Source organism: Hylobates moloch, unplaced genomic scaffold (genome assembly GCF_009828535.3).
Source record: "Hylobates moloch isolate HMO894 unplaced genomic scaffold, HMol_V3 SCAFFOLD_22, whole genome shotgun sequence".
Taxonomy (NCBI): Eukaryota; Metazoa; Chordata; class Mammalia; order Primates; family Hylobatidae; genus Hylobates; species Hylobates moloch.
In genome coordinates, this window is record NW_026652297.1 from 24,940,297 (window position 1) to 24,998,832 (window position 58,536).

At 42.9% G+C, this 58,536-nt stretch overlaps 1 protein-coding gene across 3 annotated transcripts; it reads right to left on the bottom strand.

The window, feature by feature from the left end:
- Positions 1–6,556: 6,556 nt before the first annotated feature.
- Positions 6,557–44,848, bottom strand: SLC18A1 (solute carrier family 18 member A1). Of its 3 annotated transcripts, XM_032143605.2 has the most exons (16): positions 44,775–44,848; positions 42,586–42,832; positions 40,842–41,205; positions 40,144–40,202; positions 36,019–36,102; positions 34,691–34,783; positions 33,083–33,172; positions 32,781–32,824; positions 26,713–26,773; positions 26,535–26,630; positions 12,355–12,433; positions 11,364–11,415; positions 9,733–9,796; positions 9,329–9,448; positions 8,984–9,117; positions 6,557–7,568 (listed from the first exon to the last, which is right to left on the bottom strand). In XM_032143605.2, the coding sequence occupies exons 2-16, from the start codon at positions 42,707–42,709 to the stop codon at positions 7,455–7,457; spliced, it is 1,578 nt and encodes a 525-aa protein (XP_031999496.1). In that variant the 5' UTR covers positions 42,710–42,832; positions 44,775–44,848; the 3' UTR covers positions 6,557–7,454. The 3 variants fall into 3 exon arrangements, with proteins under 3 accessions (XP_031999496.1, XP_031999497.1, XP_031999498.1); XM_032143606.1 differs by lacking the exons at positions 26,535–26,630; positions 44,775–44,848 and having other exon boundaries at positions 7,455–7,568; positions 42,586–42,709; XM_032143607.1 differs by lacking the exons at positions 8,984–9,117; positions 44,775–44,848 and having other exon boundaries at positions 7,480–7,568; positions 42,586–42,709.
- Positions 44,849–58,536: the final 13,688 nt, after the last annotated feature.

Below are 58,536 nucleotides of genomic sequence, written 5' to 3' on the forward strand. Positions count from 1 at the left end.
AATTGACTTTCAGAAAGGATGCAAGTAAACGCAATGGGGAAAGAATCGTCTTTTCAATAAGTGGTTCTGGGGCAACTGGATATCTATGCGTAAAAGAATGAAATTGGGTCTCTACCTCCCACCATATAAAAAAACTAATACAAATGGATCAAATATGAAAATGTAAGAGCTAAATCTAAAAACTCTTAGAGGAAAGCATAAGTGTACATATTCATGACCATGGGGTAGGCAATGGGTTGTTAGACATCATGCCAGAATCATAAGCAATAAGAAAAAATACACACATGGACTTCATCAAAATTAAAACCATGTGTGCTGCAAAGGACACCATCAAGAAAGTAAAAAGACAACACACAAAATGGGAGAAAATATTTGTAAACCACACATCTGATAACGAATTTGTATGTAGAATATGTATTTTAAAATTCTTACAATTCAATAATAAAAAGACAACCTTTTTTTTTTTTGAGATGGAATCTCACTCTGTCACCCAGGCTGGAGTGCAGTGGCACAATCTCGGCTCACTGCAATCTCCACCTTCCAGGTTCAAGCGATTCTCCTTTCTCAGCCTCTCGAGTAGCTGGGACTACAGGCGCGCGTCACCACATGTGGCTAATATTTGTATTATTAGTAGAGAGGGGGTTTCACCTTGTTGGCCAGGCTGGTCTTGAACTCCTGACCTTGTGATCCACCCACCACAGCCTCCCAAAGTGCTGGGATTACAGGCGTGAGCCACCGAGCCTGGCCAAGACAACCATTTTTTTTAAAAATGGTCAAAGGCTCTGAATAGACATTTCCACAAAGAAAATGTATACATGGTCAATAAGTACATGAAAAGATGCTCAACATTATTGGTCATCAGAAAAATTCAAATCAAAACCACAAGCGACCGTTTCGCACCCTGTAGGATGGGTATAATTAAAAAGACAGACAATAACAAATGTTGGAAAGGATGTGGAGAAATTGGAACCTTCATCCACTGACTGTGGAAATATAAAATCCACCAACTGTGGAAATATAAAAGCTACTTTGGAAAACAGTCTGGCAGTTCCTCAGAGTTTTAACATCAAGTTATCACAGGACCCAATAATTTTACTCCTAGGTGTATACCTAGGAGAAATGAGAACACGTGCCCACACAAAAACTTGTACATAAATGTTTAGAGCAGCATTATTCATAATAGCTGAAAGGTGAACATGACCCAAATGCCCATGAGCTGATGAATGAAATAAGATGAATAAATAAGATGTAATATATTCATATATTGGGAGATTATTTAGTAACAAAAAGAAATGAGGTACTGATACATACCACAACACAGATGAACCTTTAAATTTTTTTAAATTTTTACTTAATCCCAGATGTAATAGTGTACTGATAAACCTTGAAAACATGTTTAGTGAAACAAGCCAGTCTCAAAAGACCACATATTGTATGATTCCATTTATGTCAAGTGTCCGGAATAGGCAGATCTGTAGAGAAAGAAAGATTAGTGGTTGCCTGGGACTGGAGGGTGTTGTTGAAAGAAGATTCAGGGATGATTAATGGGCACAGACTGATAAAAATATAAAATTTATGGTGGTGATGGTTGCACAGTCCTGTGAATATACTTAAAGCCAATGAATAGTACACTTTAAATGGATGAATTGTATGGCATGTGAATTGTATCTCAATAAAGCTGTTACCAAAAAAATGGATTTTGGCTGGTGGCAGTGGCTCATTCCTGTAATCCCATTACTTTGGGAGGCCAAGATAGGAGGATCTCTCGAGCCCAGGAGATCAACACCAGCCTGGGCAACATAGTGAGACCCATCTCATCAGTTTCCTCTTCTGTAGGATAAGAGAATTGAACTCACTGATAATAGAAAGTAGCACTTAAATAAGTTTTTTTGTGTGTTTTTGTTTGTTTGTTTTTCTTTTTCTTTCTTTTTTTTTTTTTTGAGACAGTCTCACTCTTTCGCCAAGGCTGGAGTTCAGTGGTGTGATCTTGGCTCCCTGTAACCTCCACCTCCCAGGTTCAAGCGATTCTCCTGCCTCAGCCTCCTGAGTAGCTGGGATTACTGATGTGTGCCACCACACTCAGGTAATTTTTTTGTACTTTTAGTAGAGATGGGGTTTCTTCCATGTTGGCCAGGCTGGTCTCAAACTCCTGACCTCAGGTGATCCGCCCTCCTCAGCCTCCCAAAGTGCTGGGATTACAGATGTGAGCCACTGCACCTGGCCTTATAGGGGTTTATGGTTGATAAAGTATGTTCTTTCTCTACTTCATATTACCTCATTCATCTTAATTACACTCCTGTTACAACTATGTCATTGTTATTCTCATGTTACAAATAAGAAAGTTTTCACTGTCACATTGTTTCTATGTGGTGGAGATTCCCCAGAGGGCTTTGGTTTGCAACATTGTAACAATGGTCCCCCACCAGCTCCCTGTCATTCCATGAATATCATGGCAGATCTACTTTTTGAGCACCAGGCCACCTGCACACTGAGTCACACCTAAACACACAAAACTTCCTGCTTTCCTGTGATGATTTGCTCAGCAACCTGTTGTGATCTGCACCCTGGTCAGCTGCCCCTTAGCACACCCTAATTCTACCTAATAGGTGTAATTGCTGGCTGGGTGCAGTGGCTTATGCCTGTAATCCCAGCACTTTGGGAGGCCAAGGTGGGTGGATTGACTGAGCTCAGCTGTTTGAGACCAGCCTGGCCAATATGGTGAAACCTGTCTCTATTAAAAATACAAAAAATCAGCCAGCCATGGTGGCACATGCCTGTAATCCCAGCTACCCCTTGGGACACTGATGCAGGAGAATTGCTTGAACCTGAGAGGCAGAGGTTGCAGTGAGCCGAGATCATGCCATTGCACCCCAGCCTGGGCAACAGGCAAGACCCTGTCTCAAAAAAAAAAAGAAAGAAAAGACAAGGAAGGGGGGGAGAGAGGAGAGGGGGGGGAGAGGGAGGGAGGGAGGGGAGGGGGGAGAGGAGAGGGGAGGAGAGGAGAGAGAGAGAGAGGAGAAGAGAGGGGAGAGGAGAGGAGAGGAGAGGAGAGGAAAGGAAGGGAAGAAAAATTATCAATTACTGACCTGGGGTTAGTAGCCAAAACAAGCAAAGTATGATCCCCAGAATGTACTCTTCTCCCCTATGATTTCCAGAGACCACATAATGACTCAATTTGGATGATAAATCCTAAAAGACCTTGACCACGCTCATGCCTCTGCTAACACTGTACTCGTCATTCTCCAGAATAAGAAAGAAAAAAGGGGAAGAAGAAGCAGGGAGGAAGAGACAAGGACAAGTTGGGGGGAGAGGAGGAGGAAGAAGAGGGGGAGGAGGGGGAGGCAGAAGGGGAGGAGGGGCAGCAGGGGAGGAAAGGAGCGAGGAGAGGAGGAGGAAGAAGATAAGGAGAAGGACAACAAGCAGGGCAAGGAGGAGGGGAGGGGAACGCAACACACTTTACTTCTAATAATTTCTTGAAAGCAACAAATGAAACCTGAAATGAAGTTTGTGTTTCTGGGGTGATGCTGGTTCTCAGCTTTGTCTGCCTCTCAGCTTTGTCTGCCTCTCAGCTTTGTCTTTGGCTTCTCACTTAGTTCCTGCCCCTGAGCTCACGGAAAGCCACCCCAAAATGAGCCAGTGGCAGATGGAGCCACAGAAAGCCAGAGCTACAGAAGTTGTTGCCAAAGCCCAGAGATGTGAAATGACTTATCCCAGGTCACACAGCTAGTTAATGTCAGAGCTAGGCTAGGACCTCAGGATTAGGTCTGTTTATTACTGATTTGGTCCTCCCTCAACCACCTTGTGACTTGACCATTTCTCTCTTTAGCACCCCCCAACAACAGCAGAGAGCACTTTGTACCAAAGCCACCATGCTCCAATCCTGCCTTGCTGCAGAGAAAGTTCTCCTGTCCCATACACGAAATTGTAGGGGTGAGCTCAGCAGAACTGAATTATGTAATGCAGCGGCCCTGGGGTGTCAAAGCCTGCTGAGAATCGACCACACATCCAGGAAGCTGTGTGGAAGGTCTGCACCACCCTTTTTTCAAGTAAGCCTCAGAGGACTGACTCGTACAAGCATTACAGAGCTGCCTCCAGGAATAGGGAGCAATGTTACTAGGAAATTTGTTTGAAGCCTGGGCAACAAAGCAAGACCCTGTCTCTACAAAATAATAATAATAATAATAACAATAATAATTTAAAAAAATAAATAAACTGAGTGTGATGGCATGCACCTGTAGTCCCAGGTACTCAGAAGGCTGAGGTGGGAGGATTGTTTGAGCCCAGGAGGTGGAGGCTGTGCTGAGCCATGATTGCACCATTGCACCCCAGTCTGGGTGACAGAGCAAGACCTTGTCTCTAAAATTTTTTTAAAAATTATTTTATGTAGCTAAGGCTTTATCTTGGAAAAATCAATTCCATACGTAAGACAACACAGTGGGTGGGGGGTGGGGGAAGTATTTCCTAATATTCACCCTAGAGTTAGCCCTCTAGTGATTTTAGAGTTCCTCCAGTGGTGTTCTGAGACTGTGGCCATCACAAATGGGCCTCCTTAAAGGTGTAGGCAACTTTAATCGTATCCCCTTGAATTTGGGTCCCTCCCCATAAGAACTTTCCTGTCACTTGCCACACTGCTGTTCCTGCCACCCGTTCATCATCCTGTGTGATCTCTGCATTCCTTCAGCCTCCGTAGTTACCTCCTTAATTTAAGGTGCTGTAGCTCCCACCCCACTGTGGAACTGCCACACTTTTCCTGCTTTCGCACTTTGGAAAGGATGTGTCTTCTGGTTTGTTTCTAATGCTCTGTTAAACTCCAACATTTTCCTGGCTTATCGAGCGCCACAGCTCATTAGTTGCACAGTCTTCTTTGCTACATGGTAATTGGTGGTTGAAAGCCCACCTTTCTATAAAGATTTTTATAGTCTCTGCACCTCCTCCCTTTCATGAGGGAAAAATGCATCTCTTCAACTGTCCCACGGTGGAGTGAAGTGCCATTTTATGATACTTTCGTAGAAAACTTCTTGTGGCTCATCCTTGCTGGGTGGCATTTTCATCGTTAGAAGAAATTCATCTGACCTGTGAATATGGGAAATTTACCGTGCATTCTCTTCTTTATGTTAGTGGCTTTCTTTATAAGGCCACTAATAAAGACTAATTCCATTTCCTATCTTTGTGGAATTCTTCTTTTTATACTCTTCCATATATAGGCTACATTTATGATCTTTAACCTACCTCTGGTCTATAATTTTAAAAAGTGTCCTGACCTACTTTACAGTGTTAGGTGTTGACTCTTTATCTTTTGAGGCAGGGTCTTGCTCTATTGCCCAGGCTGAAGTGCAGTCGCATGATCATGGCCCAGTGCAGCCTCCACCTCCCAGGCTCAAGTGATTCTCCTGCCTCAGCCCTTTAAGAAGCTGAGACCACAGGAACATACCACCGTGCCTGGCTAATTTTTAAATTTTTTGTAGAGAAGGAGTTTCGCCATGCTGCCCGGGCTGGTCTCGAACTCCTGGGCTCGAATGACCCTCTTGTCTTGGCCTCCCAAAGTGCTGGGATTATGGGCATGAGCCACTGTGCCCAGCCTGGTGTTGACCCTTGACAAGAATTGTTTTAAAAGTCTCAAATTGTGTCCACTGGCTTCCCTTTATCCACATTTTTGCATATTGTTCAAACAATGTGAGCTGGCAAGCCAGGAATCAGTTTCTCTAAAAAAAATTGTTTCCATTTTTTAAATGTGTCCATTTCTGTAGCAATCCCAGTCTTTATTATCAGCCCTGCACCAGGTGGATGTCAGAGTCAGCAGGCTGTCATTGCCAGAGCTCCGCATCCCACCCCACCCCACTCCCACCTGTGTAAGGTATCCCAGTGATCATTCGTTCACTCTGCATGCGTACTTACAGTTTGTATATTTTGACAAACAATTTTCTAATTTCACCTTTGGGCTCCTTCAAACTCAGAGAAAGATGTCATCCTGACCAAAGATGATTATAACACACCTGGTTTTGGAAATCAGGTAGTCTAGTTAATGCCAGCCCCCTAAAAACATATCCGTAAATCAGGTATCTGTCATTTGCAATATAAAGATTCATTGAAAGGTTCAGCTTGAATATGCTCTTTGATTCATGGTTTGTGTTGGAGCCCCAGACTCCTACAGAGCAGTGCAAAAATCAGAGCCGGGTGTCATTCCAGATAAAGTCTGAAAACCCCAATCTGATATTCAGGCATCCCAAAAGCCTGTCTCTGTGGGTCTCTCCATCCTGCTTCTACGTCTATCTCTGCCATTATTTCCCACCCAGCCTATGAGCATCCCACCTGTTCATACTTGAACACAGAATGTATACTAACTTGCAGCGTTAATCATTTTTTATACTGTGCACACCCTGCTTGCCCAAATAGATGGGGAGCTACTTAGGGTGTTGCCATGTCTCCCAACTCTTTGAAATTCCATCACCCAATAAGTATTTCAAAAAGGTAGAAAAGTGTGCTAATATTTATAGTATTTGCTCTATTTGCCCACACACTCTCTTGTGCTATAAAACAACATCTAGTTTACCAGGTCTGAGTTAGGCAATAATGTATTTATTAGCAAGTACGAACAATGTCTCATTACACACCTCCTATTAGGAAATCTACAATCGGGAGGGATTTCAAGGCAGTTTCTTTTCACTTCTTCCCATGAAATCTTGGGTCTAATCAATTATTTTTTCTGTCTTTCTTCTACTTTTATTTCTAAGAGTCTAAGAGGTTCAGAAAAGGTAGGAACACACAGGGGAGGTCAGGAGAATGTCAATAACTCCAGCAGAAGAGAAATGGCTCCTCTTTCCGAATGATAATGAAAATAGAAGAAACTTTTCACTGAGGGTAAAGCCCTTTTAGCAGCTGTAGATTTAGCCACAGAAAAATCACTCACTTTATTTAAAAAAATGCAAAAAAAAAAAAAAAAAAAAAAAGCTGGCACTTGGCAGCAAGAAAGTGCTGAGAACATTTTCTCAACTCAGCTGGGAAAACCCAGGAAGGAACATGTTGAGGAACAGAGGGTAACACTCTTCCAACCTGTTGGGACTATGCCAGAGAAAATCAGGCAACAGATAAACGAGGCTTGTCAGTCGCCCCACCGGTTTCAGGGGCACATTGCTCACTACCGCCTCCATGCAATGAGTCACCCCTTGCAGAACCCGTCACAGCTCAAGTTTAATCAACCTCACAGCAGCAGGAAGGTGCATCACTCTGTCTTCTCATAAAAGATGGGCCACTGCGGCACCAAGGCATAGAGGAAGAGCTACAGGTTACACGGGTGGGAAGAGTATTGGGGACGGTGCCCATGGGAGGGGAGGAAAGAAGATTCCCAGGCAGAGGTATGGGAAGCCCACTGAGCCGTGGGCTCAGCCATGGTGATCTGGTCCCAGGGAAAGAGGTGGTCACTGAGGCATCATGAATTCAGGGAGCACCTTCTGCAGCTACTCCTCGTGGTCAAGCTCCTCATCACTGTCCTCCCCCAGGGGAAATTCCTTCGTGGGCTTCTGGGTTGCATACATTCGGGTCTCCATGGGGCAGTCCTGACTCAGAATAGCCTGCAGAGACAGGCAAGAAGAGAAATCACTGCACATTTTTTTTTTTTTTTTTTGAGAGCAAGTCTCGCTCTGTTGCCCAGGCTGGAGTGCAGTGGCACTATCTCGGCTCACTGCAAGCTCTGCCTCCCGGGTTCACGCCATTCTCCTGCCTCAGCCTCCCGAGCGGCTGGGACTACAGGCGCCCACCACCACGCCCGGCTAATTTTTTGTATTTTTAGTAGAGACGGGGTTTCACAGTGTTAGCCAGAATGGTCTAGATCTCCTGACCTCGTGATCCACCCACCTTGGCCTCCCAAAGTGCTGGGATTACAGGCGTGAGCCACCGTGCCTGGCCAACCACTGCACATCTTTTTTTACCAATCTCCCCATTCCTTTCTCCCACTAGTTCATCCAAGGCTGGCATTGCTAAGTACTCAAGAAGCATGCATAGGACCCTCTGCATGTAGATGCACCGGCCTCCCGAGGTACCTAGTATATCAACCCTTGTCAGGACAAATAGCTCATATGCTTTTAACTGAATCTAACAGTGGTAGTGACAGTTACAGCAGGAAACCAAATGGAATCACCACCACTCCCTCTCACACCTTTCTGTCTTCTTTTGTTCCCTTCAGCAGCCTCTGTCAGCATCCCAAACCCATCAGGCCCTCAGGATGTTTGTGCTGCAGTAAGAGGAAAGTGCTTTATTAAAGAAAATCCTATGGTATGGATCTCTTCCCTGGGGTTTTTGTACTTTTTAAAAGGTGACCTGCTGACCAACATGGAGAAACCCCATCTCTACTAAAAATACAAAAAATTAGCTGGACATGGTGGTGCATGCCTATAATCCCAGCTACTTGGGAAGCTAAGGCAAGAGAATCTCTTGAACCCGGGAGGCGGAGGTTGCGGTGAGCCGAGATCGCGCCATTACATTCCAGCCTGGGCAACAAGAGTGAAACTCTGTCAAAAACAAAAACAAACAAACAAACAAACAAACAAAAAAGTGACCTGGTAAGGATAATCGTGCACTAGAGTGAATGAGTGGATGAACGGATGTGCCAATGGAATTCTGCCCACTTATGAGGGAGTTAACTTGGTAATTCACATCTTGCTAGTAACTAGCAAGCTAAGAACAGTAACTACATGATGTCTTTGATGGTCCTCTGCCCCCATTTGCCTTCTCTACTGAAGACCCTTCCTGATAGCCCCAGAAGGAGGGAAGTGGTTACTTAGAGAAGGGAAATTAAGGAAGTGCACAAAAGAAATATGTAGATGAAAGGGGACTGGGAAACATGGCAAAGCAGAGAGAGTATCAATAGAGCAATAGAGGGAGGAAATAACAGCCCAGGAGGAAATAACAGCCCAGGATGAAAGGGAATGAGAGAGATGATGGAAAGAAACAGAAGTGAATTTTTTTTTTAGCAGTCGGTGCTCCTTACAAGCTTCTCCTCCTTGGCCGGGGGGCTCCGCAGGTAGTAGCAGAGTGGAGCATAGACGATGTTGATGACCCCAATGATGACCATGAGCCAGGGAAAACCGATGGCCTGTACAATGGCACCCCCAGTGGATGGACCTGGGAGGGATACATCAAAGTCACAAGTGTCTACGGAGCCTCCATATGGAGTATCCTCCATGTAAGACACTATGCTAGGGGCAGTGGGTGACCCAGAGGATGTCTCAGGGTCAAAGATCTCCAGAACCCTCGGAGGATAGCCTCCTGGCTGCACTTCCAGCTGGTAAAGAGTAGATAGGGGAAAGTGGGGCACCAGGTCCTGCCAACATACCTATAGCAAAGCCCAGGCAAAAAGCCACATCAGCGATGGCGTAGACACTCCCATACACCGAGGTGTGGCGTAGATCCACTAGGTGCCCCATGATGGGCATCATAGAGGAATCCACCATGCCTGTGGCCAGAGAAAACAGGACACAGTCAGCCCCACCCATAGCCAGTACCATCCCGCCTCTGCTCCTCCATTTAGTCCATTCGCTTTGTCTGCTGTCTTCTCCCTGGGACCAACACCTGTTCCAGGTGGGAATTACGAGCTCATCTCTCCACAACCATGCCAGCTGCCCTCCTGATCCTTCTGCCTCTCCACCTACCTCCTCTGATGAGAAAAGGGGGAGGAAAGGCATCAGACCCAAAGCCAACATGCAAGGGCTTCTTGTTTTCTTTGAGGGCACTTCTTACCTATGGCAAGGCCAAGCCCTGCATTGGGGCCAATGAGACCAAAAATATTGTGAGCCAGAGGAACCTGCAAGGGGAAGGAGGAAGAGTCATCAGGACTCCAGATGGGTCAGGTGGGAGCAAGGTTCAAAGACTTTTCACATGAAATGCCTTTATTCAGAGTGCACTATTGGCCACATACATCATCTTCCTGCACTCTCACACTTTCTCACGGAAAAGAATCTACACCTCCATTTTAAGGATATGAAAACTTGACCAGCGCTATTGTGTTTATTGCTCTATCCAAAGTTACAGATCTAATGAGCGGCAAGATCAAGTTTGGACCTCAGACTTGGCTCCATTATGCTCTAACGAGGGCCTTCCTCTGTTCCATGGATACTTTCTCCCCTTCCTCTACCCCTCTCCACCTAAACATACACTCCTGGTCTCATTCTTCATGGAATAAAGTTGCCTCTGTTTTCCATTATGGACTTCACTGAAAGGTTTCATTTAGACTTCTAACTTGGTAGCTGTTGGAGAAAGAAGACAGAGAAGAGCCCCAACAACCAGTTAGCTGTAAGCTAGAGGGGGCAGGTGGTGTGGCTTGGGTCCCCTGTCAGGAAGCTTGTGAGACTCATTCCCATTGCCCTCCCAATCCCCCAACAAAAACCCTTTCTTCCCTCTTTTTCAGATTCCTTACCTCCCTCTCTGGGCACCTGCCATTCAAACCTGCTACCCCAGGACACTCCCCCTCAAGGGTTTAGCATACCATTTAGAGGCTACTGGCTGATAACAATTTTTAGGGTTCATGCCTCGAGAAATGTTTATAATTTATCAATAGTATTGGCTGAGATTCACTATGGGCTAACCACGTGCCAGACACTGTGGTTTATTTGGATTACCTTGACAACCCTGTGGACACCATCAGAACCCTCTCTACACAGATGAGGATGCTGAGCACACGGAGATGAGGTAACCTGCTCAAAGTCACATGCATAGAAAGTGGCAAAACCTGCCATGGAGCCTGGATCCCATGCTCCTGCTCAGGACCTCCAGCTGGTCTTGAGCACAGTGTACAGTGCCTTGTAGCCCTGTTCTTCTCTCCCTCAAGCCTAGGAGGTTTGTGTGTTTCTCGTCCCCACTGGGGAGAGGAGGAAATGAAGGCTTTGAGAGCTTGAGGGGGATTCTTGGAAATAGAAAAGTCCTTCTTTCTTTCTTCTTCTATCAAGCCTCTGGTGCCAGAGACTGGGGCATAGATGATGGCTCCCTGGGGATTTATGAGGCTCTGTCAGGGTGGGATGAGTAAATGAAGTCATAAAATGCACCATTTTGCCATCCCCAGAAATGGATACCAACATGTATCACTTCATATGCCCACACGTACAGCCTCAGACCTCCGGCTCCAGCTGCCCTACAGCCCTCTTCCTCTCCTTTCCCACTTCCCCTCAATGGAAAGCCACTGCAGCTGGTGGCCTCTTCCCCCGTGCTAAATTCCTGCCTATTTAGAAGCAGTCTTTCTGACAGTCCTTGCCAAGCCAACTCTGCTCATTTTAAAGGAAAGTAGTCTTTAAATGTCTGGGTCTCTCTCTCTCTTTCTCTCTCTCTCTCTCTCTCTCTCTCTCTCCTTCCCCTCCCCCAGGTCTTCTTATACGTACACAGAGCAAGCTGGTACCTACTACCAGCATCCCGATTAAGGAACACAGCCACCTGGAAGAAAAAAGCCATCATCAAACACCACTAGGGGAGAGCTCGCCCCCACCTGTACCCCATCACCACCATGCTGACCTGTCCCACCAGCCCTAATCCCAGCAACCCCTTAGGACCTGAGGAAGGCATCCCTACATGACCAGTTTGTACCCAAATGAGCTCTCTCCCTGCCCTTTCCTTGTCCCACCTGGCTCCACACCTCTTTCTATAGAAAGGCAGAGGAGGTGCCGTGGGACACACTCTTTCTTCCCTGACAGGAGGAATCAGCTGACTCAGAAGGCACTTGCTCCTTAGAAGTAGCCCTCAAACTTAACTCATGCTGTTGCCCAGCTCAGACTGCCTGCTACCTGTCCATATTTTATTTGGTCCTTGAGGTCTGTCTCAAAAAATACAGAAAGTACCAAACTACTTTCCTTCTCTGATGTCCTATGGCAGTGCTTCTAAAATCTTGGTGCTGAACTCCAAAGATAAAATTAAAGCTGTCCTTATTGTAGTGGAGGGACAGAATCGAGACTCATAGCTCTTGGCCCCCAACCCTTCCTCCTCAGTGGCTTCTGGGGTGCCTCTGTAGAACTCCCTAGGGTTCCACAGAACATAATTTGAAAACTACTTTCCCAAAGTACTGCATTTTTCATAGCTGTTCTCTGTTGTGGTTATTTTATCTCTTCAACTGGACAGCAAATGGATGGAAAGTAAGGGGTGCCCCTCGTGTATCCACTGCCTCTTCTATACCAATCAGCTCAGAGCTCAGGACTACCCATTCTCCATACCACCCTCACCACCCACTCATTACCCATCCTCCCAGTGGGAAGTTTTTATCGGTGTGTACTCGTTCTAAACTTTCAACCATATGGAAGCTGCTCATCATTCCAAGATCAGGAACAGGCGCTATTCCATCTTACATTTCTATTGTTTGTCCCAGGTCCCCATGCTACATACCGACCCATCTTGTTGGCCAACACACCAAAGAGGTTGGTGCCAATGAGGTAGGACACACTGGCAGGCAAGAAAGCTAGACCTGTGGAAGGACACAGATCCTTACCTTAGGACATGCCCAATTTACTCTAAAATGCCTTGTCTCCTACGAGACAGTGAAGTCCACCCCTGTAACTTTCCAATATCCCCAAACTACTTTGTTTTAGAACCTGGGGACCTTTGTGCAAACCCACAGTAGTTGCCATAGGACCCCCACCCCTCTCCTTTCTTCAGGAGCAGGGCTTTGTTTAGCCTCAGTGCTTTTCTTTTTTTTTTGGGGGGGGGGGACAGGGCCTCACTCTGCCACCCAGGCTGGAGTGCAGTGGTACAATCTCAGCCCACTGCAGCCTCGACCTCCTGGGTTCAAGTGATCCTCCCAGCTCAGCCTCCCAAGTGGCTGGGACTACAGGTGAACACCACCACACCTAGTTGTTTTTTGTTTGTTTGTTTGTTTGTTTGTAGAGATGGAGTCTCGTCATGTTGCCCAGGCTGGTCATGAACTCCTGCCTGCCTCGGCCTCCCGAAGTGCTGGGATTACAGACGTGGGCCACCACACCTGGCCTAGCCTCTGTACATTAAATGTGCTTCCAGCTTCCCACTTAGATTCCTAATGAATGGCCCTGATGAGCCATTCTCATGTATAAAATACCCTTGATTATCAGCGTGAGAATGTGAGCTTCAGAGATGGCGTGGTTGGGTGCCACATACCCATACATAATTCCTGGGAAGTGAATTCCTGCCTTGCTACTTACCTGCCCTTCTATTTCTCTGAGAGGGATCTTGGATTAATTACTAAACCTTTCTGAGCCTTGGTTCCCACATCTGGAAAAAGCAAAGCTATGATTATATCATACCAGGTTACAATGTGGAGCAAATTAGGTAATGCATGCAAAAATATTTTGTAAATTGAAGTCCTAAACACATGGCTTTTTGTGATAGTAGAGGGAAGTGTTCAGGAAACATGGGCTTTGGAGCCACACGAAGCTCCAAATTTTGCATTCAAATCATGACTTGACGACTTGTTAGCTCTGTGACCTTGGACAATTTACTTAACCTGTCTGAGTCTCATCCATTCATTCATTCATTCATTCATTCATTTTAACAAACTTTTACCGTGTGTCAGGTATTCTGGGGGCTGTGAATACAGCGGCGAATAAGACAAACAAAATTCTAGCCCTCGGCTAGCTTATACTCCAGGGGAGGGAGACATACAATAAACAAGTAAACAAATACACAAAAAAGATAATTTTGAAAAGTTTGAGTTATGTGCAGGAAATTTAATGTGGTGATATGGCACAGCAACTCAGAAGGGCTACGCGGGATTTCAGGGTTGGGGAAGGCTTCTCTGGGGAAGTGACATTCAAACTGAGACCTTAATAACCAAAAGACAGCACTTGAAGCAGAAAATTAAAAGCACCTAATGCAAATTAAGATGTCTTAAAGAAATCATTTAGTTTGCTCTAAGAATAGAAAGGATATCTGTGTGGCTGAAATATAAGAGGAAAGTGGAGGGTGAGAAAATGAAGGTCCTAGAAATGAATCTGGTTATTCCGAGGGCAATGGAAGCTTTGGAAGGAAATGACATAATTGGATTTATATTTTCTAAAATCCCTTAGAAGAATGGGTTCATGGGACAAGAGTGGAAGCCAGACTATTTGCAGAATCCAAGAGAGAAGTGATGGTGCCTCAGATTAGAAGTCATGGTGGAGAGAAGTGAACAAAATGAGAGGTTTTGGAGGTAGAGTTGGTGACATATTCTGTTGGATTGGGTAAAGACATAGCGGGAGTGAGTATGGGAAGTGAGAAATCAGGGATAACCTAGGTTTTTGTCTTAATCAATTCGGTAGCTGGAGATAGGGAAGACTGGTTGAAGTGCAAGAGCGTGGGGGGAACGTGAGAGGTTTGAAGTGACTGATAGATATCCAAGCAGAGCTTTCAGGCAGTTAGATACACAAATCTAGAGTTCCAAGGAGAGAGAAATTTGAGACATTGGTTTACACGTGGTTCTTAAAGCCATGCAAATGGATGGGATTGCCTATGAAAAAACAAATAAAGAATAGAGATCTGAAGACTGAGTCTTGGGGGACTCCTATCTTTAAATGTTAGCAAAGAAGGCAGAGATAGCACAGGTGATGAGTAATAGCCAATGAAGTAGGTAAGGGAGATGGAATTGATGAGTCTGGCCTTTGATCAGGGCTGGGATGCTCAAACCATAATTAGACAGAAGGCTGTGAATGTGGGTTCAGGTGCAGGATATTGGGTACACTTAGTGATGGAAACATGAGAGTTCCCTTCTCATTGCTTCCATTTTCTCATTGCTTCTGTTTTCTCAATGACTAGGAGGCAAATTCAACAACTGAGAATGATGATCGTGAAGGGACAGGAGCGCATATGAGGTTAAAATGAAGAAATATAAAATAGTCATTTTGGATAAGAAGAAGGAAGACATAACTAGGGACTTATAGAAAGATTGTTAGACAGTGTGAAACCCACTTTAGATTTGTGGCCATAAGTACAAGGTGAGATCAACAGCTTGGTTGTGCGTTTTTTTGCAGCCCCATGCCATGGCTCAGTTACAGACAAAGAGTAGTCAACAAGATAGCTTAGCTAGAAGTGAAGTTTTTTGGCAAGTGACAAGCCCAGAGGGAGTGAGGAGTTTCAGAAGAGTGACATCCATGATGGGCCATTGAATCCAAGTTGAAGAAAGAAAGAAGTGAGGACAGGCGGGGTGATGTGGCTCATGCCTGTAATCCCAACACAAGGTCAGGAGATCAAGACCATCCTAGCTAACACGGTGAAACTCCAACTCTACTAAAAATACAAAAAATTAGCCAGGCATGGTGGCGGGCACCTGTAGTACCAGCTACTCAGGAGGCTGAGGCAGGAGAATGGCATGAATCCGGGAGGCAGAGCTTGCAGCGAGCCACTGCACTCCAGCCTAGGAAACAGAGCAAGACTCTGTCGCAAAAAAAAAAAAAAAAAAAAAAAAGAAGTGAGGACAGGAGTAGTGATGGAAGAAAAATTACTGAGGACAGTGAATTGGTGATCCCAGTTTGGTCCAAAATTGTTGATATGGGACTATTAGAACACCTGAGAAGGGAATATGTAAGATGAGAACTGGATTGTTTGGAATTGAGATTTCAGAGGAAATACAATTAATACTGATGTCAAGGTGATATTGCTTGGATATTTGTCCCCTTGAAATCTCATGTTATAACTTCATCTCCAGTGTTAAAGGTGGGGCTGAGTGGGAGATGTTTGAATCATGGGAATGAATCCCTCATGAATGGTGTGGTGCTGTCCCCATCCTCATGGTAATGAGTGACTTCTTGCTCTGTAAATTCACACAAGAGCTGGTTGTTAAAAGAGCTGGGCCTCCTGAGGCCCTCACCAGAGGCAGATGCTGGTGCCAGGTTTCTTGTACAGCATGTAGAACCATAAACCAAATAAATCTCTTTTCTTTATAAATTACCCAGCCTCATATATTCCTTTATAGCCATGCAAAATGAACTAATACACAAAGTGAGGGCATAAATAGGATTAAATTGGTTAAGGTGAAAAGGAGGAAAGGATCATTGCAAAAGAGTAGATTAAAAAATTAGGAGGCCAAGATCCACAGTTATCCACCTGGATATTGAAGTCACCAAAAATGGTGACAGGAGTAGAGGTGAAAAGAACATGGACCAGATGTTGACAGCTTTAATGAATGAGGAGGGACAACTAAGAGGTCACTAGATGTTTGCAACAAAGAAGGGTTGGGTGGTGTAATCTAACAACATGATATTCAAAGGAGCTGAGGTCTTTGAAGGAGGACAAAGAAGAAATGACTCAGAAGCAGCAAAAGAAAGCAAGGTGTGGAACATGAACTTCCATCTAGATGCTGTAGGAAAACAATGTTCACAGAAAACATCTGGGTCTCAGTAGGGCAAGAAGATGAAAGACATGTTCAGAGAAAAGGATGAGGGCATAGGATGCTTGCTGATGACAAGTCCAGGATTTGAAAGAGCACTGGGAAACTGGGTCAGATCAAGAAATCTCTGAGGGCAACCCCCTTTGGGAGCTCTGTTTTCACTCTATTAAATCTTGCAACTGCACACTCTTCTGGTCTGTGTTTGTTCTGGCTCAAGCTGAGCTTTCACTCACCATCCACCGCTGCTGAAAGCTGCCATCACAGACCCGCCATTGACTTCCACCCCTCCGGATCTGGCAGGGTGTCCGCTGTGCTTCTGATCCGGTGAGGCACCCATTGCCACTCCTGATTGGGCTAGAGGCTCGCCATTGTTCCTGTGCACCTAAGTGCCCAGATTCATCCTAATCCAGCTGAATGCTAGTCACTGCATTCCACGGTTCTCTTCCAAGACCCATGGCTTCTAATAGAGCTGTAGCACTCACCACATGGCCCAAGGTTCCATTTCTTGGAATCCGTGAGGCCAAGAGCCCCAGGTCAGAGAACAAAAGGCTTGCCGCCATCTTGGGAGCGGCCCACCCCATCTTGGGAGCTCTAAGAACAAAGGCCCGCCGGTAACATCTGGTGGCCAATACAGGGCTTCTCCAAAGTGGTGAGTAATATCAGATCACTTTTGTTTGCTATTCTGTCCTATCCTTCCTTAGAATCAGAGGAAAATACTGAGCACCCGTCGGCCAGTTAAAAACGATTAGTGTGGCTGCTGGACTTAAGACTCAGCTGTGAGGCTTTCTGGGAAAAGGCTTTCTAACCACACCCAATCCTTCTAGGTTGGGAGCATTGGTCTGCCTGGAACCAGCTTCTGCTTTCACAATTTTCCTGGGGGAAGCTGAGGGCCAACTAGAGGCAGAAAGCTGGCATCCCAAACTCCAGGCATTGATTGATTGAGATCATGACGCAGCCAGAAGTCTCTACCCTATAGTTAGTTGCCCATGTGTGCGCCCCTACCTCTTCTTCTGACCCATACCTCCTGGGTCCCAACCATGACTTTCTTGAAAGTATAGCCCCAGAATTCTCTTTACCTCTGAATTTACTTGCTCCAATCCCTGCCTCCTAGGTACTAATGCTTCAGACTTTCACTTCCTCTGCCAAGTATTAGAGCAAGTTGTGTCTCCAAAGGGGATCTAAGGAAGCTCTACACTGTGTCCTTAGGCACCAAGGCTATGAACCCAGGGAGTCTTACCCCTGGTGTCCCTCCAAATTTAGGTATACAGCTCTCAACATGGGCAGTTACGCGAGACCCGTTCCCCACCACCCTTGCCAGGGCCCCAAGTTTGTAAATGGCTAGGAGGATTGCTCTGCCATTGTGTAAGTACACTCCTCCCCCAATTTCTACCCAGCTTACCCACACTGTGCAATACAATCTCCAAGCCTTAGTTCCTTGGTGAGGGCCTTAGAACTGAAGACCCAGTACTTTAACAACTGGAACTGGGCCTGCGACAACATAATAGATCAGTAAGAAAGCAAATTGAGTAAATTAAAGGGATGGCCCAAATGCATTCAATCTGTAGTGGCAACTGCTTTGCTAACAGAAGAAAGTAGAAAAATAACTTTTAGAGGAAATCTCATTGTGAGCACACCTCACCAGTTCAGAACTATCCTAAGTCAAAAAAAAAAGGTAGCTTACTCACTAAAAAATCTTAAAGTATGGGGCTATTCTGTTAAGGAAAAAAAAAAAAGTTGATTTAACATTAACCACTGAAAATTCCCTTAACCCAGCCAATTTCCTAACAGGGGATTTTAATCTTAATTACCATACAAAGGTCCGACCAGACTTAGAAGGTATCCCCTTCAGGACAGGAGGATAGATGGTTCCTCCCGGGTGATCGAGGGAAAAAACCGTAATGGGTATTCAGTAATTGATAAGCAAACTCTTGTAGAAGCAGAGTTAGGAAAATTGCCTAATAATTGGTCTGCTCAAACGTGCGAGCTGTTTGCATTCAGCCAAGCCTTAAAGTACTTACAAAACCAGCAAGCCCATCTTTTTCTCCTGGCTCTCCTTGTTGTAGGAAAAAGGCACATAGGATAAACGGGATCCACCTCTCATATTTCGTACCCAAAAGGACTTAATCTGGGGCAACAAAAAGCTTAAGATCAATAATTAGGGCATATTCCTACAAAGGAAAAGAAGGACAAAGGCCCTAGTGGGCAAAAACTCTATCTCAATCCTGACTCAAAGGGTTACCTACACCCTCTCTGAAATGAATTTGCATAATAATTATTGTTTATGGGGATGTTTCTTGATGGAGCAACTGGGTTGCCCAGCCAAGCTCTAAAACTCACCCCTGATCGCAAAGGCAATGTTGGGCATGCTGGTAACAGACCACCAGAATCCAGCAGCCCAGACTCCTTTCTTTGTGGTCAAAAAAGGCGGGAAAACAGGTGCAGGACTGCTACATCGGTGAGCATAACTAATCCGGTAAGCAGAGGTCCATGGGTGGTTACACACCCTGGAAAGGAATAAGCATTAGGACCATAGAGGACACTCTAGGACTAATGCTCATCGGAAAATGACTAGGGGTGCTGGCATCCTCATATTCTTTTTTCAGATGGGAAACGTTTTCCCCAAGGCAAAAACGCCCCTAAGAAGTATTCTGGAGAGATATAATGTTACTGCTAGATCAGACACTAACCCCAAATGAAAGAAGTGCAGCCATAATTGCAGCCTGAGAGTTTGGTGATCTCTGGTATCTCAGTCAGGTCAATGATAGGATGACAACAGAGGAAAAAGAACAATTCCCCACAGGCCAGCAGGCAGTTCCCAGTGTAGACCCTCGTTGGGACACAGAATCAGAACATGGAGATTGGTGCTGCAGACATTTGCTAACTTGCGTGCTAGAAGGACTAAGGAAAACTAGGAAGAAGTCTATGAATTACTCAATGATGTCCACTATAACACAGGGAAAGGAAGAAAATCCTACTGCCTTTCTGGAGAGACTAAGGGAGGAATTGAGGAAGCATACCTCTCTGTCACCTGACTATTGAAGGCCAACTAATCTTAAAGGATAAGTTTATCACTCAGTCAGCTGCAGACATTAGAAACAAACTTCAAAAGTCCACCTTAGGCCCAGAGCAAAACTTAGAAACCCTATTGAACTTGGCAACCTCAGTTTTTTATAATAGAGATCAGAAGGAGCAGGTGGAATGGGACAAACAGGATAAAAAGAAGGCCACCTTTTTAGCCATAGCCCTTAGGCAAATGGACTTTGGAGGCTCTGGAATACGGAAAGCCTGGGCAAATCAAATGCCTAATAGGGCTTGCTTCTAGTGTGGTCTACAAGGACGCTTTAGAAAAGATTGTCCAAATAGAAATAAGCCACCCCCTCGTCCATGCCCCTTATGTCAAGAGAATCACTGGAAGGCCCACTGCCCCAGGGGATGAAGGTCCTCTGAGTCAGAAGCCACTAACCAGATAATCCAGCAGCAGGACTGAGGGTGCCCGGGGCAAGCGCCAGCCCATGCCATCACCCTCACAGAGCCCTGGGTATGCTTGACCTTTGAGGGCCAGGAGGTTAACTGTCTCCTGGACACTGGTGCAGCCTTCTCAGTCTTATTCTCCTGTCCCTGACAACTGTCCTCCAGATTTGTCACTATCTGAGAGGTCCTAGGACAGGCAGTCACTAGATACTTCTCCCAGCCACTAAGTTGTGACTGGGGAACTTTGCTCTTTTCACATGCCTTTCTAATTATGCCTGAAAGCCCCACTCCTTTGTTAAGGAGAGACATTCTCGCAAAAGCAGGGGCCATTATACACCTGCGCATAAGAGAAGGAACACCTGTTTGTTGTGCCCTGCTTGAGGAAGGAATTAATCCTGAAGTCTGAGCAACAGAAGGACAATATGGACGAGCGAAGAATGCTCATCCCATTCAAGTTAAACTGAAGGATTCCACCTCCTTTCCCTACCAAACGCAGTACCCCTTAGACCCGAGGCCCAACAAGGACTCCAAAAGATTGTTAAGGACCTAAAAGCCCAAGGCCTAGTAAAACTATGCAACAGCCCCTGCAGTACTCCAATTTTAGGAGTACAGAAACCCAACAGACAGTGGAGGTTACTGCAAGATCTCAGGATTATCAATGAGGCTATTGTCCCTCTATACCAAGCTATACCAAACCCTTATACTCTGCTTTCCCAAATACCAGAGGAAGCAGAGTGGCTGACAGTCCTGGACCTTAAGGATGCCTTTTTCTACATCCCTGTACATCCTGACTGTCAATTCTTGTATGCCTTTGAAGACCCTCTGTAACCGTACTAGCCTGGTAAGCCTATTTAATACCACCCTCACTAGGCTGGATGAAACCTTGGCCAAAATCCTACTAACTGTTGGATGTGCCTCCCCCTCCACTTTAGGCTATACATTTCAATCTCTGTATCTTTAACCTCCTTGTTAAGTTTGTCTCTTCCAGAATTGAAGCCGTAAAACTATAAATGGTTCTTCAAATGGAGCCCCAGATGCAGTCTGTGACTAAGATCTACCACAGACCTCTGGACTGGCCTGCTAGCCCATGCTCCAATGTTGATGACATCGAAAGCACCCCTCCCAAGGAACTCTCAACTGCATGACCCCTACTATGCCCCAGTTCAGCAGGAAGCAGTTAGAGCGGTCATTGGCTAACCTCCCCAACAGCACTTGGGTTTTCCTGTTGAGAGGGGGTACTGAGAGACAGGACTAGCTGGATTTCCTAGGCCAACTAGGAATTCCTAAGCCTAGCTGGGGAAGGTGACCACACCCACCTTTAAACAAGGGGCTAGTAACTCAGCTCACACCTGACCAATCACATAGCAAAGAGAGCTCACTAAAATACCAATTAGGCTAAAAGCAGGAGGCAAAGAAATAATCAAATCATCTATCACCTGAGAGCACAGAGGGAGGGACAATGATCGGAATATAATGATAGGCATTCCAGCCAGCAGTAGCAATCCCCTTTGGGCCCCCTCCCATTATATGGTAGCTCTGTTTTCACTCTATTAAATCTTGCAACTGCAAAAAAAAAAAAAAAAAAAGAAAAGAAATCTCTGAAATATGGGGATAATCATAATTTCTACCAGACAGGCCAGTTGTGAGGTTTAAACGAAATAGTGCATATCAAGCATTTTGCATAGTGCCTGTCACAGAGTAAGGGCCCTACAAGCACTGGTCTTGATTATTATCATCATAACTCATGAGTGACATGTCAGGACTTGAGTCCAGGCCATCGCACTCTAACTCCAGGTGTTTCCACTATGCCACATCCCCAGTGTGGTAGCACAGATGGCTCTGGCATAAGGGACTGCTTGAGATCAGCAGAGTGAGTTTGTGTGGATCTCACCAGCCCTTTTAATCCCTCTCTGTACCTAGAAAAAAACAGTGCAGGCTAACAAAAAATACCATGGCAATTACAATTAAATTAAAAGTCAACAATCGACCAGTTATTGGCTGACAACTTGTTTGCTTTTAATATTCTCTCCTATGGAGTAGAAGTAAGCACACCTTAGTGTATTTGTGTAGGCTATCTGGACAGGTGGCAATCTGTTGCAAACTGTACCCATTCGTTTATATTTAATTGCTTAAAAATATTAAAACTACTCAATTGTTTATCTAGCATGTGGAAGTAAGCACCTCTAGGGAGCCTACAGCCTCCTAGATACACCTCCTTGACATCATTTTAAGTGGTGTAAAATCTCCGTAATTAGATTTTTCTCAATCCATGTTGCTTGTTCTTTAGGATCTGATTATAGCTTACATTTTAGCAGCATTTTGTGCAAAATAGGTGCTCCAGAATATGTATTTATAGATACATGACCCCTGCATGAAAAAACATCTGTTTTTCACAGTGAATCTCTAAGGGGTGAGGGATTACACATTTTGTGACTATCAAAATGGTTTAAACTAAAATTGTACAAATAATTTTTTATTTACTGATAGTATCCTGTATTCCACACACTGGGCTAATCCATTTAGGATTCCAGATGAAAATGACTCTGAAAAATATCTACATTTTTACAAACTAAAAAACTGGAGTTGGTCTTAGTCTGTTTTATTTTTGCTGCTGTAACATATTACCACAGATTGGGTAATTCATTTAAAAAAAGATGTATTTGGATCACAGTGCTGGAAGCTGGGAGGTGCAAGTGCATGGCACCAGCATCTGCTTGGCCATCTGGTGAGGGACTTCTTGTTGGGTCATAATACGGCCGAAGGGTATCACATGGAGAAAGTGCATCTGAGAGAGAAAGGAAAAAGGGGCCAAACTCCCCCCTTTTGTAACTAACCCACTCCTATGATAATTGCTTTAATCTATTCATAAAGGTGGTGCCCCTAGGACTTCATCACCTAGTAAAGGTTCCACTTCTCAACACTGTTGTATTGCGGATTAAGTTTCCAACACATAAATTTTGGAGGACATAGCATTCTACCCCTGGCCTCCAAAATTCGTGTCCTTCTCACAATGCAAAATGCATTCAATCCATCCCAATAGTTTCAGAAGTCTTAAGTGGTTCCAATATAAACTCAAAAGTCCAAAATCCAGAGTCTTGTCTAAATTAGATATGGGTGAGATTAGAAGTACGATTAATCCTGAGGCAAATTCCCTCCAGCTGCGAGACTGTGAAATCAAATTATACTTGGCTCTTTGTATTTGCAGGTTTCACATCCTTGGATTCAGCCAACCACAGATCAAAATTATTTGAGGAAAAAAAAAAAATAACAATACAAAGATAAAAATAATACAAACAAGAAAACAATACAGTATAACAACTATTTACGTGGCATTTCCATTGCATTAGGTGTTACGAGTCATCGAGAGAGGATTATAGTACATGGAAGGATGTGTCTAGATTATACGCAAATACAATGCCATTTTATGTAAGGGACTTGAACTTCCTTGGAGTTTGGTATCCGTGAGGAGTCCTAGAACCAGTCTCCTATGGATACCAAGGGATAATTTATCTGCTTTCAAAAATAATGGTGGAACAAAGATAGAATAGACATTCTCATTTCAAAAGCAAGCAACAGGGAAGAAGAAAGGGGTAACAGGTCCCATGAAAGTCCAAAACCCAAAATGGAAAACAATATTAAGTCTTAAACCTGGAGAATAATTGCCTTTGACTCCATGTCCAAAATCCTGGGCACACTGGAGAGGAGTTTGGACCCCTAAGGCATCAGGCAGCCCCACCCCTATGGTCTTTCTGGGCTCAGTCCACCCAGCAGCAATCATGGGTTGGAATCTTGTGCTTACAGGCCACCATGCTGGTGCCTCTACAGTTCTGTGATCTTGGAAGTGGCTGTGCATGACATCTTTTGAAATTTAGGTGGAAGAAGTAATGCACCCATAGCTCTTGCGTTCTGTGCATGTGCAAAATTTGCACCACATAGACACCAGCAAGGCTTACCACTTGCACCCTCCAGAGTGGGAGGCCAGGCCACATCTGGGCCCACTTGAGCCATGGCTGGCACAGTTGAGGGGCATTGCGCTGAAACGCGGAGAGCAGAGTCCCAAGGTGGTCCTGCGCAGTGAGCCCACGGAGGGTGCCCCAGGCTTATTCCCAAACCATTCTGCCCTCCTATATCTCTGGGCCAGTAATGGGAGACACAGCTCCAAAGGTCTCTAAAATGCCTTTGGGGTCTTTCTCCCACAGTCTTAATAAATGGTACCTGGCCCCCTTTTATCCATACTAATCACTTTAGGTTGCTTGGCCACACTCTTGGTGTGCTCTCCTAAAGACGCCTTTTCCTTCTTTCCAAGGCCAGGCAGGAAATTTTCCAAGTCTTTCTGTTTTGCTTCTCTTTTAATCATAAATTTCACCTTTAAGTCATTTCTTTGCTCTCACATGTCACTATATATGCAGTTAAAACAGCCACACAGCAGCCTGAAGCTTTGCTGCTTAGGTGTTTCTTCTGCCAGATATCTTAGTTTATTGCCTCTAAGTTCTTCATTCCATAAAGTCCTAGGTTATGGATACAAGTCTGCCAAGTTTTTTGTAACTGTATAACAAAGATAGACTTTACTCTTGTGTCCAATACCTTTTTCCTCATTTCTATCTGAGACCTCGTCAGAATGACCTTTGCTGTCCATATTTCTATCAACACTCTGGTCACAAACTCTTAACCAATGTCTAAAAAGATTCAGACTTTCTCTGCAGCTCTCCTCTTCTTCTGAGCCCTCACCAGAATCACCCTTAATGCCTTAACCACAGCAATACAGGCTCTTTCTAGCCTGCTCCTCCAAATTATTCCAGCCTTTACCAATTTTCCAGTTCCAACGCTTCCATATTTTCAAGTATTTGTTATAGCAGCAGCCCTGTTTCTCAGTACACATTTTCTGTCTTAGTCCATTTTCTGCTGCTATAATATTGCAGAATACCAGAGTGCATGATTTATCAAGAAAAGAGATTTATTTGGCTCAGGGTTCTGGAGGCTAAGAAGTTCAAGGGCAAGTCTTTAGCATCTTTTTGGCCATCTGGGGAGTGCCTGGTTGCTGGATCATAACATGGCCAAAGGGGGTTCACATGGAGAGAGAGCACACACGAGAGGGAGATAAAGGGAGCTGAACTCCCCTTTTATTATAACAAACTCACTCCCATGATAATGGCCTTAATCCATTCATGAGGGTGCTCCCATGATCTCATCATCTCTCAAAGATCCCACTTCTCAAGACTGTTGCATTGGGGATTCAATTTGCAACACATAAATTTTGGGGGACACATTCACACCATATCAGAGGTCAAAGAGGTTAAATAACTTATCCAAGGCCACAATCAGTAAGTGATGTGGTCAGGATTCAAACCCAGGTGGACCTGGGCTATTTCTTCCCCTTGGTGATGCTACCTAGCATATGGCGGGCCACAGAGCAAGCACTCAGAGGCAGACTACACATTACTTCCAAAAGCATGGACTCCTTTGTTGCTCCCAACACCCTTGAGGGATGCTCTTCATGTACAGCAGCGATTTTCCAGGTGTGATCACTGACCAGCTATATTAGCATCACCTGCAAACTTACTAGGGATGAAAACTTGTTTTGACTGAATTGCTGTCTCCCAGCAATCAGAGTTTTAACAAGCTCTCTAGGTGATTCTGATGTAGTTGTTGGACAACCTTTGATGTCAGACTTTACAGACCAGATAGCATTGAGGAAGCTGTAAAAGATAGTGGTAACTGAGTGACTGGTAACGGAGTAATTGGTAACTGGCAACTGAGAATGGTCCCTAGGCTGCTGGGAGGAGCTACTCTGTGTTGTAGCTGCTCACCAGTATGGAGACTCTGAGTGGCCAGAGCCTTAGGGCAGGCGATGAATTATCTGCACTGAACACCGACTAACTCAATTAATCATCATGGTCAAAAGCACTCACAACCCATAAAAATTCAATTTGGCACTAGGAGTGCAGCTGGGAGTCTTGCTTAGAATTGTCCCCCTCAAAATTAGATTTAGTGCTTTTTATTGCATGCTGAACTATATCAGGTTCTTATCAGCTTCCCCTCTGGCCCCGTAAGCCTCTTCTCCCTGCAGTGATGGAGCAATTTGCATGTAGCCTTCCCTGTCCTCTTTCCTCAGGGTTCCTGGGAAGGGCTAGATCCTCCTCCCCAAGCTCCTCTCTAAGTCTCTGCATGAACAAAGGAAGCTGGACCCCTCTCTCCTGGGCCCATAGCTTTTCCTAAGTGAGTGCTACATAAGCCCCTTTTTAGAGGTAAAAAAGATAACCAAAGGGTGGTCTTGAGGATGAGGAGCTGAAGGGAGAAGAATGTGGATGGTAATGGTGCACATTAATATTGTACAGGGTACAAAGCATTTTCACCTCATATGTCATCTATTCATCCAATTTCTCTTGAACTAGATAGTATTTTGATGCTCATTTTAGCAATGAGAAAAGTGATGCCCAGAGAGTTTAAGGCATTTGCACAAGTTTTCATAGAAAATCAAAGGAGCTGAAACAAAACCTGAATCTTTGGACTGGAAATGATTAATCATCCTACTACACAGCTAGGTATGTGACCTCTCCATAGCCCCTTTCATCCTTTCCCACCCAGCCCTTTCTCAGACTGCTTCTCTGAGGGACCGCACACCCGCTTGGGCTTGATTCATTGGTGTGGACATGGGAGGTCATTCTACAAAGAAGCATGTTGTCCCCGTGTGACACTGAACTAAAGGACTCATGGCACCCACATCCTCCTGCCAGGCCCTGAGCGGGAGGCTGAGGTCACTTACCCAGCTGCCACTTGGGGGAGCACATGGTCTGCATCATCCAGATGGGCAGTGTGGGCTCCAGGATGGCCACTCCCATGTTGGCAAAGCAGATGGACCCTGGGGAGACCATTCTGTGAGCAGCCATGGCTGCTTGAAGCCCAGACTCTCCCCGCCCAATGGGAGGTCATCACCAGCTTACCTGCAGCCACCAGGATGTAAGGGTCTTTGAGAAGCATAAAGAGTGGAGTCCCCTTGGCACTCTGAGAACATGGATAACAAAAAATGTCCATTTGTACAGTGCATACATCTCTCCTATTTTCACAGAATCTGAGAAGGTACAATTATGGGCTTAGAGACCATCTATAGCAGCTCCTTTACTGTGGAGACCAGGAACCCCAGTCCAGGGAGAGAAAGTGACTTGTCTGATGCCACAGAGGGAACTGGAGGCAGGACCCCTCCTGTGTGCAAGGTAGGCACGGTAACAGTCACAGATAGAGAAGCAACATATTCCAGCCATGATTCCTGCCTTCACGTGACCATCAACAAGGTCAGAGTGGATTGGTAGCAAGGTCAGGGTTGGACAATAGATGTCTGGACTCCTGGTTTCCACTACATCTCCCTGGTACTAATGTTTGTCCTGGGAGAACCACAGGCAGAGCACTGAATCCCAATAGCAAGCACAGAAGCCGTAACTCAGAAAGCCGCTCAAGCTTTCTGAATTCTTCATTCTGATCATTTTGAGCCACACTGAACTAAGGTAGAAGAAGCAGGGTTAAAATACAGCCTAAACATCCAGGACCCGCTCTCATCAGGACACACTCTCATCTAAACTTGGTCGCCCCACCCTCTTTCCATCCATCCCAGCAGTCCCTCAGCCATCATTACTGCCTTTGCCTAAACTACACGTCCTTAGCTTCTCCATAGTTCCATGTTCTACCCGCTCTTTAAAGTCAAGCTTAAATGGCTCCTTCTTTTCCAGAGTGCTCCCTGACTCAGTAGCTGGGGCTTCTCTGTCTTTCAAACATCCTGAACACTATGTCCTAATCCTTCATGGTGTTTACTATATTCTGTCTTGTAATAGATTTTATCATTTTGGTATGATAACCCTCTCTGCATACACACAATAGTGGATTGATTAATTTAGAGATCCTAAAACTAAAAAGATCATTCTCTTACCCAATTATTATTCAAAGTAAAGAAACTGATGTAAATCATTAAAATATACATTTAAAAGTCCAATAAACCCTTTGACCCAACAGTACTTCTAGGAGTTGACTCTAAAGATTAATGCGAACATTATAAAAATGCACTCATGCAAATTACAGCACTATTTATAATTACAAAATACTGAAAACTACCTAAACATAGGAGATAGAATAAAATATGGCGCACACACAATTGCGTACCATTGTGTACACATACACAATTTGTGTGTGTATGTGTATATATATATACACACCACACAGGTGGAAAATAATGAGGAAAGATTCCATGAACGAATAGAGTAATTTTCAGGACATATTATTGAGAAAAAAAGGAGAATGCAAAAAAAAGAATACACAGTGTGCTGCCTTTCATGTAATAGAAAAGGGAAAAATAAGAAAACACATAAGCGATTTATTTTGAGGAAAAAACACTAAGACACAGGAAAGACAAACCAGAAAGCATTAAAATCGGTTACCTACGAGTGGTAGGGATGTGGGATGGGGAGGGTTAGAAAGACTGGAGAGATTGACACTTTCTCAGTACACCTTTTTGAATAATTTTGACTTTTAGGTGGTAATGTCCTATATATTAAAAAAATAAAATTATTTTCCTGTTATGGGCTGAATGGAGTCCCCCCAGCTTAGTCAAATTAGTATGTTGAAGTCCTAACCTAATATGACTGTGTTTGGAGACAGTATCTTTAGGGAGGTAATTAAGGTTAAATGAGGTCATAAGAGTGGGGGCTCTAATCTGAAAAACTGTTTTCCTTATAAAAAGAGGAAGGGACATCAGGGCTCTCTTCCTCTGTGCATGCACACTGAGTAAAGGCCATGTGAGGACATCCTGAGAAGGTGGCTGTCTGCAAGCCAGGAAGAGAGGCCTCACCAGAAACCAACTCTCAACAGTACCTTGACCATGGACAGTCAGCCTCCAGAGTCATGAGAAAATAAATATGTGTTGTTTAAGCTACCCAATCTGTAGTATTTTGTTCTGGCAGTTTGAACAGACTAATATAATTAGCCAGAGAGGAGAAAAAAAACTAAAACTAAATGCCAAAAAAAAAACCCCCCACAAATGGATGCAAATGAATTTCAAATGTATCACGCGTTATATAATCACACTAAAGGTGGAAAAAAGAACTAATGCAAGTATGGTAATTTCTAGATACAGTATTTGGCTATATTCATTAAGTCTAAGAGAAAAAGAACCGAAAAAGTCTTGAATATTTCTTGGTAGCTTTGTTTTTTGTAATGGCATGGGTAAGTATTACAGAATTATACAAGTAGGTAAATTTTTTTATCTATTTGTATAATAGGTATTTTACCTATTTGTATAATGGGGGAGACAAATTTCTTACTTTGAAAGAAGGAGAATACATGTATGGAATGGGGAAAGCAGGGAAAAATCTCGTGGAGTTGGGCTGGAAGTGGAGGTCTCAGTACAAACTCTTGTGTGTATATTAGCTCTGTCATCAAGACGGCAGGGAAACAAGGTGACCCCAATGGCAAAGAGCAGCACGTTGAGTGCCCATAGTTTTTGTTTTTGTTTTTGTTTTTGTTTTTTTGAGACAGAGTCTTGCTCTATAGCCCAGGCTGGAGTGCAGTGGTGTGATCTTGGCTCACTGCAAGCTCCTCCTCCCGGGTTCATGCCATTATCCTGCCTCAGCCTCCTGAGTAGCTGGGACTACAGGCACCCGCCACCATGCCCGGCTCATTTTTTTTGTATTTTTAGTAGAGACGGGATTTCACTGTGTTAGCCAGGATGGTCTTGATCTCCTGACCTCATGATCCACCTGCCTCAGCCTCCCAAAGTGCTGGGATTACAGGCATGAACCACCGCGCCCGGCCCCATAGTTTGGTTTCTAAACACCACTCCTTACTAACAAGAACCTGGGCTCCTTGGGGAAATGATTTCAGGGCTGAGGCAGGGGAAAGTACAAGATGAACGTAGGACATATTTTTGTATCAAAAAGGAAAACATTACTCAAAAAGCAATGAAGTTATGTTAAAATGACACAGCAACCAGTTAATGGGCTTTGACTTGTCAAATCTAGGACAATTTGAGCATCAAAATAATTAAGGACTGGAGGCCAGGAGTTCAAGGCCAGCCTGGGCAACACACAGACCCCATCTCTATAAAAAGTTAAGCTGGGTATGGTGGCATGCCTTTGTAGTCTCAGCTACTCAAGAGGCTGAGGCAAGAGGGTCACTCGAACCCAAGAGTTGGAGGTTACAGTGAGCCATGATCACACCTCTACACTCCAGCCTGAGTCACAGAAAGAGGCCCTGTCTCCAAAAATAAAATTAAATAAGTAAATAAAGAGAGTGATGAACTACAAAAATAGGACTCCATGATTCTACACTGATAATATCAGATAAATAAATTTTTTTAAGTTTTTTGTGAACGTAATCACATGTACATAAAATTATTACATACTTATTAGGTATAAATATTTATAAATATATACATATAAAGAGAGTAAGAAAGGAATGGCTATTGCTTTTTTGTTTTTTAGAGTATTTTTTTTGAGACAGAGTCTTACTTTGTCACCCAGGCTGGAGTGCAGTGGCTTACTGCAACCTCCGCCTCCCAGGTTCAAGGGATTCTCCTGCCTCAGCCTCCCGAGTAGGTGTGATTACGGTGTGTACCACAATGCCTAGCTAATTTTTTTATACTTTTAGTAGAGACAGGGTTTTGCCATGTTGGCCAGGCTGGTCTCAAACTCCTGGTCTCAAGTGATCCACCTACCTTGGAGGAATGGCTATTCCTTACAGCAAAGTGCCAACTGATGATTTGGATGAATTGGTGAACTAGAAAAACCAGTATTTTGTAAACATTATAGTAAAGAGTGGGTCAGTCAAGAATCATCAATGGATAACAAATCTAGGCAGAAAGGAAATTTAAGGAGGAGTAGGAGATTTATATGACTTTACAATGTCTCCCACAGGTTATTTATTAGTTACAAGGTGAAGAAGTAATAACTCCACAAGAGACCCAGACAACACCTTGACCCAGTGATCAAAATGGACATCACCACTGAGAGGCGACGGGCATTAAATACCTCCAGACATGACACTCAGAAGGCTACGGTATCATGAAGAAACATCAGACAAACCCAATTTAGGAATACCCTATAGATAATTGTAGTCTTCACAAATGTCAATGTCATGAAAGATAAAGGCTGAGAACTTTTCCATATTAAAAGAGGCTAGAGAGGTGTGATGCATAAATGTCTTACACAATCATGGACTGGGCTCTGCACTAGAGAAAAAAAGACTTCCATGGAAGACATTGTCGGAATAATTGACACAATCAGAGTAGGCACGGCAAATTAGACTAAAGTATTACATCAATGTTAAATTTCCTGAATTTGATAGCTCTATTGACATTACATAAGGAAATAATCCTGTTCTTAGGGAAAATGCTCTGAAGTATCAAGGGGTAAGGGAATGATACAGTCAATCTACTGTCAACTGGCTCAAAACATTAGTAATCATAATAATAATGTATGTTTGTTAGAAAGAGAGAGAATGGGCTGGGTGCGGTGGCTCATGCCTATAATCCCAGCAATTTGAGAGGCTGAGGTGGGTGGATAACTTGAGCTCAGGAGTTCGAGACCAGCCTGGCCAACATGGTGAAATCCCGTCTCTACTAAAAATATAAAAATTAGCTGTGCATGGTGGCATGTGCTTGTAATCTCAGCTACTTGGAGGCTGAGGCAGGAGAATCACTTGAACCCAGGAGGCAGAGGTTGCAGTGAGCTGAGATCACGCCACTGTGCTCCAGCCTAGGTGACAGAGCAAGACTCAGTCTCCAAAAAGTAGATATTTGTGGGAGCCTCACTTTCCTGGAATCTCAAGCTGGATTTACCTGCTGAGTAATTCACTACTGCTGTACAGTTAATAAAAAACAGTAGCTGAACCACCTGGATGAGTGTCCCTATGCCTAGGCCAGGGCTGGAGGGGTGCTGGGCCCAAGCATATTCCAGGCCTGGGAGCCTATGCAGAGGGTGTTTGGTACTCCTTACCCTGAGGAGTCCTGGATGGGTGGTGGTTATGACTTCCCTCCCCAGGACCCAGACATGCTACTCCTAAAGCCAGTTTGTAAAAAGCAGAGTATCTCAGCAGTCTGCGGGAGGCTCCTAGTTGCCCTGGGGGAATTGGCACTCTAAAAGTATTGATTATGTCATAGTTTCAAATTCTTTCAGATGCTTCTCTGTTCACCCTCGATTTCATTATCTGTAGAGTGAGGCTAAAAATTGTACTTATTTCATGGAATGTGTAAGATGCAGCATAGATGGCGCACTAAGCTGAGCTCCTGGTGTGTGGAAAGCCCTGAAGAATGATGAGGTGTTAGTGTCATGACTTCCAGAATACCTTGACGAACTGTGGAATGCAAAGTCAAGGCCTTTAGATCAAACTTTTTTACACTTGATGCACTTTCTTACTTTTTTCCTTCGTAGTGGGATATGGATTTTCCAGAGCCATTTTTGGCTTACAGTCAAACAAGTACCAACTCTGGTATTTATTAACTGTGACAGAATGACAGTTAGGGATATTCACAGAGGATGTCTTTTATTGGAGAAGAGTTTGTCTAGGTGGCCCCCACAGCCTTCATCTCTGAGATGATGTTACAGCTCCGAATACTCAGTCCCCAATGTCATTATCTCCTAGGTATAATTATATGTGTGTGTGCATATATATATATGGAGATCTCCAGATATACATGAATATATATACATATATGCACTCCATATATGTGTGGAATATATATATATATATTATTTATATATATATATATTTTTTTTTTTTTTTTTTTCTGCATGGCTTCTTTGATTCTTCACAAGGCTCTTCCACCATCTTTGTCCAACATCAAGCCAAATACCTCACTATCCCCCACACTACCTGAAATGTAACCCTATCCTGGAATCCAAACACAGTTCTCACTTTCCCTGACTCTATTCCTCTTCACTTTTGTCCTTGTCACTTGGCAGGCATGCCTGGGTTCTGGCATTCAGCCATCCTGTATAACTGTTAGAAATGGAGCTTTGTGTCTGCTTACCTCGGGAGAGACTTTGGAAGGCTGTAGGATGCAAAGCTGGAGTGCTGAGAAAGAAAGAAGGCAAGACAGTTCAGCGTGTCTAGTGGTTAGCTGGGGGCTCCAATAACAGCTGTAGTGCTACCACCTTATTATGTATAAATTTAACTCCCTGAGTTTCTTCTCTCTTTTCTACAATGGGGCAGTCCTTGATCCATCAAAATATGTCCACATCACTCATTCTTAGTGAAGACTGACACCACAACATAATGCATTCCCAACCTCATCTGGTCTATCACCCGCTGGAGGCTCTGATGATGACTTACCTCCATCCAGTAGTGCCAGGAAGGCCAGGATGAGGAAGGGTGCAGACTGCCCAACAAACTCATACATTACACTTCCAAAGGGAGCTCCCACTGGAGAGGCAAAGGAGACACAGATTCCAGAGGTGAGGATGAGTCCTATCCAGTGAGAATTGTCCACATTTACCCCGTGAGCATTTGCAGAAGGCCTGCTAGGGGCTAAGCTCCACCTGAGGCTCTGGGAATTCAGATGGAGACATGATCCCTGTCCCCATCAAGCCCACTTTCTAGTGGAGGAAATGTGTGTGTGTGTGTGTGTGTGTGTGTGTCTGTGTGTGTGTTTGTGTGTAGGGAGGGACACAAATAATTAAAGCATGGTGAAAGTTTGACAGTAAAATGTTGCATACAATGAAAGCACAGTCAATGTCTCAGGAAGTTCAGGTAGCCACGAGGGCTTTGCCAAGTGTAGAGTATCTGGAGGGGAAGAAGCTTGGTGAAGAACACAGAGGTGTCAGAAAAGAGTGTGTAGTTGGAGAAGAAAAAGAAGAAAGTGGGTGTTAGCAGAGTATGAATATTTGAAAGGAGAAAAGTAGAGCCTTGCATATGCAGGAACCTTGTATATGCAGATGAGTCATGTACTTGGCCTTGCGACCCATGGAGAAACATCAGGGGAGAAACACCACCTGCTCTGGGCTCAGGAAGATTGTTCAGGCAGCATCGTGGTGGAAGGAGGGAGCACACAAGAGGGAGGATGCTGCCAGATTCTAACCCAGAAGTGACAAGGAGCCAGGAGTGGCTGTTGAGAATCTAACAAGCTTGTTCATTTGGGAGCTTATTGATTTGGGACATGATAGAGGATTTCAAGATGCACAGGTTTTAGCTTGGGCATTTGGGTTGATGGATACTAACAAATAACGGGGATTCTGTTTCCTCTGCTTCCCGTGGGGCTAGAGGGTGGGGCATAGGCCGGGGAAGAAATTTCAGGTGTTTTGTTTTCGATGAGCTTGTAAGCTCCTAGAGGGCAGGAACTATGCCTGGGGCTTCCCACCCTACAGTACTGGCACTGACTGTGCTTAGCATGTAATAAGTGAAAGTATGTAGCTTGTCAATTAAGTTGTATGAGTGAGGAGCCTCAAAGAAACGGTAACTTTATCGTTTGGAGCTTGGGTTTCCAAGCCCAGAAAATCGGAGTCTGTATATTGGCTGTGTGATCTTGGATGGCGATTTCGCCATTCTTATTTTCATCTCTATAATGGGGAAAATCATTCCTTTTTTCATTCCTGGCAGTGAGGAATAAAAGAGATTATGCCTGTAACAGATATAGCAGAGCATCTGGCAGCGGCCATGCTCTGGTGGTGTGTGCATGGGAACCGAGGCGAGGCAGTGGTCTCTAATGCGGGGAGACTCACTTCCTCCAACAGGCTGGGCTTCCGGACCTTTCCCCGACCTTTATGTGTTTCCCAGCTTCTTAAGAAGAACGAAATTTCACTTTTTCTCAGTGATATTTCTGAAGGAGTTGAAATAGGATGAGGCCAACGAAGGAAGGAAAATACTCGTCTTCCACACCTTGGGAACACCTGCTTCCTGGAGTCCCACCGTCCTGAACCCAGAGCTCCAGCTGGTGCCACTTACCCAGCAACCCCAAGGCCAGGCCCCCCAGAGCAGTTCCCATGGCTCGTCCTCTCTCATAGTCGTCAGTGTAGACACTGGCCAGCATTCCAAGACCTGCGCAGAGAGTGACAGATGGAGCTGGCTCCCCGGGGGCCTTCTATCCGCCTCTCAGAGCCCTTAGTCCCACCCTGTTATCTCTTCAGTGACAACTTAGCTAGAGTTTCAGTTTGAGGGGTTTTACAAAACTTAACCCATAGTATTTTTCAAGTACTGCCCTCCCTATTCCCCCAAGCCCGCACATTGTCCACTCCTGTTCAGAATATTGTTGAAAGTGCAAGGCCTCCGGGAAGGATAACATAGAAAATCCATTGTCTGATTATACCATGTTTCATAGCATTTTTCTCATTTCCTAGCATGTTTCCCTAAATGAGGGGTTACAGAGCAGGTCAGGGAAAGGAAAACCTAGTCACACAGAGACCATTCTATTTAACAGGGGTGCCCAGGGAAGAGCAGGAAAGCATTGGGGACCCGAAAGAGAGTGTGGGCTCATGCTGTACGGCAGCTGGACTCTCAGGCCTTCATAGTCATGGGTAAAATGGCATAAAATACCAACTTCATAGGATTGCATTAGATATTGTATTCACCAGTACTTTGAAAACTGTGCTGGTATTACTGGTAGTATTAACATGATTATTCCTATAAAGTACTAAGAGGGCGACAGATAAAGGACCATTGAGTGGCACTAAATAAAAGCCTGCCCTTCTTCTTGGTTTTACTGGAGGCTTGTTCTGACCTGAGCTAGCTGCATCTGAATATTAGCAGAGGAAGTTATGTCAGGCTCAGAGATCTATGGACCCTGTTAGAAACTCTATAATTCCTTTTTTTTTTTTTTTTTTTTTGAGTTAGGGTCTAGCTCTGTCACCCAGGCTGAAGTGCAGAGGCACAATGATGGCTCACTGCAGCCTTCACCACCCAGGCTCAAACCGTCCTCCCACTTTAGCCTCCCAAGTAGCTGGGACCACAGGTGCACACCAACATGCCTGGCTAACTTATTCCCCCCCCCTTTTTTTTAATAGAGATAGGGCCCTCACTACGTTGCCCAGGTTGCCCGGGTTGGTCTCAAACTCCTAGAATCAAGCTATCCTCCTGCCTTGGCCTCCCAAAGTGCAGGGGTTACAGGTGCGAGCCACTGTGCCCAGCCCAATTCCCTTATTTCTGAATCACAATTTCTACCTATCCAGATAACATTTTCCTTAATTTCTCCATATATATATAAGATCTGAGGTAGTAAGAGATGTGTGTGTGTGCATGCCTGCATGTGTGTGTGCATGATGAGTTGCCAGTATTACCTGCAACAGATGAAAATGAAGATCCAATGCCTTGAAGGGTTCGGGCCACAAAGAGTAGAGTATAGGTCCCAGAAAAAGCAAACACTAGGCAGAGAGAATAGCAAGATAACTGCAGTTAGCAAATTGCTTTTGCTTCCCCAGCCACCAGAGAACATGCCTGTGATACTGCAGATATGAGTCATGATGCATATGTTTTTAATAAAGCATGATGACTGTTCCCTGTTTTTTGAGTTGTCTTTTCAATCTCCCACTCCTCAGTTTTGCTTTTTAAATGGCAAGAAAACTGAGAAACCACACAAGTATAAACCAAGTCACCACACAGCAGACGGAAGGCTGAGTCTCTACATCTCTTGCCAAGAACCCAACATTCTGTCCACTGAAATGAGGGATGTCCATGAAGCTCAGTGTCCTAGGCTGGAAACTGGTTCTTAGACCATACTCCTGGATCCTCCATGTGCAACACCCAGATCTGGTCTTTACCTTTGCTTGGTCCCACAGGATCATGTGGAGTACAGTGACAGTAAGTAGGTGCTTCGAGAATTATAGGAATCGGGTAGAAAATAATATCTTGTGATACAATCAGATCTTTTTTATATCTTATATTGAACGATCTTTTAACCAGACAAAATCAGCATGTATTAAATTATACTGAATGCGCAGCTCTGCTAGACTCTGTAGAAAAGGCAAAATAAAAATAACATCTAGTTATTGCCGTTGAAGAGAGTCAGTCTGTTGAAGATGGACACCCAAGAAACTGAGAACCAACAGGAATATGTCATCCAAAACAGTAAAAGAAATATGGCTCTGTGCTGCCAGACTCCCAGGCAGTCAGACCTAATGGTTATCTCCCTTGTTCCCTGAACATCTCCGTTATACTGTTCTTTTTTCAAGGTGCCGAGATCTCATATTGTTCAAACACACATGCTTTATGAAAAATTTGCGCAGTTAACACAATCCTCACGGGGTCCTGAGTCGACATACATCCTCAGTTTACGAAGATGATGGGATTAAGAGATTAAAGTAAAGACAGGCATAAGAAATTATAAGAGTATTGATAATTGGAGAAGTGATAAATGTCCATGAAATCTTCACAATTTTATGTTCAGAGATTGCAGTAAAGACAGGTGTAAGAAATTATAAAAATATTAATTTGGGTAACTAATAAATGTCCATGAAATCTTCATGATTTATGTTCTTCTGTCACGGCTTCAGCAGGTCCTTCCATTCAGGGTCCCTGACTTCCCGCAACACAAAACTAAATCAGAGGGTGCTGGTGGTCAGGGTAGTTAAGTCCAGACATGTCTCACCTCCAATTCCAGAATAATGTCTCCTAGGGTAAGAATAATCTCCTCGAAGTGTCTGAATCAGAAGAATTGTAATCCCTTTGCCCATTCATTACAGATGTCTTTGGTTGTGTTTTTAATCTTCTCCCATTACTTCCCGGCAGACATGTTCACACTGAACTTCTCCTTGTCTCCCAAAGATGCACATTCTTGGTCTCTCCTTTCCTGGCCATCAGCATCTTTTCTCAGACTTTGTTATTTCCAATCTTTTCTGTCTACTCTTCCAATGTCCTTTGAGAATAGAGTGACCCATTCATCTTGGTCTGCCCAGAACCTCCTTGTTTTTAAAACTGAAACTCAGAATACCCCCACAAAAACAGAAAGTCTTACATCTGGGAAGCCCCTCACTACAGCGTGGATATGGGTTGTTTGTCCCCACCAAATCTCATGTTGAAATTCGATCCCCAGTGTTGGAGATGGGGCCCAGTGGAAGGTGTTTGTGTTATGGGGACGGATCCCTCATGAATAGTTTAATGTCCTTCCTTAGGTGGTGAGTGAGTTCTCACTCTACAGTTCTCTCAAGAGCTGGTGGTTAAAAAAAAAGGCTGGCACCTCCCTCTCCTCTCTCTTGCTTCCTCTCTCTTGCTTCCTCTGTCATCTCTGCACAGCCAGCTTCCCTTCACCTTCCACCATGAGTGGAAGCTTCCTGAGGCGTGCACCAGAAGGCCACCAGAAGCATGGTGTCATGCTTCTTGTAGAGCCTGCAGAACCATGAGCCAACAAATCTCTTTCTAATATAAATGACCCAGCCTCAGGTATTCCTTTATAGCAATGCTAAATGGACTAAGACACCCATCAATTCTAGGCAAACCAGGAGAGTTGGTCATTCTATTTAGGAAGACCAAAGCAATTATTTTTTTCACTTTGGACCCTTTACATGGGCCACCATTTCACTCTTGATTACATTAAGCATGGCTCCTAGTTAGGGGGTAGAGGGGTTAAGGGTAGTAATGGTCATCAACAATCTCTTTTAAGTATTTTTTAGAACATTGGACAAGGATACCCTAAACATCAAATGTACTTTCTTTTGATTAGAATTAGGCCAACTCCATATAGCAACACAGCTATCCTATGGAAATAACAATTATTTAACATATATAGTTTGGTATTAGTTAAACAATAATTATTTAACACATACAGTTTACTTTAAAAGTAAAGCTTTTAACACATGAGTTCTTGGCAGAGAATCAGGCAAGGATATCATGCTAAAACGTCTCAGATACACTAGCACATTGCATTCTCTTACTTCTCAGTGTGTGTGTCATGTCTCCCCAGGCAACCATCATATACACTTCTGATACCTGGAATCATGTCTTTTCACTCTTTATGTGACTATGGCCATCTGGACATTATACATGCACTGCATAAAGTTGTGTGGAATAAATCTTAAGCTTCATTTGATGAAATAGGGCATCTGGCATCTTATTATTTTTAAATTTGCTGTCTAACGTAGGCTGAACTTCTAGAAGTTCCATGAACAGTGCTAATTTGAATTTCTTCATTTTCTTCAAGTCAGCTAAAATTTCACAAAGAAGATGTAGTTCTCAGAGAGAACCTCACATCTCAAGTTCTTGCACTTTGCAGGCTTCCAGCCCAGAATGCAACAAATTCTTGTTAAATATTGGGTTGATAGGAATCAAGTCCTGTGCTGGGAAAGAAGAAAAATTGAGGAAGAGAAAGAGAGAAAGTAGACAAGAAACAGAAAGGTATAAGAAAAATGCGAGGAGGCTGGGCGCGGTGGCTCACGCTTGTAATCCCAGCACTTTGGGAAGCCGAGGCGGGCGGATCACGAGGTCAGGAGATCGAGACCACAGTGAAACCCCGTCTCTACTAAAAATACAAAAAATTAGCCGGGCGAGGTGGCGGGCGCCTGTAGTCCCAGCTACTCGGAGAGGCTGAGGCAGGAGAATGGCGTGAACCCGGGAGGCGGAGCTTGCAGTGAGCCGAGATTGCGCCACTGCACTCCAGCCTGGGCGACAGAGCGAGACTCCGTCTCAAAAAAAAAAAAAAAAAAAAAAAAGAAAAATGCGAGGGAGAAGGAGGTGTGTTGGTGGAGAGCAGAGGATCAGCAGGGCGATCGGGAACCAAGGCTGGATCCACAGGCTGCCTTCCCCTGCTTTAACCTGCAAACGCTAACCCCTTTTCATTCCTTCTTCCTTTACTTCTCAGCATCAATTTTCAGACTTATTTTTCTCATGTACTGTGTTTATCCCATCTCCATTTTATTAGAAACATTTAGCTGATCCTGGATAGACTATTTATCTTTCTCTTTCTTGTTTCTTTAGCAAATTTACTTTTCTAACCTTAACCTCTAAAGTCCTTTACTGAAAAGCAGTAGGCTTTTTGGAATTTTCCAGATGTTATTGTCCAATTTCCAATTTTTTGTGAGTTGCCCTTTACCGTGGCATATCAAAATAACATCATTGCTTCCCGTAGATGGAAAGTTTGTATTAAACTTGCTCAAGGGATTACTGATGCATACGTTAACACACACACACACACACCCCATAGCATACATATTCAAACAGCTTTCATTATGTCCAGCTGAAGTAAATAAAATATCTGTTCTTCCACAGCAGAGTAGACCAATTCCAACTAGACTGAATTGTCACTACTGTTGTAGTCCACATACCAAAAACAGCAGAGCTTTTAAATCAATACCCCAGTCTGCTTAGTCAGATGCCTAATTACTTTCTAGGTTACCCTGCTATCTACACCGCATTCACTTGATAAAATCAAAGGTAATCAGTGAAGGGAAGAAAAGAGGAAGCAAATTACTTACTAACTGTGGAGAGAAACATGATAACAAAGCCAGCAAACATGGGGATATGATATCCAATCCTAAAAGGGAATTGAAAAAAAAAAGATACAATTCCAACAGGCACTCATACACTTGGACTACATTATTAAATGTAAGTGGGAGCAGAAATGCAGCTATTTGGGTGTACAGTAAAACATGCCTCTGAATGTAGTGTGGAGATGAAATAGGGCATGTGGATGAATATGAGCAAATAAACAAACATGAAAATATGACCATAGGTCAGGGCCAAAATTCTCATTTCCAGAAAGGATAGCCTAGGTAGAGTGTATATCTCTTGAAAATATCAGAATAATCCTAAATACAACTCCTGGGAAGCCAGTGCTCTAGATTACAACAGGACTGTCCCATTCATACCCTTTTCCCATGCAAGCCATGCTTTCCCATGCAAGCCCAGGTCACTGATATAACATCACAGCACGCTGATGTTCATGGTTCTCTTCTCAGTACTCAATACTCAATATATCACTAAGAAAATCTGATTCCATGACATTTCATCAGTAACATGTTTTTCTTGGTGTAATGAGCTTTCCAAATAGCTGGCTCCCCTGGGGAACCAGACAAGTGAGTATTTCTTCTTTTTCCCTTCCAACCCCCTTTCTATACTTTTCTAGTCCTCCTACTCCTGTGTACCCCGCGGGGCACTGCACCCAGTGTGATACCTGTTGGTGAGAGGGCCCACAAATGGGTTGACCAGAAGTTGCATCACAGCCTTTGAAGCAAACAGAACCCCGACCCATGTATTCTCTTCCCCCAAGAATTCTGTGCCTTGCAAGCAGTTGTTTTTATGAGCTGAGATGGCTTCAGTGGCTGGAGGTGGGATGGTGCTGGCAGTGCCATTCATCCATGCTATTCCACTAGGCACGCTTTCTTCAACAGCCATGGTGTTGTTGTCGAAGAAGGAGAAGATGGTGGAAAAGGCAGGAGAGGTGAGGCCATGTGGGGAACTTCCGGCATGGCCGAGGTGCAGAGAAGAGTTGACTTCTTTGAACTCCATGTCTAATAGGAAGGTGGGCACAATTGGCACTGAAAGTCAAAAAGGACAAGTGATGGGGGCTAAGGACAGATGTCATCTTACCACTGAAACTCAAGGGGCTAAGGACAGATGTCAATTCTACTGAAAGCCAAGGAGGACAGGTGATGGGGGCTAAGGACAGATATCAACTTACCACTACTAAGATCAGGGGCACTATGATGAGGTTCAGCCTTATGCCCAAGGCTGGCGTCTGGATTGGCATGGTTTAAAACCTACCAAAAGACTGTGCCTGCCCAAGTTATCCTATTAGTTAAAGTAGCTAAATTCTGACCTTATACAGTTAGTCTTCATTGTTCATGGTTTCCACATTGGCTAACTCTCCTACTCACTTAGATCGACATGTAACCCCCCAAACCAACACACACTGAACTACCATGACATTTCACAGACATGTCCAGCTCTCACACAGACCTGGCCAGAGGAGGGGATGGGAGGAGGCAGGGCAGGGTGGCCAGAGGAGCCTCAGCTCTGGGACCCCTGGACAGGGCTTGAATCCCAACTCTGGCACTTGTTAGTGGAGAGGCCTTGGGCAAGTCACTTAACACTTCTGAACTTCTTTTTCTCTTTTATAAAGAAAGTAGGACTTACCACGATGTTTAAGATTTAAGATTATAATTGTGTGTGTGTGTGTGTGCGTGTGTGTGTGTGTGTGTGTGTGTGTGTGTTTCCCCTGGGAGCAATGATTCAGTATTCACTAATTCAGTGTTTATAGCAACTTTATAGAGCATAACTATAACTACAGAACTATGAATAATGAGAAGTGATTGTATTGGATTAACAACTTGTCTCAGAAACATCCTTATTTAAAAACATATGTTTTACCCAAGAGGAGAAATCTGTTAGTGCCCATTTATACACGGGTATAACTTAATGTAATGATTAGGAGAGTATCAACTAAAAAAAGCAGAATTCTGAGGGAAAGAACCACATGGAAGGCAAGGTCTTGATAAGAAATCGGATATCCAAATAAAATATGCTGTTTTTATAGAGCAGAGGCCAGAAAGGCACTGCTGTGAGAAGATCTCGCTGCCTCAGAGGCACTTGGCGTCATTAGCACCTTGGGAAGACAGTTTGGGGAGGAAGAAAAGCACAGCCAGTTGTGGCTCCGGGCCATCCTCTTCTCCAGACAGACCCTCTCTGGACCTCCTGCTCTTTGAACCTCCTGAGTCTTTTAGCTGTGTTTGACAAGTGTCAGACTGCATTTTCTCCAGGGCTTTTTTTCCAGTCCCCAACAACCTCTGTGTGGTTTTTTTTTTTGAGCATAAAAAGGAACATTCTCAGAAGGATTCACTGTTGAACTCAAGCAGGGTGTATGCTGCCTGCTGGGGCCCACAGCAAATTAACCCTCAGCACAACACCCCCAAACGTACCCACCACAGTAAACAGCATGTTGTCCAGGAACAGAGCGACGAATACCACCACCAGCACCAGCTGCCGGGACGCTCTCCCCTCCTTCAGCAACCGCTGGGGAGCATCCAGAACAGTCCGGAGCATGGTGAGGGCCGGGCTGGGACAGTCTTCCCCTGCAGACTCTTAGGGAAGGTCCTGTGACAGCTACAGGTCTCCTGCAGCCTTTATGGAAGAGGGGAGGGAGTCTGCCCAGATGAATAAAACTCACTATTAAAACGAAAAGTGCAAAGAGTTGCAAGTAGTAGGATGATATTTGGAGACATCTCAATGTCTGTATCACTGTTCACTTCTTATATGTCTCAATAACTTTACCTGGTTCCCAGAATGCCTTCCTGGTAAGCATTGCTTACTAGCTATTTATGTCTGGATTTATATCTAGCCATTAATTTCCCTTGAATTTAATGGCTAGATATAAATCCAGATAAAAATAGATGCTCTACAGATCGCTTAACCCTGTGCTTTTCAAACATCCGACATTTATTTGCCTATCACCTTGATGGTTTATGTCATATCTGAGGACTACCTGTAGTATCATTTACTTCATCTTTTTCCTCTAGATCCACTCTTTGAAAATATTGAGGTACTGCCAGGTATGGTGGGATGTGCCTGGAGTCTCAGTTACTTGGGAGGCTGAGGTGGAAGGATATCTTGAGCCCAGGAGTTTGATTGAGTTCAGCCTGGACAACATAGCAAGACCCCTAACTCTCAAAAAAATTTTAAAACCAACATAGATGTTGATATCATGTTTCAAAAGTTATTTTATGTGGCATGCAAAAAAAGTATGGCCTCTGTTCTAGGTGCTACCCCAAAATATTTCATGTGGCACAGTGTCACTTGGGCTGCCCACTGAGAAACACTGGTGTAGACCAACCTTCATCTCATAGACAAGAAACCTGAGCCTCTGGAGGTTAGGAGATTTGTTTGGGGTTGCACAATTAGTGCCAAACTGGGATGAAACCCCAAGCTTTTCAACTTGCAGGTTTATCCTCTACCATGGTCCCTTGCTCTGTGGTTCTAGAAGCACACTCATTCTTTTATTTGAGCTACAAACTCCTAATCAGAAAGATGTCTGTGAAAATAAAATATTGACTTTCATGATTAGTTCGCCATTTAGGATTTCATATCATTAGTCAGCATTAAGTCACAGTACCTTGTCAAACTTCAAGTAATAACAGTTTCTGGAGAGAATTTCATTTTCTTTGATGTGGCTTCTGTTGTGGTATTGACAATACCAGTCATTTAAATTTTAAAATAGATTACCGTCATGAAATCTATCGGGCCCTAAAAACTGTATACTCTTTGACTTAGTAACTCTACTTCAAGGAACCCATCCTAAAAAAAAAAGATCACAGATGCAGCGAAAGACTTATACTCAAAAAGATCAATTGCAGAATTATTTTTCTTAGTGAAAAAAGTCAAACATGTTAATGGTGGATTATTAAGCAGCTCTTAAAAATTATATTTTCAGATAATTTTAATGACGTAGGAAATACTATTACTATAATGTTAAGTAAAAAAGGGAAATTGTCTAAATATAAATATATGGGCACATTTTTGAGAGACTAGAGAGATACTCAAACGCCAGTTATTTATAATCAATGACTTCGGTTATCTTCTGTGTATTTCTAAATATTCAATAATGAGCTACTTTTGTAATTAAAGAAGTAAATGATTTTAAATGATTATCACTGAAATTCAGTAGTCAGCCTCAGGTGTTAGGAGTATCCCAAGCACTGAGCTACTGTGTTCTAAGCCCAGGGCAGGAAGAACCATCTCACTACTACAGATTAATGTGACCAAGGTCCTAAGTGAACCAAATTCTCAGTTAAGTTTTAACTAGTAAATGCATGCAATTACTTACGATCCTTCATTTCTCTGTATAAATGAGGTATTTCTGAATACAAATTGACTTAGGATATGCATGGATAAGAATAAAACACGAGCCATGGAAAATTAAAAAGCATAGCGAATGAAGTAAGTACTACAAAGAGAGAGAAAAATACACACCAAAATCTCAAAACAAAAACAAACAAAACCAGGAATTTGCCAACGAATCAATAGTAAACTTTACTGAACAGTCGAAATCCTCTGAGAGAGACACGAATCCCAAGGAAAGATTAAATTTGTCCGGAGAGAGACAAAATCTTACCTTGGAGCCCATCTTGGTGTGAGGCACTCAGTGAGGTATTGGCAGCTGTTAGCAAGACAGCAGGGATACTGTTCTCTCAATGTGGATGTGCTGATGGATTTATTGCCTCCTGTTATCTGAGGATGCTGTGTATGTGTGCGTGTGTGTGCCTTTGTCCACAAAGATTTAATTGCAACCTCCAACAGGGTTCATTCAGACCCTTAGCTCCCTGCGTCAAAGGCAGGAAGGCAGGGCTGGAGAGGATAGAGAGGGCAGATATTATCCTAAGCAAAGAGGCACTGGACTGCACTGTTTTGCCTCTGTGCTTATCTATCATCGAACTCTTTAACTCTTGCCTGGGTCTGAATACAAACTGGAAGCCAAGATGGAACCAGCGTGCAGTTCCTGTTCCTTGCTGCTTAGTCAAAGAGGCTCCATGTACCCCAATTAGCTTCCTGGAAAGAAACAATGCACGTTGTTCTCAAGCCGTAAAAACCCAACATCTATGGCCTCTGTAAAGGCTTAGATTGTGCACTGTGTCTTCACATCTCAATACTGGCTCAGTTCCTGATACGTGGTAGCATCCAATAAATATTTCTTGCATGGACGACTGGATGGTTAACTACAGCAGAAAGTGCAGCTCCTTGTGGGATCTTGAGAGGCTCTAATGATCTATATTATTCTGACATTAAACCATTGGTGGCTCAAAGAATATAAACAATTTACGAAAAAGCAAATACACTCCATGAGCAAGGGCAGTGCAGAGGTTTCCTATTTGTGGAACTGGTTGGCCCCTCCTAATTGTGGGAATTAACTAGGGGACTTTGGATTTAACGCTAAAAAAAAGGAAAGAGTTTTTTAATTTTATTATTTTTATTTTTGAGACAGAGTCTTGCTCTATCACCCAGGCTGGAGTGCAGTGGCATGATCTTGACTCACTGCAACCTCCACCACCTGGATTCAAGCAATCTTCTAATCTCAGCCTCCTGAGTAGCTGGGATTACAGGTGCATGCCACCATGCTCAGCTAATTTTTGTATTTTTAGTAGACACAGGGTTTCACCATGTTGCCAGGCTGGTCTTGAACTCTTGAACTCAAGCGATCCTCCTGCCTTGGCCTGTCAAAGTGCTGGAATTACAGACATGAGCCACAGCGCCCGGCCTAGATGGAAAGAGTTTTAAAATGTAAACCTAGAGAGAGAAATAGGGATAGGAAACAAAGACATCAGCAGAGTGTATTCATTGCTATAGTTTGCTACTGTAACAAATTACTACAAACTGGTGGCTTAAAACAACACGTATTTAGTATCTTGCAGTTCTGGAGGTCAGAAGTCCAAAATACATCATACTGGGTTAAAATGAAGGTGTCGGCAGGGCTGCACTTCTTCTGGAGATTATGGGGGAGGGTTGTTTCCTTGCCTTTTCCAGCTTCCAGAGGCCTCCTGCATTTCTTGGCTCCTGGCCACTTTTACCCTCAAAGCTAATAGCAATGCATTTTCAACTCTCCTTCTGACTCTGAGCCTTCTGCCTCCCTCTTTCACTTGTAAGGACTCACGGGATGACCCTGGGCCCATCCAGATATTCCAAGATCACCTCCCCATCTCAAGATCCTTAATCATATCTGCAAAGTCCCTTTTACCATGTAAGGCAACATACTCACAGGTTCCAGGATTAGGAGGTGGACATCTCTGGGGTGCCACTGTCTACTCTCTACAGGGAGCATGGTACACTGCCCCCCACTTACATGCAGGGCCTGTGGCCTGAGCCTCTAGGGAATGAGAGGGGTTAGGGCCAAAAGATGGAGGAGCTGTATTAATAAAGATATTTGCAAGACTCTGGGCATAAGGCAGCATCCTTTTTGGAGCCCAGGTGACAATTCTGCCACCATGCCCTCCACCCTAAGTGCAGTGTTAGAACTCTGAGAGTTGACAGCCTCCAGCATAGTATAGCTGTGTCCAATAGAGGGCGCTAGAGGCAGAGGGCTTGGGTAGAGCAGCCTCACAGGGATGTTCCGAGACACCACCTAACTGGGGATGACGCCCCAAAATTGGGAAATCATGATTTTGAGAAACTGAGGGCCTGGGAAAGCAGGTATACACTAAGAATCATCATATGTTGGGCAATGATAAGAATAACAGCAACAATTACAGTAGCTATCACTTATAGATTACCTGCTATTTGGGCATGTTTCTAATACATACTCATATATTATATGGATAATACATATTAGTTCAAATAGATATATGTTTTCAGTTTACTGTAACCATGCTAGTATTCACGCGCTGGCCAAGTCTGGGGTCTCCTCACAAATGCCCATCACTATTAATAATAATCAAATTTTTGTCCATTAAAAATGAATGAGCACTCATCTTCCTCCCTTTAATCATAGGATGTAAAAAAAAAAAAGCTGTGAGTACAGTGGAATGGAAATTCACATACACTGTTAGTAGCTAGGCAAATACCATTCTTTTAGAAAGTAATGCAGCTTTCTATCTTTTGTCTTTTAAGTTATAAAATGCATGTTGCTTTTGACCCAGTAATTTCACTTCTTAGCAATCTATCTAAAAAGGTATGCTAAAATATGGGGGAAGGGAGGGAAATCATAGGTACAAAATTTTTATCATAGGATTTAGAGAAAAACTAGAAACATCTCAAATGTCCAACTGCAGAAATTATTTAAGTGCATGAGCTTGAAGGACTGTCATGTTGCCCTTAAAACAGATTTAAAAAAAGGTTATAATGAAGACTATATATCAAGCTGGAAAAAATTTTATATAGAAAAATAAATATATAATTTATATTTATAGATTACATATATAACATGTAATTTATATTCTATATGTTATACATAATACGTGTAATTTATATTATATGTATATACACACAGATATTATGACAGAAAGTAAAAAGGTAGAATATAAAACTTTATGTAGATTGGGGCTGGGCATGGTGGCTCATGCCTGTAATCTCACCACTTTGGGAGGCTGAGGCAGGTAGATTACTTGAGGTCAGGAGTTCAAGACCAGCCTGGCCAACATGACAAAACCTTCACTCCACTAAAAATACAAAAGTTAGCCAGGCTTGGTGGTGCACACCTGTAGTCCCAACTACTTGAGGGGCTGAGGCACAAGAATTACTTGAACCTGGGAGGCAGAGGTTGCGGTAAGCCGAGATCACTCCACTGCACTCCAGCCTGGGCAATAGAGTGAGACTCTGTCTCAAAAAAAAAAAAAAAAAAATCTTTATGTAAATTCACAGTAGCATTATGCACAATAGCTAAAAGGTGAAAGCAACCCACATGTCCCTCAATGGATGAATAAAGGAAATTATGACCCATGCTATAACATGGATGAATATTGAGGACATTATGCTAAGTGAAATAAACCAGTCACCACAGGACAAATTCCATTTATATGACATAAGTATAACAGTCAATTTCATAGAAATAGAAAATATGATGGTGGTTTCCAGCATCTGAGGGAAGAGGGAAATGGGAAGTGATTGTTTAATGGGTGTAGAGTTTCAGTTTTGCAAGACGAAAACTTCTGGAGATTGGTCAGTTGCACAATAATGTGGGTATACTTAACACGAGTGAACCATACACTTAAAAATGGCTAAAATGGTAGATTTTATGTCGTGTATATTTTTCCACAATTAAAAACATAAAAACAATACTTTATTTACATTGTGATTATATAAGTGGTTAGGCCCAATGGCAAAATTATGGAAGATTTTTAATTTATTATTTAAATAATAGTGAACAAAACTTAAAAATGAAGCATGGCCAGTAAAAAGTAACAGCTCAGTCTATACTGGTGGACTCTGAGTCCTTGCAAAGAAATAATAATTTCTAGCCAGAGCATCCTGCTGAGAACTCTCTGAGACTGAAATTGAAGTTTGAGGCTCTTTGATAGTGGCTCTGTTATCTTTCTAGTTAAAGTGGTTGGCATACAACATCCTCAGACAGACAGCTTTTTCTCTGGGCCAAATAATATCTATAACCCAATTACATGTACCCTGGGCTGTGGCTGACATGGCCTGGCAGAAGAGACAGTCCTGTGACTCAGAGCTGGAGGGTGCTTTTGTTTCTCATTGCTTCCTGTTTCCTGTGCTGTTCAAATATTTAACAATCAGTTCCAACTTCTTTCATTCAGCATATGTCATTATCCCAGCCTCAGACTGGAGGCTGACTTTGGTTCAGAAGTCACAGACTTCTGAAAACAAAGCCAAAGAGGAGTCAGTGCTGATACTTTACGGCCATGATCTGCAGGGCCCTGTGGACCCTGTAGGAGTGGATATGTGTCCATAAAAATAGGGAACTGCATGTCTGTAAACCAAGGGAAGTGCTGGTTTCAGATCCAAGGGAATAGGAGACTCTAAAAAAGTAAAATCGACGTCAGTTGGAACCCCATTGAACAGTTCTATTGTAGGGACAGCGGTAGCAAACACAGCAATAAATAAGTGATAGGAAAATTCAGTTAGGAAAATTCAGGCCCTACCCCCAACCCACCACTAAAACTGGCATCCCTTCACAACATCAAAAATATTTGGAAAATAAAACAATAAAAAATAACAATACAGGCTGGGTGTGGTGGCTGACATCTGTAATCCCAGTGCTTTGGGAGGCCAAAGCAGGAGGACTGCTTGAGCCCAGGAGGTCGAGCCTGCAGTGAGCCATGATCACGCCACTGCATTCCTGGGTGACAGAGCAAGACTCATGTCTCAAAACAACAACAACAACAAAAATCCAATCAACCAACCAACAAACAAAGGAAAAAACCAATGCAACCATAAAAAATAACACAAGTAAAAAACAAAGTACAATAACTACTTCTATAGCATTTACCTTGTATCAGGTATTAAAAGTAATCCAGAGATGATTTAAAGTATACAGGAGGATGTACATGGGTTATGTGCAAATACCACACCATTTTATATCAGAGACTTGAGCATTCATGGATTTTGGTTTCTGCAGGAGGTCCTGGAACCAATACAGCATGGATACTGAGAGATGATTGTATACCATTTCAAAAACCCTCTTTAACTATCCAGGGTCAGCCTGGCCACTTTCCCCTATTGTCAGGGTGCATTAACTCTTGCCTAGTTTGACTCAAACCTGCTTTGCATGGAAAATACAGCCACAGTTACATCGACTGGCCAGAACTTCAGCCTCCTTCCCTTTGTTTCATCTTGGAGCTATGCAGGAGATGCTTAAGAAGCAGACTGGCCAGATCCAGAAGCAGAGATATTAAGTTCTATGACATGTGGGAGACGTTGCCCTGGATCATGGTTATCTGTCTGTAGAGCCTAAACTTTAAGGGCAGGGGTTTTATCCCACCCGTCTTGGCATTCCACCCAGCACCAAGCATCTGGCCCAGTAGAGGTGATCAATAACTATTGATGGTTGTTGTCGGTAATGATGAGGAGGAGTCATTCTCACCTCTCTGAGCATCACATAAGACTGGCAAGGTATTGGAAGCTTTGAAGGAGATGTGAACCTCCCAGAGCCCTGGTGCTTCAGGATAGGAATAAGGATATTCCAGCTTTCACTTGCAATTCAGCTCTCAACCCCACCTGTCCTTGATTGTGCGCGCAGAATTTCACAGGCAGAGCTGATGCGTTTAAAACCCACTACAGATTCTTGAGATCTTAGCCTTGGCAATGGCTCCTTGTTAAGTTTAATTTATATGCAAGATATAGAAAAAAATCTACCATCCCCAAAATCATTGTGGGTGACCAGGGAGTCTGTGGAAATATCCATAATTTCAATGGAGCAGGAAGGGCCAGTGTTAATATCTCTTAGAGACAAATGCCATGCTTTCTACAAATATCTTTTTAGAAATACTAGGACACAGAAAAGAAGCATCTGGATGATTAGTTTCAGTCCTGTGTCTGCCATTCACTTAGCTGTGAGACTTTGGACAAACTACCTGATTGCTTGGTACTTCCATTTGCTGACTTAGAGCATTCTTGTGAAGATTCAAAAAGAATAAATGAACAATAAACACTTAGAAGAGTGCCTGGCACACAGTAGGCACATAATATTTATCCTGTGCACTTACTTATCAGAAAAACAGTAAACCACTAACTCTGCTCTCACTGAACTCTTCTTTTTGTTGAGGGAATTTCTAAAAATTAAGTTCCCTAAAATGAATTCCTCTTCTAAATGCAGCATTCACTGTGAACTGCTTCAGAACTCTTATCTCATGCTAACCATGAGAATGCATAAACCTTGCTCAAGACATACTTCCACCCAACATTGTTCCTCAAAACCAAATCCTTCCCAAGTTATGTCTAACTGAAAAAACCCACGTCCCCTCCCCAGCACCCCTGTGGAGAACCAGCTGACCTAAGCCAATACTCTCTGACCTTTCTCTTACCAGGTAGACAACCCAGCATGCTGTTCCACACTGTTTTGGATGAAAAATCATGTGTGTTAATCTTATCTCTACAATTCAGCCTTTAGCTGCTTTGAAATAATGTATTATATAGTAATGTTGCCTTTGCTTTAAAGATGCAACCCAAGCCCAGAGGCACAGAACTAGTTAGGAGCAAACCTGAGGCTGCTCCTCCAACTCTCAGTCCAATGTACTCACCACTGAGAGCAGAAATATGTCCTACGGTCCTTCTGCGGTTCTGCAGTTTTCAGCATCACGCTGAGTTCATGAGCAGTGCTCACTCGGTATGTAGTTGTTGATAGAAAATGTCATTCAAGTACTTTGACTTCTCTGATGAACACATCATAAATAAACCAAGAATTAAGGCCTTTTCTGGCAATGGTCAGATTCAGACTTTGAGACAGTGTTGCCATATTGCTATGACAACTGGTGGAAATGATCCAAATTAGAATATGTCCCCAAAATTTTTCCAGATGCTGTCCTATGTTATGAGTCCAGTTGGTCCCCAGGTCATCTTTGACACAGAAAAGAGGCTTCAGGCAGATGCCAGGTGAGATCCTGGGTCTTAGATTTTTATTTCAGAGGATCAGACATCCACAACTGTCTTAGAACTAATTTGGTTTTCCGAAGTTCCCTTAGATGGGGTTAGAATAAACCCTCTACAATTATTCTGCATCAGAAAGGATCTCTCAGACTTACCCAGATTTGTAAACAACCAACAGAGCCAAAACTAAGTGGCTTCAGAGGCCAGGGAGTAAAAAAGGAACGACTGTCTAGAAAGCTTAGACTGCTGGTATCTCACTTCCAGAACTTAGGAAAATCACTTTACTTCCCTAAGATTCAGTTTCCTCATCTGTAAATTGGGAGTTACGTCTAGCTGAGTGCTAAGATCTATTCTAGGTTTTACAATCATTCTTGTCTTAGAAGTAAAACAATGAATTCTTATCTAACGTTGACTCTATGTCATCTATTACTAACCCCTTTGACCTGATTTCTATCAGGTCTCTCTAATATAGAACTTTTAACTTACCTGATTGCATGCTTGTTTTACCACTAGCGATAAAACCTGCTCCCTATTAAAGTGAAAATTATACCATTTTAAACAGAAGCACCTTATTATTTCTCTTTGTATTTTTGATTCAAAAGCATAATGAATGTTCATGCCAAAAATGTGACAAATTAAAAAAGAAAGCAAAGCATCTCATAACTCAGAGTAGTCACTGTTAATATCAGTATATATTTCTTTACAATATTTTCCAAGTGTATGTGTACACAAATAGATAATACAAATTTTATAGTGTATGCCACTTCATATAGAATACTCTGTCAGTACTGTGTTATGAAAATTTTCCCAGGCTTCCATCTTAATGTCTGAATAATTTTTCATCAAATCAAAGTATCTGATTCTTTTTTGTTGGAACATTTGGGATGTGAGAAGACTCTCATGATCTGGAAACAAAAGAGGGTCTTTGACAAAGGATACTTGGAGTTTCAAGGACAGGTGTCCCCAATTCAGACAGCCAGGTGACAGAAAAGCAGTACTCGGTAAGAGACTTTCCATCCATCAGCTTCTTCTTGGTCTGTATATTTAAACATTTGCATCACCTTCTTAAGTAGCCATTGTTCTGATCATAGGGCGCCCTCTGCTCTTTCCCTTCTATTGTACAACACATCTGTGACCCCAGTGACAAGGAAAGTAATATGGGATATGGAAGAAAACCAGAGATCTCAGTTTTAGGAGGTCAAAGTACAATTTCCAGCCTATACACCTCACTCTGCATCGGATGGTCAGAATTTAAAAACAGCCAACACGGCCAGGTGTGGTGACTCACGTCTGTATTCCCAGCGCTTTGGGAGGCTGAGATGGGTGGATCACCTGAGATCAGCATTTGGAGACCATCCTGGCCAACAGGGAGAAACCCCATCTCTACTAAAAATACAAAAATTAGCTGGGTGTGGTGGTGGGCACCTGTAATCCCAGCTACTAAGGAGACTGAGGCATGAGAATCACTTGAACCCTGGAGGTGGAGGTTGCAGTGAGCCGAGATCACGCCACTGCACTCCAGCCTGGGCGACAGAGCAAGACTCTGACTCAAAAAAAAAAACAAAAAAACAAAAACAAACAAACAAAACCAACAACAAAACATATAATTAGCTTCCTCTCCCATCTTATGCTGAAAATGTTGTATTGATGATTTTATATTGGCTGCCTTGTTATATAGAAACACATAGGTCTATTTATTTAATCTGTTGTGGTTTGTCTTCATGGTATTTTCCTTGATTAGAATTTTCCAGCAAATAAAGAGAGATACACATTATACGGGAAAAAATCAGTCACTGGCATGAGATTTTCTTACCCCTCTCTTCTCTATTTTTCTTCCCCAATAACGATTTGTAATAAACGAATAAGAGTTTGCCTTTCTGTCTAAGGTGTTGATTTCTGAAAGCTTCTTTTTAAATTCTTGAGAAGCAGGCATGACACGAAATCTTCCCAACTCACAGGTGGAGATTCAAACACAGAAGGAATTGAGGATTGTCCCAAGGTTACACTCTGCATAAGGAGACAGTCAGCACTGAAACTGCCCTGGTGATTCTGAGTCTCATGTTTTGACCACATTCCCTACTCCTGGGGAATTCCTAGGATTTTTGCATTCCTTGGGAGTAAAACAAGGATATGGTTTCAGCAAATAACAGGAGGACAATAGCCAGTATACAATATCCGCAGGGTGACTCTTCCTTGGTGGGGGGCGGGGAACCCTCCATATGGAAGAATAAGGTTGGTGGACAACTGTTCATTTTTAAGAAAAAAGCAACACATTTTCATTTATCTAACAGATATTTACTAAGTACTATGTGTAAGTTACCTTGCTAGGTACTTTAGATAGAAGACAAGAAAATGATAAGATACAGTCCCTGCTTAATACAAACTACTCAACTAGTCCAGGAGACATATCATTTCTTTCTTAGAAAAGAGCCTGACACGGCCAGGCATGGTGGCTCACACCTGTAATCCCAGCACTTTGGGAGGCCGAGGTGAGCGGATCGTGAGGTCGGGAGTTCAAGACCAGCCTGGCCAACATGGTGAAACCCCGTCTCTACTAAAAATACAAAAATTAGCTGGGCGATGGCAGGCACCTGTAATCCCAGCTACTTGGCAGGCTGAGGCAGGAGAATCGCTTGAGCCCAGGAGGCGCAGGTGGCAGTAGCCGAGATCATGCCATTGTACTCCATCCTGGCTGACAAAAGCAAGAATACGTCTAAAAAAAAAAGAGCCTGACACATATTAATTAACACATAAATACTCTATTAATCAATAAATCAAAGCATGTAATAATAATGTTAGCTAAGACATATCTAGCCTTTGCTATTTGCCAAATACTTTGCATTACCTCTTTTAATACAATAATTTTATGAAGATAATATTGTTATTCTCATTTTATAAACTAGAAAAGTGAGGCCTAGAGAGAATAAATTTTGTTCAAAGTCATAGAACTAATCAACTCAGGACTTAAACTATGTCTGACTTCAGAGTCCATGCCCCAAGCCCCTGATAGAAGAAAAACTTCAGCTGACTTAAATTTAAATGTGTTTAATTGAGCAGTGAACGATTTGTGAATCAGGCAGCCCCCAGAATCACAGCAGATTCGGAGAGACTCCAGGGATGCCTCGTGGTCAGAACAAATTTATAAATAAAAAAGGGAAGTGACGTACAGAAATCAGAAGTGAGGTACAGATAGAGCTAGATTGGTTACAGCTCAGTGTTTGCCTTATTTGAATACAGTTTGAACACTCAGCAGTGTATGAGTATCTGAAGTACCACTGCTGGGATTGGCCAAGACTCAGCTACTGTTACAGGCACAAACTCCTAAGTTAGGTTTTCAATTTTGTCTACCTATTAAGTTAGGTTGCAGTTCATCCACAAGGACTCAAATATAGAAGTACAGAGTCCTTCTCGGGCCATATTTAGTTTGTTTTAGCACCTTTTACCCTTAATATTGTGCAAGCCCCCCACCTCCAGGTGATACTCTTTCTGTGTGAGTATATGTGACTTTTGGATATTTAATACACATTTCAGAAGAGAAAAAGATTTTTCTCTCCAAATTGCAGCACCAATTATTGACATCAATGCACACTTTCCTGCTTTTTACCAATGTACAAACATGTTCTACACTATTGCAACTGGTCTATATCTGTGCTAAACTTTCACTCAATATTATTTTGTATAAATAGTTTCAAATACTTGAATTCCACCAGCTATATATCATATTCATGTCAGTATCTATTAAATACACACTACTGGTGCAGTTTATTATTATGGGAAATTTAGATTACTATTTCATTTTCACTCTGATGAATAGCATTGCCATAACAAGCTATAAACATTTATTCCTTTGGTTAATAAATACATCATTGAGATCATGGAATCAAATTATTGGATCAAACTGTGTGAACAAGTTTATGATACCTAACCTATACCAGGTTGCTTTCCAGAAGGCTTGGCCAATTTCCAAAGCCATCAGAAATGAGCTGGTGCAACACTTAGCCCCGAATCCTGCCAACACTTAAAAAAAATCATTTATGGGATGAGGGGGGAGGGACAGCATTAGGAGATATACTTAATACTAAATGACAAGTTAATGGGTGCAGCACACCAACATGGCACATGGATACATATGTAACAAACCTGCACATTGTGCACATGTACCCTAAAACTTAAAGTATAATAATAATTTTAAAAAAAAGAAAAAAAGAATCATTTAGTTTTCTTAATTTAACAGATAAGGTGGAAGAGTGATGCTTAGTTTGAATTTCTTCATTACTAGAGAAACTAAAACTTTTCTATATTTTCCTAAATGTATTTTTCTATGTATATAACACTTCATTTATCCTCTTCCTTCTTACATATTAAAGGGATAATTTTTTTAAACCCAAGGAAAAGCGTTTATATAATATTGCTGTAAATAATTCTAAGAAACTCTCAATTTCAGTTGACTAACAGTTTTGGGTTACCTGCACTTTGCACAGGTACCATCATAAGATCCAAATAAATTACACAATTTTTAAAAATGTAGTTGTCTGAGAAGTTAGAGACTGTGTCGAGTAATACCAACTATCTGACACAACCATGTGGCAACTTGATTAAACACTTGTGGTTCCATAAATGGCAATACCACTCTCCCAATTTGTCAGTGATGCTTACTTGGTGGTTTTCTTTAAGAGTTTCAGGCTCCTTTGACAATCTGATAGAAATCTGTGGGTTATTTCCACGGAAAATATCCATATGCACACATTTTGCACAAGGTTTCACAGACATCCAAGGGTGCCAAGTTAATAATCCCTGTTTTACAGCAATCTTGGACTTATTTCTATCATTGTTTTTTCATTTGAAATGTTTCTCCCAGCTGCACTGTGCTCCACATCCCCCTTGCCAATCCCCCATTCCATATCTGAGGTTACAGAATGGAAAAGTGGAGGAGAAAGATATAAATGGCCACTTTTTAATGATATCATTATTGCGATGAGTTCTGTGATAGAGCTAAGGCCAGCGTGCTATGTAGGAAAGCCATCATCTGGTTTGAGTCCGTGTTGCTCACCCAGACAATCACAATAGCTTCCTAACTGGTCTCTCCACTTTTCTCTTGCCTTCTTCAGCAGTTCATATTTTGCCCAGTAGAACAACATGTCTCTTTAAAGCCTAATCAGATCATATTCCTCCTTCATAAAATTCTACAATTACTCTAAGAATATAATTTGAACTCCTATCTGCATAGCCTCCAAAGCTGTGCATGACCTGACCCTGCCCTCTCTCCTGCTGTTCTCTGCTTAGCTGTGTCCTTCCTAGGCCCACTTTCCTTCTTCTGCCTCAGGACCTTTGCACTTGCAAAACCCTCTGACTGCGCCACACATCTCTTAGAGCTTGCCATGATCTCCTTTCTCTCTCCATTCAGATCTCAGATGACTGAGAAGTGTCTTCCGTGATCACATCATCTAAAATCTTATCTTCATCTTGATCACTCTTTTCTCTTTATCTTGTTTTATTATTTTTCATCATACTTGTCACTACCAGGCACTTTATTCACATGTTTGTTTTCTGACTTTCTCCCTCCAACAGGTATCATGATGACAGAGTCTTTATTTATTTACAAATATATCTCCAGGACTTGGATGAGCACCCAATACACATGTGCATTTTCTCAACAGACGTTTGTTAAATAAATGTTGGGGTTACCACTCTACTTATACACATTAGACCACAACTAATTTCTATTACCAGAGTAAAAAGTTAAAAAAAGGTTTTTTTTAAAGTAAAAGCCATGAACTACTCCTAAAATAATAACATAAAAATTGTAATAACTAAGTCTGATATTCACATATGAAATTTACCTATCATTGTGAAAAATTGGTATGAGAAGACTAGATTTGTAATTTTTATAAAAAAAGTTGTGATGCATTGTATTTGAAAAAATCAGTACAAACACATGTTAAAGGAGTGAAACTACATAGAAAGGTTATTAAATTAAAAATAAAATTTCTCCTACCGTTCACATATTAATTTACTTTACATGGCATTTTGCAATTGCGTTTTTATTTTAAACCTAATACTGTGTCTTGGACTTTAAAAAAAAAAAAACTCAACACTTGAGGCTCCACTGAATTCTTTTCAAAAGTTTGAGAAATACTTTTGACTTAATAGGCTATAAATTATGAATGGGCATTTAGATTTTTTCTAGGTTTATGCTATTACAAAAATGTTTTTTAAACAGCTGTGTGTATGTATATATACATGTATATGTCTGTAGACCATATATAATAATATATACCACATGGTGTATGATGTAATGTATTATATATAACGGAAATTATTTGTCACATATACTGAGTGGATAGATAGATACAGATATATCTACAGAGAGAGAGAACGATAAGTTCCTAGTACCAAAATATTTGAATGAGATATCACCGAATTATTCTTCTAAATATCATACCAATTGTGCTCTTATCAGTAAAGTATTACAATTCCTGTTTAATTGTATTCGTGCCAACTCTGGACATTAGTTAAACTTAAAAATTATAATCTTCTGGGTGCAGTGGCTAACGCCTGTAATCCCAACATTTCGGGACGCCAAGACGGCGGGATCACTTGATGTCAGGAGTTCGCTACCAGCCTGGCCAACATGGTAGAACCCCGTCTTTACTAAAAACAAAAATTAGCCGGGCGTGGTGGCGGGCACCTGTAATCCCAGCTACTTAGGAGGCTGAAGCAGGAGAATCGCTTGAACCCGTGAGGCAGAATTTGCAGTAAGCCGTGATTACGCCACTGCACTCCAGCCTGGGCGACAGAATGAGACTCCCTCTCAAAATAATAATAATAATAATAATAATCAT

Coding starts and splice junctions, on each gene's coding strand:
- SLC18A1 (XM_032143605.2), bottom strand. CDS start 42,709: ATGCTCCGGACTGTTCTGGATGCTCCCCAGCGGTTGCTGAAGGAGGGG. Junction 36,103..40,143: donor CATGTTTCTCTCCACAGTTA/GTAAGTAATTTG, acceptor CTCTCTGCCTAG/TGTTTGCTTTTTCTGGGACC. Junction 9,797..11,363: donor TAGGTACCAGCTTGCTCTGT/GTACGTATAAGA, acceptor TTCCCCTTGCAG/GTTCCTCTGGCTCACAATAT.